A 70,583-nucleotide genomic window follows, 5' to 3' on the forward strand; every position below is an offset into this window, starting at 1 on the left:
CTCAGGGTCAGGAGACAGGAGAGGAGACATAAACACAGGCAAAGTCAAATGAGCCACAGTGGGAGGAGGAGGTCACAAGGCCAGACGCCAGCAGTTCCTATGTGCTCCCAGGGCAACCATGAGCAAAGACTTTAACCTAATGATCTTCCTAGGCCACCCACAACGGTGCCACATTTCTGATACGGTTTCCTTCCACCTAGCCCAGGGGCTGTTTCTCGCCCCAAGGCCGCCCGGTCCCCCATTCCAACGCAGAGGCTTTGATGACTGTTTCAGCATCAAGATTGTGGGCGTCGTGGGCCCCGTCCAAGGCGCAGGATGGGGGCGGGGTGGTCAGGAGGCCCCAACACGGTGTCTGGGGAATGAGTGGGCAGCCTCCTCGCAACACTGCCTCTGCTAGCTCTTTCTTCCCCAGCCTCCAGTCAGCCGCAGTGAAACGGCAACAATGCAACCAGCTCGGTGGCTAGGGAGCGACCGACACAAGACGAAGAAGCGGGCGCGGAGGTTAGAGGTCAGGGGTCGAGAGCGCTTCTGTGTCACCCGGGCTGCAGTGGGAGGAGCTGAGGGCTGGTGGGAGGCGGGGAGCTGGGCCAGGGGGGCCCGCGGCGCGCAGGGGCGGCGCGCTGGCTGGGCGCCGGCGGCGAGGGGGTTACGGTCCTCGGCTGCGCTGGGCTCGGGGAGGCAGGCAGAGCTCGGCTGCCCCGGCGCTGCAGCGAGCCGAGTCGGCCCCGCGCCGCGTCCCGCCTTCCCCGCCCCGCTGAGGGCGCGCCGGGGCGAGGCGGGGCCCAGAGGAAAAGGCGCCACTGGAGCGTGGCGTCCGCTGCCATCGCGGGAAGGAGACCGAGAGTCCGTAGAACCCCAGCCCACCGGCGTAAGGCGCCCCCTCCCCTAGGCCACCTCGCGCCCGCCCCCTGCAGCTAGCCAAGGCCGGCGCCCCGCCCGGAGATGGGCAGACGCGTAGATGGCGTGGCTCCCAGCGCCACCAGATAGCAGGAGCCCGGCGCCGGGGCGTTGCGCTGAGGCTCCAGTTCCGTGCAGCCCGGGAAGCCTGCAGGTGTCCTTGGCACCGCCCGGAGGACTCCTTCGCCAGTACCCACAGCCTGGCTCCTGGGAGCGGCCCCGCCCCCCGGGCTCGGCGCCGCGCAGGACGCCCCGTCTGAGGCCCCCCCGCCCCAGCGCGGCCCCCGCAGCGCTGCGCCAGGCCCAGCGCAGCTCCGGGCGGCGGACGCAGGACCCGAGGCTGGCTCCTGCAGGCGCGCTTGTTTTCCAGCTGCCGTCTCGCCCAGCGCAGCCCCCGCCCGCCTGTCCGCCGCGTTAAGCTCGGCCCAGCCCGCCATCCTTGCCCTGCGCTGGATTTATGAATGGGGGGAAGAGGCCACATGCCGCCGCCGCCGTCTCGCGTTGACCGCACGCAGCCTGCGCCCGCGGAGCACCGGCTGCCCTGAGAGCGCCCGCCGGGTCCCGGCAGCCGCTTGGAGGACTTGTTGCTGTTTGCGCTGCCGCCTCGGGAAAACCGGTTGCTCCCGGGGCTCGGCGCGATCTGGTAGCCAACGGGTGGCCCGTGTGAGTGTGAGCGCGCGCGCAGGACCCTCGCGGTGCGCCTGGACTGTGAGCTTCCTAGTCTATTAGGGGGTGGGGGGCGTGTCCCATCCCAGCAGGGGACCGTGTGTTCTTGCACCTACCTCCCCCAGCCCTTCTCTTGGGTTCTCGACTCTCCTCTCCATCTCTTGCTCTCCTCTCCTGCGCTGCCTGCCTTAACCCCAACCACCTGTGCACCCAAGAAACCCAACTCCTCCGGCTCCGCGCCCCGAGGGGGGGTAGGCAGGGGCAGGGCCAAGCCGCAGAGGGGGCCGCCACAGTCTCCTGCCTCCTCCTCGTCTCCTCCCCCTCCCCCGTCTGACGCTGCTTCCTCGGGAAGGGTGTTTGGAGGGCAGCGGCCGCCCCAAGCCGGAGCCCCGCAGCGCTGCTTATGATCAGCTCGGTGTGTGTCTCCTCCTACCGCGGGCGCAAGTCGGGGAACAAGCCTCCGTCCAAAACATGTCTGAAGGAAGAAATGGCCAAGGGCGAGGCGTCGGAGAAGATCATCATCAACGTGGGCGGCACGCGACATGAGACCTACCGCAGCACCCTGCGCACCCTACCGGGCACCCGCCTCGCCTGGCTGGCCGACCCCGACGGCGGGGGCCGGCCTGAGACCGATGGCGCTGGTGCAGGCAGCAGCGGCAGCAACGGCGGCGGGGGCTGCGAGTTCTTCTTCGACAGGCACCCGGGTGTGTTCGCCTACGTGCTCAACTACTACCGCACCGGCAAGCTGCACTGCCCCGCCGACGTGTGCGGGCCGCTTTTCGAGGAGGAGCTCACCTTCTGGGGCATCGACGAGACCGACGTGGAGCCTTGCTGCTGGATGACCTACCGGCAACACCGGGACGCCGAGGAGGCACTTGACATCTTTGAGAGCCCGGACGGAGGTGGCGGCGGCGGTGGTGCAGGGCCCAACGACGAGGCTGGCGACGATGAGCGAGAGCTGGCCCTACAGCGCCTGGGTCCTCACGAGGGATGTGCAGGCTCGGGCTCAGGGTCCGGGGGCTGCCGCGGCTGGCAGCCCCGCATGTGGGCGCTCTTCGAGGATCCCTACTCTTCCAGGGCGGCCAGGGTGAGTGCAGGATCCGGGGTCTGTAAGGGTCGCATGGCGGTGATGGATAGGGGCAGGCAGGAGCCCGACCAGACTTAACACTGCAGGTTGTTCCCGCCTCTCTCCCAACTCCCCTCCATGGCCCTCAGGGGAATTACACTCCCACCCTCTCCCCTGCCGGCTCCATCAGGAGATTGCACACACTTGTTTTACTACTTGGACTCAATCCCAGCTGCCTGCTTTGCCGCATCCCTTTGCAGTGAGTGGGGTGCCCTTAGCTCAGCTCTTCCACCCCCTTCCTTGGACTACACAGAGCTTTCAGCTCTGTACACTCCTCCAGAGGACCACAATCCCCAGAAGCTGGAATTTGGCCTGTTGCTGGGGACAGGCAGGGTTGAGAGGGAAAGCAGCTAGGGTGTGTTGTGTTAGATGCTTCCATGCTGCACCACCTCATTTAAATCCTCCCAGCAGCTCAATGTGCTGACAACTTTGCATTTTAGAGAGAGGGGCATAGATTTCAGCATCTTTAGCTTGTAAGAGGCAAAGCTGAGACCAGACCTAGACTTCTGTCTATTATGCTATGCCCCAAAGCTTCCTGCACACCTGGGATGTCCTGGCCTCAGCTGGGATGAGAGGAGATTTAGATAGGGCTAAAAGGATTCGTTCTGGAAAATCTAGATTTGGTCAAAAGGCTGCATGATACAAGGCCACATGTGGCTTCAGGTTCCCCACCCCGGTCTAGACTCTTCCAAGTTCGCACAGCCGGTGGCCAGCCACAGGCTTCCTGTGATACCAGATTGGCTGCCCCGTCTTTTCTTACTGCTGCAGCAGAAATTGGCTTCCCGGAAAGCTCTGGTTCAGGTTACTGCTCGAAATGGGTGTATGGGGGTGCAGGAGGAAGCATAGGTTGATTTAGATAAGACCTAGTCCCTTCCCACCACCCCTTCCCCAAGTTAATCTAGTTTTCTTTAGCCCTATTAAGTGGAAGGCAGTGGTAGGGTAGGGGGATACCCCATTATGCTTGGGTAGCTTTAGGAAAAAAAAAAAAAAAAGATGGCTTTAGATTCTTGAAAAAAAGAAAACCCTGGATGATGTCTAATGTCAGGGTGGGCAGCCTAAAGCCTGACTGGATCTGTTTGGGAGACAGGCTAAGCAATGTAATTTGTTGGGTCTGGGGACTGCTGCTTGCTTTGGAAGCTGGTTGTACCTCTGGCATCCTAACTTGTCACATAAATAATTCTCAGCACTCCTGTGCTGGGCCTCATTCTGGTCATGAAAGGAAAAGTTCCGCTTCTCCACCCAGGGGAGAACAAGGGATTGGGGAGTAGGGCTGCAGGGAGGGGCCAGGCTGGCATCAATGCCAGACCAGGGCAGATGAATCTCTTGCCAGGAAACAGAGAGAGGAGCAGAGGTCCCAGAGCCATAGGATACTAGGCTGGAGCTGCAGGCAGTCACTAACTAGAAGGCAGGCATCTTTTTTGGAACTGAGAGTGAAGCTAGAGCGTCCCACTGCCTTGTTTCTTTCCTTGCAGCCCTGAGACTAGCTCAGAAAGTGAAGGCACAGTAATGCCCCTGGCCTGGGTCTGCTGTGAGTTCCATGGGCTTCTCATGTAGTTGGTTACGTCTGCTAGTGTTGGTGCTTGGCTGTCTGCACTAGGGGAAGGAGTTAAGCATAAATAATTTAGACCTTTCAAAGTTGGGTGCAGGGGGAGGAGGTGGATTTAGCTTAGCAGAGATGGGGAAAGGGCGCAAGCCAGGCAGGCAGGAATGAGATGAGTTGGTTGGGGCAGGTAGGCCCTATTTCCGAGCATCCCCAGAGACTTTGCAATTGCTCAGGTTCTTTCCCTTTGGGATTCCAAGGGACTGTACCATCAGTGAGTTTATTTGCTCCTCAATTCACTGCAGAATGGCCCAGCCAGGGCCCTTTTTGAGTAAGCCTGGCCTACCCTTGGAGTCCTCCAGGAACTCAAGATCTTTTGTCCTTTTGATGTAGAAACACATCAACCTGGGCATTTCAGTTTAGGTCTTAAAGTTTGTGGTGGGGCAGGGTTAATTCTTCCATTTAAGCAATGAAGAAATAAGATTTGGCAACACAATTAACAGCAGAGCCTGCAACTGACCCCTAGGTCCCAGCCTTCTGGTGGTTAATACTAGTGGGAATAGCCACGTGGAGCACTAGCTACCACATGCACCAAAAGAGGACTTGCCTCCTGCTGAGGAGCACAGGTGAAGTCAAGGCTTTGGCTGCTCCTGTGACATACAAATGGAAACCCCTAATTTTAAAAAATGAATTAGTAACTGTTTATGGAGTACCCCATACAAGTACTTTGCAGTATATGCTTTAATCTCTAATCCTCCCAGTAAACGTAAAATAGGACCGTTATCCTCACTTATCAGAGAGAGATTTTAAGAGGGTAAACAACTTGCTTGAGATCGCACAGCCAGATAGTGGCCAGACTTTGAATCAAAGCCAAAGTCTCTGACTCCAAGCCCTTGCTCCTGTGATTACAACATGTTCTTTCCACTAAACTAGGCTTGTTTCTTACTCTGACCTAAGAGGTGTTCTGAGGTTCTGTACCTCCTGTAGATGGCACCAGAAAACCCTGGGGCAGCTGGGGACCTCAGAAGGAACACAAACTCTAAAGCCCCTCCAGGCCTGAGGGCACAGTGCTGTGCTGGGAGTTCTGGGCCTGCACTCTGCCCCTCTTTACCCCAAGCCAGTATTGCTGTCCCACCCAGCCCAGCCTATTCCCTGGGTAGCGTACTTCAGAGTCTCTGGCTTTCATGGGTCTGCAGCACTGCAAGGTAGGGAGTGAAGGAGGGCAGAGCCCAAGGTATCTTTTCCAACATGGCAACGTGCATTTGATGGGAGCAAAATGATATAGAAAGTGAACTGAGCTGATTATGAGAGACTGTTGCCTGCTCAGGCAGACTCTGGGTCGAGATGCTCAATCCCCACTCCATTCATTGTGACCAGCCCTTGGGCATCTGCTGCTGTAGTCCTGAGCTAGAGACATGCAACCTGGGGTGTAGCGAAAACTCACCAGGGTGGCTTCATGGCTTAAGGGAGACCAGTGGAGGTTTGGCACCCCCCAGAGTATAGAATCATGCCTTCCTCTTTTTGTGAGAGCAGCCCAGAGGCATGAAGGAGGGGGCCTTGGGATACTCCCTTCCCCCACCCCAGTTTGCAGACATCTCAGGGACTAGATTGGCTTTAGCTGAGTTATCAGCCGTGTTAAGGATTATAGTTCTTGGCTAAATCAGTGATTTTCCCACGATGTTTCCCTTGTGAGTAGTGAAGTGACCCAAAGGACCTCCTGCTCCAGGAAAGCAGCTAAAGCTGGGTCTTCGCCTTTATTAAGCTGCACTATGCATCAGGTGTATGACATGTGCTTTTTACGCCCTCCAGGTGAGGCAGGGGCCGCTGGCCTCAACTTGCAGATGAGGAACCTGATGTCCTGTGGGGCTTGCTCAAGGGTCCTTGCTTGTGCTAGGATCCAAACCCAGGTCTCATGAGTCTAAGTCTGTGCTCCCACCACTGCCTCCCTCAGCTGCTGCGCAGGGAGGGCCTCGGCTTCCAGAGGGCTCTGAGCACAGTCCCTCACTAGAGAGCTTCCTTCTCCTCACTCCTGTCAGCCCTTTCTTCCCTTCTCCTCACTCCTTAGAATTGCTCGAGTCTAATGTCTGTCTCTCTTCTCTGTGTGGGCCTTGCACAGGAAAAAAGAAGGGAGGCTTTGTTAGGAGTGGAGGTAGGATTTCCCTGGCCCAGGCAGAGAAATGAAACCCAGGACTTCTAGGAAAGAAATGAGGGCTTCGTTCCTACCTGCCCCTTTTGAAGGTGCCCTGGCTTCTCTGATTCAGGCATTGCCTGGGGAGCAGGCAGTGATCATGACAGACTTTGCAGTGAGGGTCAGGACTCACTGATGTATGCCTTCTGAGCTGGGTGAGCCAGGAACCTGAGCTCAGGAGGTCAGAACTCTGCAGCCCTCCAGAGAGCAGTGCCAGCTTGCTCTGGGGCAGCCCTGTGTCTCCTGCCTGAGGGCAGGAGGGGGGCCAAGCCAAAGGCCACAGGGCTCCCTGCAGATCCTACCCCTGGGCAACCTCCCAGTTTCTTCCTAGCTTTGTTTTGTTTTCCTCTCTCATTCTGAACAGACTAACATTTGCCTCTGAACATCATGTCTCTGGATGATGAGGTGTTTCTGTTTGTCAGCATTTGGGGTAGGGTGTGGAGTGGTGGAGAGGGATAAATTTAGGCTATTTTGGAGCATGAGGGAAAGAGCAGGCAGGAGCAGAGTCAGGCAGCTGGGTCTTGGGAGCCAGGAGGCCCCCTGTCCTTCACCTCCATGATGGGCACTGTCAGCTTGAAATGCCAGGCACAGAACTTGTGCTATCCTTCCTCCCTGAGTACAACCAAGCTGCTGTGACACGGTCCAGCTCCCTGCTGGGGTTCTCTTTAGGCTAAGAGCTGGTGGTCACTAGGCCCCCAGTAGGCGTCCTTATCAGGAAGTAGGCTGGCCGTCCCTGGGGAGCAGCAGTGGTCCTAGGCTCTGGATATATTCCTGAGCATACCTTTGTCAGTGGAGCTGATCTCTCCTCATGACAGGCTCACCAGGACTGGGTTGCCTGGCTTCAGTCATTCAGGAAACATTTGCTGAGCAGCTACTGTATACCAGATACCAGGCTTGACTCTAGAAATCAGCAGATAAGTCAGAAATGGTCCCCACTCATGAAGAGAACCAGCTCAAGTGGAATAGGTGGTGGTCAAGGGAAATTAGCTGACAAGAAATGGCAGTCATACAAGATGGGTCATGAGAAATGTCACAGTAGTCATAATAAAGTTCAATAGGAAGTAAGTGGAAGGAATCAATAAATCCCACCTCTACATGGGATGGGGTCAGGATGTGGGGGCATTCAGGGATGCCTCAGCAAGGAAATAGAAGTTGATTTAGGTGAGCCTTGTAGGATGTCTTAGCTCCCTTAAGTAATTTTTAGAAGGAGGCAGGTTATAAATAAATACATAAATAAATAAGTTTCCAGTGTGGGTAGTGCTAAACCATGCAGAGTTAGGGAAAGGAGGAATTTCCCAGCCAAGAGGCCAGCCCAAGCAGAGACAGGACAGCATGGGCTGCAGATGGTCAGTGACTACAAATTCCATTTGAATAGTAGGTTCTGGGCTGACCTAAGTCTTTCTGGAGCTGAGACTCATCAGCTCTGGGCAACCCAGTGGCTCTGAGAGGCCCTAGGTGTCAGCTCAGCAGAAGATGGGCTAGGTAGGAGCTGGCTCTGGACACAAGCCAGAGGTGGGGTAGGGCCGAGTTCTGTTCCTAGGTGAGCCCTTAGAGGGGAGGAGAGGGGATGTCCCTCTGCTGAGACCAAGCCTGGTGTAGGCCCTCACCCGGAGCCAAGGGACAGCTCAGAGATGCTTTTTGGCAGCTATTCTCCTTTTCTTCCTCTTAGCCCAGGGCTGCCCCACTTCCTCTGCCTGGGCACTAGGATCTCGCATCTCCAGAAGGCTCAGTTCCTCACCCCATCCCCACAGATCTTACTCTGCAAGTGTCTTTGGCTGTGTTCTCAATTTTTCCTTCTCCTACACTTCTTCCTTAATATAGGTTTTCGGGCATGAGTCTTCTTATGTTTATCTGTCCATCTGTCTCCCTGGCCCTTTTTCCTCGGGCTCCCCTCCTGCCCCTCACTGACTGTATTCAGTTCCAGTGATTGGTGTCTGTCACATCTCCCCTCCACCTAGCCCTTGCTCAGTTCCTGAGACACTCTAGGTTCTGTGCTGAGTTCTGCAAGTATCATTTTTTTTCTTCCTCAGAACAATCCTGTAAGGCAGGTAACTGCTCTCTTCCCTCACATGCACTAAGCCTGCTGCACCTCAGGACCTTTGCACTGCCTGTTCCTCTGCCTCTTCCATTCTCTGGATCTTTGTATGACTCAGTGCCTCACTCCATCAAGTCTCTGTTCTGATGTCACCTTGTCATTGCAGCCTTAGCTGACCACTTTATTTGAAATAACCCCACCCTTGCACCCCTTATCTCCTTTTTCTCTTTGCACTCAGTAACACACTGTCTGGCTTACTGTGTTTTCTACTGGTTTATTTGTTGTATGCCTGCCTCCATTAGAATGTAAGGGGCAAGGGTGTTTGTTTTTTTCCTGCTGTTCCCCAGCACAGTGTCTGGCACATAATGGGTGCTCAGTTGTCCATCTTATAACTAAAGATCCTAAAGCTCAGAGAGGTTAAGAAATTTGCCCAAGGTCTCACAGGAAGTTAGTAGCACAGCCCAACTTGAACTCAAAAGTGTATGACTTTCCATTCCACAAGGAAAGTTGTGGGGTGGGGTTGGTGGAGGAGGTTGAGCCACCAGCTAAAACGCCTGGGCCTCTGGAGATGGGTGGGGTCCCCAGTAGGACACAGCCAACCAGCGTATGTCTGAGGAACAGGAAGCTTGAGGAGAAGCACACTCCTGCACAGAGGCCCAGACCCTCCAGTAACCTCCCAAAAGGCAGGAGAAGAGCTGCCGCTGGTGGAGCCAGTTCACACCAGCAGTTTTCTGCTTGGGCAGTTTTGACTTCCAGCAGATTCCATGCCTTTGCAGGGGAAAGAACTGACAGCTTCACCCATGGAAACCAGGGTGAGTCACTTCTCCCCAGGCCTCAGTTTCTTCATCTGTCAAACAGCAGAAAGGGAGTTGAACTGGGTAATCTTCCAAGTCTCTTTCACGTCCAAAAAGCAAGGTTTCTGTGATATTTTGGCTTCAGATTGAGCACACCTTCAGAAGCTGCAGCCCAGGGGTCCTTCGCAGGGACCCCGCACCTCCTCAGCTCTGTCTCCACTTTATCAAGCACTTACTGGGTGTCAGGCACTTGCCGTGTAGAAGCTCATTTAATTCTCCAGCAGCACTAGAGGTGGACATTAGTACTGTTCCCATTGTATATTGATGAAACAGTACAGGGGGCACCATGTACCTGGCCTTGTGCCCCAACCAGAAGGAGGAACCCAGGAAATCTGATCCCAGTTCTGAACCTTCTAGCCCAGGGCTCCTTAGCTCTTTTGCTGTCAGTCAGTCAGGGCTGATGGGAGGGAGGCCCAGCAAGCTCTGCAGGACAGCTGGCCTACCAGGGTCAGAATAGAAGGCTGGAGCCTGAGGCTTTGACCTCTAAGCACAGTGGTGGTGTTGCAGCCACCTCTTCCTCCCTGGACACCTTTTTGTCGTGGGAAGCCCTGATCAAGGAAGTTGTGAGGAAGAAAGAAATTTTCCTACCCCCAGAGACTAAGGCCAGTGAAAAGCATCAGTTGGAAACAGGGTCAGCCACTTAGGAATAATTCAGTTTGGGTGATGACAATAATTTGGGCCCTAAAATAGAATCTATAAGGTGGAGACCCACCCAGGGCAATGTAGCAGAGCCAAAGCCACTGGATATGCCACAGCTCGGCTCCAGCTCCCACTCCCTGGGGAATGAAGGGTGAAGGCTTCCTGGGGCCTGCTGGGCACCCGCTGCCCAGCCTTAGAGAGGTCACAGCAGACACAGGCTCTACCAAGAATAGGGGTGGATTGTTTCCACTTGCTTGGCCAGAGGGACCAAGTAGAAGGCTCTGAGCGAAGACCTGGCTCTAGTTTGATCCTGAGCAAGTCATCTGCTTCCAAGGACTTTGTTTCCCCTGAAAACTAGGTACACCTGGCCACCATTTACCTGCCATCAGCTTTTGAGAGGGTGGATGCAAAGGTTATAAGTTAGTAGATGGACTAGTTCTGTGTTTAAAAAAAAGCCTGAGAGGAGAGCAGGAGTACAGGGAGTTGTCCCATACTCCTGGAGGGGGGTTTGCAAAATGAGCTGTGGCAGGAGCAGCAAGTCAGGTTCCTTGGTCTTGAAGGTGAGGGTGGCCGGGTCCGAACCGTCCTCCCTCCCCCACTCTCTCTGTTCCCTATGCTCAGCCCCCCTGGCAGCTCTTCCTGAACTTGTTTTTCCAAATCACTAATTAACTTCATGCTCAGAGCTCCCAGGTGGGCCAACTCTCCTGGCTAACTTTTCCTCAGAGGGCAGGCTCCAGCTTCCCATGTTTCCTGGTAGAAATGGGATATGTTCTCCCCACCCTTACCCCAACCCCTTCTGTTTCTCAGGGGAAGGATGGTACTAGGACCCTGGATTCCCAACATTGCCATGGCCACAAGCAGGCACTTTTATCAGCTCATCTCTGGAAGGCCATGCAGAACCCATGGGCTGGAGTCGTTTGTCTGATGCCCATATTAGCCTGTATTATCTCAGCAGCCTATTTCTCAGAGGAGGAAAAATGAGGCCAAAACAGGACAGTGAATTTACCTTCACTGGGGAGAAGCAGGCAGGAGAATCTCCAGGCAAAATTGTAGAGTAGGGAAAGTATGTTTGTCAACCACTCCCTGGCCCTGTTTCTGATTAACCCATCCAAGTTCAAGTGTAAATGAGTTGTATAAAATAGCATACGTCAGGGAACTGACAGCAAACAGGATCAACAATTCAGAGACCACTTTCTTGGGCCTACAAGTTGACCCTGTCTTCAAGGTGGTAAAGACAGGATATGAAAAGAAGGTACAGCCTTTGAAGTTTAACACTCCTTCTAGGCCATGTGACCTTAGGGAAGTATATAACCTCTTGGATCTTCAGTTTGGGATGATGAGGCCTGCCTAACGTGGTCACTGAGAGGATATGTAGGCAGTTGAAGCATTTACAGAGTCCTTAACAGGCACGGAAGAGACAGCTGCTGCATGTTCATTCTCAAAATTCCCTTCTCAAACTTGTTCCTGCTCCAGAAGCCCCAGAGATGGTGCTACTTGCATCATTTTTCCAGATCCCCTAATGTTCTTCATTGATGATTTAGGGTACTAAGAAGGAGGTGTGTCTTTTCTCTCCTGGTAAAGACTCCCAAGGAGGAAACTTTTCTGAGTCTTATTGGATAGGGAGTCCTTAGAGCCACAGCCAGATGGAAATTGGGGTGGGATAAGTATGGGGATTGCCAAATGATCAGGGGGCCACAGACCTCCCTTATCCACCTATTTAGACTCAGCCCCACCTGGGACAGGCAGCAGCAGGGAGCACAAGATGGGATTCCAGCAGCAGGCGTCCTGACCATGATGAATGGCAGGGCATGAATAACATATGAAGACCGCATAATTGGTGTTATTACACATGCATTTCATCTCCATTCATAATGATTGGACACTTAAACCCAGCTGTTCCTCTGGCGAGTGCTGCTGTCATCATTCTAGCTAAGATCCTAGCAGCTATCAGGATCAGCCACTGGCACGTTCTAATCTGGTTCATTTTTCTTTAAAGCTTGGAATCCCAGGAGATGTCATTTTGTGGGAAGGGGAGGTGAGACTGGTTATTCTGGGCAGACCACCCTGTCTCCTGCCCTTACACCTGTTGTCTTCCTTCAGGGACTTGTCTGGGCAAGATGTCGTAGGGACATCCTGAGGTGGGAGGTAAGAGAGCTGTGGCCAGTGGCTCAGCTAGCAGGAAGAGGCTCAGCCTGCTCTTCCTTGCTGTAGCCTGCCTTTGGGAACCTTAACACAGTAGACCTCAAACTTTAGTATGCATCAAGAGTACCTGGAAGGTTTGTTAGAGTCCTCCCCTCACCATTTCTCCTTTGCAGGTTTGAGTGGGGTTTGAAATGTGCATTTCTAACTAGGGACCTGATGCTTCTGGCCTAGGACCTCACTTTGAGAATCACTGCCTCGAAGCCTAGTTACTCCAGCTGTGGTAAACAGCCTCACCTGAGAACTTGTTAGAAATACCGAATCACAGGCCCTGCTCTGAACCTCCTGGATCAAAATTGTAACAAGATTGTCAGTTTGTATGCCCATTATAGTCTGAGAAACCTGAAAGCACAATGAGGTGGGTAGAGTTATCGCTGGCAGGGCCAGTGGCTGTGGTTCCCTGGCCAGTTGCTTCTGGTCAGGAATAGCCTCTGTCTTCTATGCACCACGGCAGGGACTGGGAAGCGTTGCTGTAGAGCACCCAAGCAGATGGATAAAGCCCCTCTGAACCTCTTTTATTCTTCATTGATATTTTGTGGTTCTAAGAACAAAGTGTCTTTTTCCCTCGTGATAAAGTCTCCCAGGGAGGAGTCTGCAATCCCATGACTGTACCTTAATCTCACCTCTCACCTTCTGCCTGGTGACCCTTGTCCAGAGGTCCATAGTTACAGCTGGCGCCATCCCTCTCTGAAGCTGCCCCCTACTCTGCTCTCCTCCCCTGCCCCTAGGTGGTGGCCTTTGCCTCTCTTTTCTTCATCCTGGTCTCCATCACCACCTTCTGCCTGGAGACGCACGAGGCCTTCAACATTGACCGCAACGTGACAGAGATCCACCGTGTGGGGAACATCACCAGCGTGCGCTTCCGGCGTGAGGTGGAGACAGAGCCCATCCTGACCTACATTGAGGGCGTGTGTGTGCTGTGGTTCACGCTGGAGTTCCTGGTACGCATTGTGTGCTGCCCTGACACCCTGGACTTTGTCAAGAACCTGCTGAACATCATCGACTTTGTGGCCATCCTGCCCTTCTACCTGGAGGTGGGACTGAGTGGCCTGTCATCCAAGGCGGCCCGTGACGTGCTGGGCTTCCTGCGCGTGGTGCGCTTCGTGCGTATCCTGCGCATCTTCAAGCTCACACGCCACTTCGTAGGGCTGCGGGTGCTGGGCCACACGCTGCGGGCGAGCACCAACGAGTTCCTGCTGCTCATCATCTTCCTGGCCCTGGGCGTGCTCATCTTCGCCACAATGATCTACTACGCTGAGCGCATTGGGGCCAGACCCTCTGACCCACGGGGCAATGACCACACTGACTTTAAGAACATCCCCATCGGCTTCTGGTGGGCTGTGGTGACCATGACAACACTGGGCTATGGGGACATGTACCCCAAGACGTGGTCAGGCATGCTGGTGGGGGCATTGTGTGCGCTGGCAGGCGTGCTCACCATCGCCATGCCAGTGCCCGTCATTGTCAACAATTTCGGCATGTACTACTCCCTGGCAATGGCCAAGCAGAAGCTGCCCAAGAAACGGAAGAAGCACGTGCCACGGCCAGCCCAGCTTGAGTCACCTATGTACTGCAAGTCCGAGGAGACCTCGCCCCGGGACAGCACCTATAGTGATACCAGCCCCCCTGCCCGGGAAGAGGGTATGGTCGAGAGGAACCGGGCAGGTGAGATTAGAGGCTGGGAAGGAAGGTCCCTCTTTCCCCAGTGGCCGAGGGAGCTCCCCGGTGAACCTCAACCCTTGGAATTTGGTGGTGTGCTTTATTGTACTGGGCTTTCCTTAGTATAGTATGTGCCTTTGTGAGGGTAAAGTATTGAGGCCAAATGTCTCTGTGCTCTGCCTAGCTGTTAGCTTCCTAAACATTAGATCTGTGGAGTGAGTACTCCAAAGTAGGCTCTGAGCAGGAGGCTCTATATTAGATGCCCTGGTTTCTATTCCCATCTTGGCTATTGTGCTGTGTGCCCTGAAGCCAGTCACTTATCCTCTCTAGGCATAGACGTCTTACCTGAAAAATGGGAATGATAGCAACATCTTACCCCCAAGACTCAGACCCAAATTAATGATATGAAAGCATTTTGAGAAGTTAAAACTCCTTTACAAATGTCAGGCGTTGTCATTATTAGCCAGAGAGCACGGCAGCTGTTCTTCCAAGGTACATCAACACATGAATCACTTCTTTCCAAACATTCGAGTGTGGTGTCTCTTGGCCTAATAATGTGATAACGTAACAGCAGTGGGAGGCTGCCTTCTGTTCAGCTCGGCTAGATTGAGTCCTGGGCTCAGGGTTCAACACGGGATGGAAGGGAACTGAGAAGGGTGTGGCCCCCACAGTGTTAGGACAGGGAGGAAGGTGAAAGAAACTGGCATCTGCATCTTGGAAGGAGAGGTCCTGGGCATCTGAATCCTGTCCTTCAAGGATGGGAAAGGCCATCTCAAGAAAGTGCACCTTCCCCTTTGTCAGAGATGAGACTGGAAGTCAGCTTGATTCCCAGGAACATGGATTTAGGTTGGATGGTGGGAAAGGCATCCTGGCTATTAGGTCTGGGATGGGTTCCTGGGGAATATATGGGATTCCTGGTATAGGGAACCATTGGATGCCAGACCATGACCATCAGGGGTTGAGCTGGGGCCAGGAAACTAAGGCAACAGCTCTTGGCATAGCTGTGGGGCGGAGCAGGAAAGGTCCTCCAGGGGAGGTGCCTGACTTGGAACACTCACCTGTGGCCTATTGGCATGTGCCCATCATACAAGCTGAGGGCCACTCATTCCCTGGGGTCCTGCAGAGAACTAGGTGTTCCAAAGGCCTTGGTAAGAACACCACCCTTTGGGTGTCCCTCTTCTTCCCCACCAAAGTGGTAACCCTTCCTAATCCCTGAATACAAATCTCTCAGGGAATTTCAGTTATACCCTGAGTCCCATTCAGACCTTAGAGAGAATCCTATTATCAGGAAATCAGGTAGGTTCCTTAATGCACATTTAACCGCAGCCCTATCAGCCTTGCCCTTAGGCTAACCCCAGCTGCTCAGCTACATTGAGGGCATGCTCAGCCAATGCCATGGCCATTACTATGGGCCAAGTAACCTCCCCTTCTCTAGACCCAAGGGCCCTGCTTCACCTGCCCTGCTGTCTGACAGGAGGGGTTGGGACTAAGCCCATAATAGCAGGGAGCTGAATTGGAGCTTCGTCCCACAATATCCTCCCAAGACACAGGTTAGCCTTGGGAGCAGAGGGCTCTAAGTCTTTTGGGCACTGGACTATGGTTTGAATGCTCAGTGAACAGGAATAATTGCTTCCAGGTGATAGCCATGGACATCACTTTATAGGTTTAATCCTGATGGTTCTCCCCTCACCCCAGCATGTTAGACATTCTCCTCAGGAATGCAAACTTGTCCAAGTGTCAGCCCAAGTCAGACCCAAGGAGGAAGTAGAGTCCACCACCTGCCTTGGGCTGATCTCGTGGCCAGCCCTCAGCAGGCAGACTGGGGCTCCCTGCTGTAGGCTCTCTGTGCTGTGGCTTCAGACTGAGCTCAGCATCCTGCCCTTTGCCCCTGGCCCCAGGCACAGACCTCCCTGGCTTTAGTGACACTCTCCCTAGGAAGATCCTACGCCCCCTTCTCATGTTGGAGAGTGACACCCTGGGTCTGAGCTCTGGAAGACCCCAGGTGACCCGGGCCCAGATAGCCCCTCATGCAGCCTCCTTTCTGTCTGTCTCCTTCAGACTCCAAGCAGAATGGCGATGCCAATGCAGTGCTGTCAGATGAGGAGGGAGGTGGCCTCACCCAGCCCCTGGCCTCTGCCCCTACGCCCGAGGAGCGCCGGGCCCTGCGACGCTCTGCCACTCGAGACAGAAACAAGAAGGCAGCTGCCTGCTTCCTGCTCAGCACTGGGGACTTTGCCTGTGCTGATGGTAGTGTCCGGAAAGGTATGGCTCCTGGGCCCAGCAGGTGGGGAGTCCCCGTGGAGCTAAGGTTCCCCAGTCCCCCCAACAGAGCTTGAGGTCCCCCACTCCTGAGACAGGAGCCACCATCTCCTCTGCCTTGTGCATCCCACTTTTAGAATAGCTACCTGATCTCCTAGTCCCTGGATTAGAAAGGCCACCAGCATCCTAGAAGGACACATGGAGCCCTCCTTACCAGGTGCCCACAGGGAAGAGTGGTGCTAGAAGGCTGAGGGGACCAGGACAGGGGACCCTGCTCCTTGCCTCCCTTTCATTCCTCCTCTACCGTTAGGCGCTGCTCCACAGAGTCACTGCCATCCTCGCCCCAGGCCTCCCTTAAACACAGCAAAGGCTTCTTGATAAGTCCTCCCAGGAGATGCTGCAGCACTCAGGAGAGAGGGAGCTACACAGGATCCACATCCTTCCATCCTGCCCTGGGGGTCCTGGAGCCCAGATGGGCTGACCCGATCTGCAAGCCCGTGGGGTGTGCCTGTTCTCTTGAGGCAGAGCCAGCTAGGGTGACCAGGGGCAGGGGGACAGAGTGAGTGGGTCCCATCTGAGCAATGTTCTGAAGGATTTGGAGAGGTAAAGGGAGCAAGGACAAGCAGGGAACAGCTAAAATTACATCACCAGCCCAAGCCTATGTCAGCCACAGGATAGAAGTTGGGCTGTGGAGCTAGGGATTCTTGGCCTGGAAAAGGGGCACAAAAATGATCAGGCATGGCAGAGGGCCAGTGGCTGAGAGCAAGGGTCTTAAGACTGGATGCCTTTTCTACCCAGTTTTCAAGCACCTTTTTGTCATTCTTGCCCTATTCCTGTGACCTAACCTACCTTGTTCCAGGACAAACCCTGATCCCCACCCCCAAGCAATGCTCTTCCCTGGGTTCTCTGCCACCTCCTAGCCAGCCAGATTTCTCAACCCCACTGACCCTAAACCCCAGACTGGGCTGAGTGATGCAGGAGCAGTGGCAGCTGCACGAGTAGCCTGGCATGCCTGTGTCCCCTGAATGATGTCCCCTGGGCAGCCCAGGCCAGGCATGCTCTGGGGGCACCTTCTCAGACCTTTTCCCTCTCAGCACTGTGATTCCCACATTTAGGCCATGCAGACACTGAGCAGGCCCTGAGAGGCATGTGTCTAGCTTTGCTGAGTGTGGGTTCTGGGAGGGGGCAAGAGCAAGAGCAGTGGCCTGGCTCCTGGAAAGAGGTAGCCCAGGAGCCCCAGATAACTGGCCCAGATCTCATACCCATGCCCCAATCTCATGTCCCTCTGTTCATCCCCACGCCCCAATCTCAGGCCCTGAATGTGACCTTCTCTTCTGCCTCTCTACTTGCTTCCACTGCGTCCTTGTTCAGGCCCAGAGCCTTGCTCTGGCTAGAGCATGGTAAGTGGATAGCCTAGAATGAGAGGTAGAAGGGACCCCATCCCACTCCAGGGACTGGAGCACAGAGTGCCGGGCTTGCCTTCTCTCTGCATGGAGCTGTCAGGCTTAGTAGGTGTAGGTGAGGCTATGTGGGACCCCAGAGCACAGGGAATGGACCACACCTGGGGAAGGGGCCACACGTGTGTGTGTACTGGGCAGGGGAGCCTACCCTCCACCACCCTATCTCTCTGGGGTGCCTGTGGGGCCCAGCTGCTCTATTTTCAAGATGCCTCTACATTGCTTCTTGGCAACAAGCATGTAGCTCAGCCAATTAGAGTGACCTTCGAGAGGGAACAGGTGGGTTGCTGGGAAACAGGCCCTGCTAAGCAAGTGTGGCAATTAACATCGCCAAACTCCCAGTGCGCACTTGACAACTTTCCCCACGCCATACCATGCCGCCCTTCTCTGTACTTGGGCTACATTTAGGACCAGAAGTGAGTGGGCCCAGGCCTCCTCCAGCCACTGGCACAGACCCCATCATTAACCTGTAGCTGCCCCTAAGTCAAAGTGTCAGCTTCCTGGGAGGAAGGTGTGGTGGGTGCTAATTAGGGCTTCTCAGGATTGAGAAGGCCAGTGCTGGAGGCCGGAGGGTCTTTGTGCAGCTGTGCTGTCGGAGAGCTGGAGGGGAACTTACCTGGGGACAACACAAGACAAAGGTCAGCTGGATATAGGATCCTACAGTTTGTCCTCAGGAGCCCAGGTGACCCAGAGGTCAAGGAGAGTAAAGGAGCCTCTCCCAGGAGGGCCAGACCCTCTACCTCAGCCCAGGGCCACCTGCCCTGCAGCATTTCCTGGAGCTGCGCCTCACTGACCCATGTGCCTTTTCTTCACCAAGGCTGTGGAAAGTCTCGAAGTCTAAACAACATAGCTGGAGCAGCTGGAACCAGCCTGGGGCTGTCTCCACTGGCATCGCGATACAGCTCACCCTACCCTCCAAGAAAGCTCCTGCTCGCCCACCCCTTCCACCCCCTCACCAGCCCACCCCCCAGTCACTCTGCTACTTAGCGACTCTCCTCCCCTCCAGGTGCACACATACCAGCCTGCACACTCACATGCCCTTCCAGCCCACCTCCCTTCTGGGCCCTGAAGAGGGGTGGAAGAGAATTCAGGCCCCTGAGCCTTTCCTGTGCAGCACCCAGCTCCCCAAAATGTTCAGCTTTAGAGCCTGAGAGCAAGGGGAGATTACTCACAGGGCTTCTACCACACCCCCACCCATACTGGTGTCATCCAAAGCCACAGGTGCCAGCATACCCAGAACCTGTGCCTGGGCCCAGATTTTCTCTCAGGATCCCACCAGGGCCAACCTCAGCGGCCAGGCATGTATGTGGTGGTACACAGTGTGCCTGGGACCAGTCAGTCAGTCCTGCTGGGGAGCCATGCTTGCATTAATATTTTTAACCACTGCAAATGTATTTCCATTCCTTGTGGCCTTTAATCAGTAACAAAACAGCCTGTCTGTCTGTCTGTCTGTCCATCCCACACCCAGACCAGCAAGAAAAAGGTTGTCACATGGGCTATCTCTGCTGGTGTGAGGGAAGTTTGATGCATTGGAAGGGCAGTGCCCTGGGGGAAGAGGCTTGATATCTTCCAGCTCCTGCCTGGGGTGCAGGTGGGGGCCCCTTGAGTTGTAGCCTCAGGTGTGGCACAAGCCATGGGGGCACTGCCTAGGCACGGGAGGCCCTCATTTCTGGGGACCTCTGCCCACATTTCAGCGGAGGACTCCCAGCAGCAGTGCCCAGCATCCCATCTGCACGCAGCGCTGCGGCATCTCTCTCCATGCTTCTTCTCTGCTTCCGCGACAGTTTTTCTTCTCTCTCTCTCTTTTTCTTTCTCTCTCTTGCTTCCTCATACTCCCAGGCCTGCCTCTGAGTCACCTGCCGCTCCCACCCAGCCTCTGCGCTGTGTATTCCTGCCAGAACCGGAGACTCATCTAATTTCTATAATTAAGTGTATTCATTTACCTAACTAGCCCAGGAGCACAACAGGTTTGTGAGTCATTGGGTGAGCAGGGGCACACCTTGCACAGGGGGCAGCTGAGCGGATGTATGAGGACAGAGGCTGTCCTGCCTGCACCTGCTGCTGCCACTCCAAGGAAGGGGGCCCTTTTGCAGCCTGAGGAACAGGAGCATCTTGGCCAAGACATTTCCTATTTCACCTGATGGGAATTAGACCTGACAGCAAAGCCGTGAGCCTGGCAATTTTTAGAGTCAGGTTATGCAACTTTGTAGAGGGAATGACTAAGTAAGGTATCTGCTCTTTCCTTGATGGGCAGAGACAGGATGGCAGGACAGCATTCAGAGTCTCAGCAGAGGCTGGGAAATCTGGGGCCACCCCAAAAGGTGAACTGGAAAGAAAGATTATTTTAGGGGCCTGGGGGTGTTGTGCAAAGCCTTTGCCAGGAGCATCCCCCTCTCAGTGCCTCCCTCGGCCTTAGGCACACAGGAATGTCCCTTCCAGGAAGGTCTGTTCAGAGTAGGTACTGGGATACCCCAGCCCTGCTGTGGTCTGTGGGGCCTGTCTCCCTCTTACTCTCAGAAGTGACCCCTGAGAGTTGAGAAGAAGGAATATAGGGGTCTCTATGCAGCTGTCCTTCAGAAGGGGATAGGCCCCTTTAAGTGACAGGGATGGGGATGCTGGGCCCCTTTCCTCTCACAGCTGACAGGTCCAGTCTTGACCTTCAGGGCTCCCTGGCACCAGTGTCCCAGCTCTGGCAAGGATATGGGGAGCTAAGCATTCAGGTTAGCATGGGTACCACAGCTAAATTTTCTCCTCTGACTTGCCTTTCTGGTTAAGGGAACTGAGGCCGCTATTTCTGTGGCAGCCCTCAAGTTGTCAGAAGCCCAAGTTTCCACGGCACCCACCGCCTCCTTCCCTCCCACAGGGATGGGCCTGCTCATGGCACCCCTATGGTGGGCACAGATGTCCCTGGGTGACAAGATGTAGCAGTGCCAGGCTGGAGCCCCTAATGCTTGGGGAGGTGGGCTTTCACATGTTCCTCCTGGCTCTCTGGCTTGGTAAGGGAAAGACAGGACCCAGCGAGTGGGAGAAGTGAGGAGGGCCTTCCAGGGTGCTGGGGAAGCACAGGGTGAGTCAGTGAGTCCTGGCACTACAGAGTCCCCACTGTACACCAGGCTCTGCCAGGGAGGCAGCTAAAGCACAGGCCTCAGGCTCACCTAGACCTTGGGCCTGCCTCAGGAGAAGCCTCTTCCCTCACCCACCAGCTGGGAGTGTAGTTTGTTTTCCTTGGGCCAAGGCCCAGCCCCTTCCCACAGAGCAGGGAGGCAACCCAGGTGGGAAGCCTGACCTTCCGGTCTGTACCGGGGCTGCAACAGCCCTACAGGCCACTTCTCAGGGCTTCTGAAAAGAGGGGGCTGCAGCCTAAGACTGAGCTGGCAGGAGCCAGAGGAGTGGAAGTCTTTGGGCCAGGATCGTCCTTTCACAGAGCTTGGGGGAGGAGGGCCGCCTCTGCCTGACCAGAGTGTGTCACCATCTAGAAGCCCTGCATTACCTGTAGGTTCCTAGGAAGATTCTGCCCCAACTCTGAGGCTTCTGGAGATGGAAAGTCCATGGATCCAGTGAAAAAAGTAGCCTTAAGGCCATTACCTCCCAGAATGTGTGCTCTGCTCCCCAGCTCTCTGGGCACTTCATGGCCTTGCTGTGATTTCCATGCCCATCCAAGGCCCCTGGGTAGTCCAGACATTCTCACCACTGCATCTCGGGCTCTAGTTGCCTACAGGAAGCTCCAAGGACTCCCTTCGTCCTCTAGAGGTGGCAGGGGAGTGCTTAACCTAGGCAGACAGGTTGGCGTTAGGAGTACAGAACATGACCACAACTCTCTCTGCTGGTCCTTGGAAATAGGGTTGTGAGAACCTTGGGCTTCTCTTATTTTCTCAAGAATGGTACTGAGAGACTCACCACACTAGGGGGCCAAGGGATGGCGAGGTAGAATGGCTGGGGCACACGGTCTAAAGGACATAGAAACAGTATCACCCTGAGATGACAGTACCCTTGCCCTAGAAAAGTGATGGTGGTAGCAAGGCAGCCAGATAGAAGCTGTGAGTTCTGGATGCCAAATCGTCCCCACTTGATAGGAGGCCTAGGCCTGGACCTCAGACCTAATAGCTGCAGGGGTTGTCCCAGCATGGCCTGGAAGGGGCGGAAATTCCCAACTGCATTGCTGATCCTGATCTTCCACTGAGGCAGCAGCATTCCTACCTGACCTAGCTATGCTCCCACTGGGGCGGTCACAGAGGGAAAGCCCAGGTCATACACATCCCAGGCTGAGGATGGGATCCCAATGAGGGTGCTCTGAGGGGTCGGGTTTCTCACTAAGATGCTATTTCCTGACCTTCTCTCCTGAGACAGGCACATTCGTCCTCCGTGACCTTCCCCTTCAGCATTCACCTGAGGCTGCATGCCCTCCAGCTGCTGGGACTCTGTTCCTGCCACAGTGAGGAAGGGGGCTGGGCACGACATGGCACTACTCAGGAGCCTTCTTCACCAGCTCCTTGGGACAATGGAATATCCCAGGGTGGTGATGGCAGATGGAGCTATTTGGGGGAGAGCTCAAGTTGGACAGGCACCTGCTGGGGTGATGGCTGATGAGCCGCAGGCCACATCAGGAACTTTCCCCACTGCCTCCATGCCAGGCTGCAGGGCTGTGGTCCCTCTCTCCACTGCACTGGAGTTTTGAAGACTTGAGAGGCTAGTGGTTCCTGAAGCTAGTGGTTACCTGAACAGGTATGGAGATGAGCAGCGACATCACCCAAGTCACCTTGGTCCAGAGTTGGGTTGCCAGAGAGGTGATGAAGGGCTCACCCAATTCCCTGACCCATCCCTGCTCTTCCTGGCCTCTTAGCCCTGGGTTCCTCCAGCCTCCAGCTCTGCTCCTGGCCAGCTCCTTAGCCCACAGCCTGTGAGTCAGCAGCTGGCTTCTAATATCTCATTCTTTGTTTCTACCTTTCTTTTGCTGAACTCCCTGCCCCCACCCCCTCCAGAAGGCAATGTTGAGCCGAAAGTGTGCGTCCCAGTGTCTCACACCTGTGCTCTTTAAACACAGAGACCTGCCAAGACGCCCTCTCGTCCAACTATGCCCAGGCTGAAGTCCTCACCCTCTCTTAAAGCGGCACCAGCGTGAGAGAGACAGGCAGACAGACAGAAAGCCAGAGGCTTAGGGAAACTCTGGAACCCAGGCAAGAATCTTTCGCTGGGAAAGACTCAGATATCCTTGTTTGCACAGGACTGGTGGAAAACCTCCCATGCAACCCTCGGGGCCTGGAGCCATCTAGGTCTGATGTTCTGTTCTACTGTACATTGAAGAGATATATATGCACATATAGTATCTATATTCATACATACTGTACTCTTGTGTGTAGTGCACGTGCTATTGGTGGTTGTCCTTGTTAGGCTGTGTTTTTCCAACCCCTTGCCTCACCCTAAGTTTCCCATCCCTTTCCCTTTCCCTGATTCCTTATTGTTTCTTCTGACCGTGCATTTGGAATGTCCTAGGAAAAGTGTACCTGGGAATTACAAGTCCAGCTGGGTGGTCCCAGGCTACTCTCTCAGGAGTGTTTGCCCTATCAGAGGGAGCCTATTGAAGGCCAGACTGCCCTTCAGGGTCACTGCTCCATTAGCCCCACCCCAGCCCATATTGGGGTTCTACCTCCCACCCTGCACACCAATTGTGAGGGACTTCCAGGGACTCCTTTATAGCTTCCTCCACTCCTTTATCCTCTATCTGTGTCATTGACTGAGGGGGGCATTTTGTCTTTTTTTAATTTTTGATTATTCTGTCTCCTTCGTCTGTTTGTTTTCAAAGATGCTGCTGGACAGACGGGCAGGGAAGGGGTCTGTCTGCCCATCTGGCTCAGGGGTCTGAGAAGGGGAAGCCTCGGGTGAGAGGAAACCAGTTGCAATACTGTACTTCCTGGCCAGTGGCCAGAGGATGCGTGCAATAGCAGAGGCCAGGTGACCCCTTCAGCCTTGGCCTCTGCCCCTCCCTCAGAGCTCCCTACCCATCCCATTCTTCCCTGCCCCTTCCTGGTGTTGGTCAGTCCTATTCTAAAGCTGTCTCCTTGTGTGTGTCCGAGGCATGCCTAGGCCGGGCCTTGTGCCCTGTCTGCATGCCTTCAACTGTTATGCTGTGCTCGAGCCCCAATAAAGACATCTGGAGCGTCTTGCTGTTCCTGCTGTGTGAGCACCTGCCTCTGTCTCTCCTTTCTGACTCTGTATCTGTGGGGACCTCCCTGGGCTCCCACCCTCAACACCTGAGGAATACAACACACTCATAGCATAACCCTGCCCCACCCCTGCATTTTGTAGCTGGAGACTAATGGTCAGAGAGAAAAAGCCACCTGCCCAAGGCCACACCCACAGAGGACCAACGTAGTGCCTCTGACTCCCAGATGGTGTTCCAGTCTCCCATTACTGGCCGGAACAAAGCCCTGCCATAACGCAGAAGAAAAGACAGTTCCTTGTCTAAGGAATTACTCTGTATTCCTGCTTATATTATGGGGCCCTCCCTTCCTCCCTGCAGCTGCACAAGTTCTAAGTGGGCCTTGGGGATGCCCAAGTATTGGAATCACCAGATGGCTGATACACTGAGGCCAACTAGGGACCCGTGGCACAACCAGGGACCACTTAGGGATGGGGCATGAACACATCCTGGGCTCAGATAGGATGGGCCATGACCCTTCTCTTGTTATCCCTCTCACACTCATATGAGGCACACACAGGGCCAGCTTCGTGGGTCTGCAGCCTGCGCAGTTGGTCAGAGGGCCCCATACTGGGTTTAATGCCCAGCTGTTCCCATGATGAAATTAATTGCTGAACAAGGGCCCTGCATTTTCATTCTGCACTGGTCTCTGCCAGGTCTGGATGTACGTTTGTCTCTGTTTATTCTTTATACTCTGGGGATAAACTTGGAGTCACAGAGGTCTCAGTTCAAAATCTTGAACTGCCAAGGGGTAGGTGGGTAACTTGGGAGCAACTCACCAAACCTATCTCCCTGTCTGTTAGTGGGGTTAATGATAGCACCTATTTCCGAGACAGCATGAAGATCCCAACCCAGGGGCACGTGTCTGCAGATCATGGGCAGTAAGAAGTACAGTAAGGGTTAGTTCCCACCGTGTTCCTGTAGCTCTCAGGCTTTTCTGAGTAGATTTCTGAGCTCTCCATGTCTAGTCACACCAAGAAAGGACGAGAGCACCCGGGAGCTGTCTGGGGCAGTGTAGAGCAGCGGAGTGAGGATGGCATGGCCAAGGAGAGGGAAGAAGCCAGGGGAAGCCTGTTCCTGAAGCATAAGAGAAGACTGACCTGAGAGCCTGGGCCAGCGAGGCGAAGTGGTGGCAGGCAGCCAGTGTCGATTAAAGATAAAATTTCTCCTCCAGCAGTGGAGGGCAAACAGGCTGTGCCCCTCCCCCCTCCAGACAGGAGAAAGCCATTTGCAGCCTGCCTTGCCTTGGAGAAGCCTGGCCAGGCGATAATGGAGTAGGATGCGCTACTGACTCCATAATGATATTATGCATCAGGGCTCACGTCCAGAATGGCTGTTTTCTTCGTAGATCAATGTAGAACCATTTCATGGTTAGGTGCTAAGAACCCAGCAAGGGGTGCCAGGGGCCAGGGTGTTGCTGAGAGGACTGAAGGGGATACAGCTGGGGTCCCCAGTGACCCCTGAAGACCCCTAGAGGAGGAGGGGGCAGTGTGCAGGAGGGCAGAGAGGTTGGTAAGAGCAAACTGCCCCTCCCCACTGCACAGAAGCAGCAGGCAGTGCTGTCCAGGAAGCAGAGGCTCTGGCCTTCTCTGTTCCCTGATGCTGGAGATGAGCCCAAACTGGGGAGCCAGTTAACAGAACAGGACAGTGGTGATCCAGACAGGCTTTGGGAGTCAAACAGACTTGGGTTTGAGTCCTGGCTCCATCACTTCTTAGTTGTGTGACATTGGGTAAGTTACTTAACCTGGCTGAACCTCTATTTCTTCAGCTTTAAAATGGGAATAATAGTCTCTACCTCATTGAGCCATTGGGATTAAACAAGTCAGTGCCTGTAAAACCTTTAGCATATGGGAGGCCAAGGCGGGTGGATTGCCTGAGCTCACAGGTTCAAGACCAGCCTGAGCAAGTGCAAGACCCCGTCTCTATAAAATAGCCAGATATTGTAGCAGGCACCTGTAGTCTCAGCTACTCAGGAGGCTGAGACAAGAGGATGGCTTGAGCCTAAGAATTTGAGGTAGCTGTGAGCACTCTACTGAGGGTGACAAAGTGAGGCTCTGTCTCAAAAAACAAAACTTTAGCATAGCATTTAGCATGTAATCATTGCTTACAGATATTAGGGAGTGGGGGAAGTATTGTGGAGCTGCTCACTCCAGTAACAGATGACCAGTTTTGTTTGATGGCCTCACTTTTTAATGAACCAGCCTCATTTCAGCCTCATCTCCTTGTGAAGGTGGAAGAGTGGGGATGTTAATACCAAACAGCTGACATTTATTGAGTGCTGGGCAGTGACTTTAATGTTCATAAGAACACATTCCAAGACTGGTGTTGTAGTTGCCTTTGTTTCACAGAGGAGAAAACTGCAGCAATGTCAGGTCCTTTCTCCAAAGTCACATAGCCAATAAGTAGCCAAGCTGGGATCCAGACCGAGGCAGTGTGGTTCTGTGGGCCCAGTGCTTAGCCACTGTGTAACCTGAACAGGGCTTGCGAATCATAACCCACAGCATGGGGGTTGTGTTTTTAATGTTTTTCATTTCCTTAATCTTAATTGATTCTCATAGCAGAGATATTGCTTTTCCCTTTTATAGATAAGGAAACCAAGGCTTGGGGAAGTGAATGATTAAACTCATGCTCCCTTTTATGAGCACACACACACAGGGAGTGGGTTGTCTTCTCAGGCTTCATTAATCAAAAAGTGGGAGGTAACACCCATCTCAGGAAGGATAGGTTCCTTCCCTCTGACTCCACTGGAGTTTCATTATCTGATGCCCAGAAGAGAGTGAGTGAGCCTGGATGGGTCTGGAAGACAAGTTACATGAGAAGCAGCTTAGCCTTGAGGAGACTGGGTGGAAACTTGATCCTCACCTTCAGGTGTCTGAAGGGCAGCAGTGGCAAAGTGCATTTAGATTATTCTCTCATCCCAGAGGGCAGATCTGAGACCAACAGGCAGAAATGTTAGGAAAGCAGGTTGGGTTTAAATCAAGATGAACTGTATTCTTTCTTGTTTTCTTGACTATGACAAATTGAATACAAGGTACTGGAGAGGATCCCATACCAAATCAATAGGGAAGCCCCTGTCACCCTCAATACCATTCTCCTCCTGGGAAGTGACACTGGCAACATCTGATGTGGCTTCTTCCTGGGTTTGTGAAAAAGAGAAGCCTTGTAACAAAAATACCAAATTAGAACGAGCTGCCCTGTGGGTGGTAAAGGTCCTGCCCCTGAAGTGTTCGGAGAGGTGTTGGCTGATAGAGTGCCGTGCCAGTGGGTGTTGGGAGAATTTCTGCCCAGTGTGGGAGGGGGCATTAGAACTCTGCTGGTTCTAAGACTGCCTTAGTGGGCCCACACTGCCAGGTGGTGGTAGAGATAGGTCTAGGATGGGCTTCTGAACAGGGCTCAGATGTTCTCCTTTCCCACCTCCATTTTCCTTGGATTCCTCTCTGCCTCTTCCTGGCCAGTCCTCCTTGGAGTCCACCCTCCTTGGGCCCTGATGCTTACCACAGCCAGCACTCTCCATTTCCAGCTCCAAGCCCTGTGTGTGGACACATTGATACCCACGGTACAGGTGGCAAATGAGCTGGCTCAGTCACCTGAGGCTGCAGTAACCACACCCAGGCCCAGGACAACATGATCACTCCAGGTGGCTGCCAGGGACTTGGATCACACCCAGACACTTTCGGTTGGACCCAACCCAGCATCAAGGGCCTGAGGCGAGGAGGGCTGTGGCTCAAAGTCAGAGGGGCCAGTGGCCCCGGAAGCCTCTCCTTTCCCCACAAGGTTGTGGGGCCTTTCCCCCACGCCTCTTGTATCTGCCTGCTTCTTCAGGGATTCCTGGAAGGGTAGTGGCTAGCAACCATATGTTAGGGCCATTCATCACAGGTCTACTGGAAATACAGACTTCTGTTTTGGCTGAGTTAGGGTCCCTGCTTCCTGCATTAGCAATCTCTGGTCTCTGGCAGAGTGGGCCAGCTTGCTTCTTTTTTCTCCCACACATTTTTTCTTAGGTGACCTAATCTCTCATGGCCTAAATCTTCTCCAGGTTCTAGTGACATCTGCATTTATAGTTCCAGTCCAGAAATCCCCTCTCCTCTCTCCTCCCCTCCCTTCTCCTCTCCCCTCCCCTCCCTTCTCCTCTCCCCTCCCCTCCCTTCTCTCCCCTCCCCTCCCTTCTCCTCTCTCCTCCCCTTCCTTTTCTGTCTCCTTTCCTCAAGCACAGTACTAAATTTCCTCTGTTCCAGGCACCGTTCTCCATGCTGGGTGTACAGCAGTGACCCAGACAGACAGCACTTCCCCTGGCACTGTCCATGATGCCATGGGCATCTTCCCGCTTCCCTGTCCCTGAGTGGTGATTTTGCCCTTCTTCTTCCCTGGTCTTCCTCTCAGTGTCCCACCACCACCACCCTGAGGCTGAGACAGAAACCAGGGTGTCCTTGTTAATCCCACCCTGTCGTTCCTTAATCCACTCATTTGTCATGCATTAAATCTTTATTAAATACCTGTACTCTGTCCTTAGGGAAATAAGAGTGAACAAACTGACAGGATCCCTGTCCTCATGGAGCTCACATTCTAACGGCGGAGAGAGAGCAAATGACCAGTAGACAAAAAATATGTTATCTCCCACTCACTTTCCAATTTATTAACAAGTTTTATGTTTCTAGTTTTACATTTTACATCACACATTCTCTGTTCCTGCTCTCTTCACTGCTTCCTCGAAGGTGGACGCCTGTAGGAGCCTCCTCCCTGGTCTCCCTGGGCTGCACCTGACCTTCCACCGCCCATCTCTACCCAGCTGCCAGAAAGAACTTCTTAAAATGGAAAGCAGGTCATGTTACCCCTGCTTAGAGCCCTGATGGCTTGGTTCCCACTGCACTTCGAATAAAACCCTAACTCCTCAGGGGGCCCTTCAAGGCCCTGCTGTTCTCAGGCCCTTCTTGCCTCTGCTTTATCCCCTGTGACCAGCAGCTCACTGTCCTTCCCTGCCTCACACGTCTGGAGCTCGCTCTCACCTTCAAGTTTTTGCCCATGGTTTGCCCTCACATGGGCCATTGTTCCCCAGCCCCACCCTCCCAACTCCTCCTCTTGGCTCAGTCCTTCCTGGGAATGGTGGTTCCCCTCACCACACCCACCCCTCTGCCTCGTGTCATTTTCTTCTTCTTCTTTTTTTTTCACTTTGTCACCCCCAATAGAGCACCGTAGTGTCATAGCTCACAGCAACCTCAAACTCTTGGGCTCAAGTGATTCTCTTGCCTCTGCTTCCCAAGTAGCTGGGACTACAGGCACCTGCTATTACGCCCAGCTATTTTTAGAGATAGAGTCTCACTCTGGCTCAGTCTGGTCTGGAACTCCTGAGCTCAAGTGATCCACCCCTCTCAGCCTCCCAGAGTGCTAGGATTACAGGTGTGAGCCACCCTGTCTGGCCTTCATGTCATTTTCTATCACCCCATCCAGTTTATTTCCTCACGGTACTCCTTGTCCTTTGTAACCATATATTTGTTTACTGCCTGCCTCCAAGCAAGTAACTAGGGCCCAGCACAATGCTGGGGGCTCAATAAATGTTTTATGAATGAATGGATGGATGGATGGATGGAAGGGCAGGAGATGGGCCTGGCATGAGTGGCTGCTGAACTCTGCTCTCTCTTATCCCTCCAAGCTCTCTCTCCAGCTGGCTTTTGCAACTCACTTCTAGGGCATTCCTGGGAGTCCTTGGGGAATAATGTGAAAGCTCTTCTTTTTACATTATGCATTTCCTGCCTGAGAAACTGTCAGAATAACGAGGAGGACTGAGAGAGAAAGTTCCCATAGCTCTCCTTCTCTCCTCTTTAGAACTTGCCATTTTCCACCTGGTATTTTTTTGGTAATTGTCAAGTTCTCCTCCCCAGCTGAGCTGCTCCAGCGTGCTGATTCATCCCAGCTCCTCACTCTGTTCCCGCCATGCTTCACGTGGAGTAGGTTCTCAGTGAAATGTTTAAGTGAAGAAGGTGAAGGGAAAGGAAGACATGAGAACTAAGGAAGAGTGAGGGAGAAGAGAAGGAAAGAGGAAGAAGAGGCAGATAAAAGGAGCTACTAAGAGACAAAAAAGGAAGAAGAGAAGTGACGTTGGGAGTGGGAAAGAGGGGAGAACTAGAGCCAAGAGTTGCCAGGTTCAACATTGCCTTGAGCCAAGACCCCCAGCACACTCCTTCCCGTCCTTCCACCGCAGAGCTCCTGAACTGTGCAGGCCACGGCGGGGGCAGTGGGGCAGCCGGAGATCTCTGCAGGGACCAAAGCCCAAGATTCCTTAACCCAAGGTGCAGGTCCACTGCAAATGTCCCTAGAGACTCCCTCAGCACCTCTGCCCCCAGTTCCTCATCTAGAGCCCTTGGTCCAAGGACACTTAACTCCAAATTCATTATCACGGATCAAATGTTCAGAGCAAACAAGCACAAACAGACTTTGCTCCGTGTTCTCAGCCCCAGGCCCGAGGTCAGGCTCAGAGAAGAGCCTCCTCTTCATGCCCAGCTGCCCCTCGGGAAGAACAAGGGCATGCCCAGGAGGATAGGAGTCCCATAGGACCTGTTCCGGAGTGGCTGTTGCCACAGTGGCCCTCCCTGGAGTGGTGGCTCCCAAGTTGCCAAGGAGAACAGAGTTGTCCTACTGCCACTGCCACCATGGCAAAGCTGCTCCTTAATCCTAACTAGCTGCTAGGCGGCCAGTCCGTGCCATCCTCTTAGTGCACCAAGTGGTCACAATACCCAGGAACAGGAGTCAGAACCAGGCCTCTCCCCAGCACCCCAGCAACATCCAGCCCTGTCCCCAGGACCGCCTCCTCCCCTGAGGAGGCAGCACTGTTTGTACTCCTGGCAAGTCCATTAGGGATCTCATTTCTCTTAGGACCCCACCAGAGGTGGCAGCCAGCTCCTGGGGAGCCTAGCAGGAGGAGGTGAGGGTAAGGGAGAGAAATAAGGGCTTTAGTGTTATCAGACTCCCTCTAGGCCTCAATGCTAGACTGTGACAAGCTGGATTTGCCTGGACAGGACTGGAAAGTTGGTCTCTGGTACTCTCTATCTGTCCTCCTGGGTTCTTTCCCACCTCTGCCAGGGGGCTGTCATTACCACCCCCTTACTGCCCTGCAAACATACCCTCGCATTTCCAGGATTCTACTGTTCTCTTCACCCTCTCTTCATTTTCTAATCTATGCACAAGTATCCTTTGTCAGTCATTGACATATTCGCATGAATTAGGGTCCATGTATATTTCATTTCCTAGGAGACAAGATTGCTAGACTTTCCAACATATGAAGTGAGAACCTTATGCTCTGTGATAGGAAATCCCAGCACCAGAGTCCAAGCAGGGTAGATAATTTTTTGATCCTTGTATCAAATTAAAAGTCAGGGATCTTCAAGGAATTCCATCCTGGCTCTGATTAACAAAACAAAAAAAAAGGTGGGGGAGACAAAAGGGAAATCAGAAGTGATAGGCAAATAGAAGTTAATGCTATCTGGGGGATCCTCCCTCTCCTTTTTTGCCCCCTTCTCACATTCTAGTATTGAGCTCTCCACCTGGCAAATACTCACCCCTCAAGGCCCACCCAAGTGTCTCCTAGTCTGTGCATCCTGCTTGGATTCTCCCAGTAGAAGCCCTCTGTCCTTCCTTTATGCTGTTACGGCACCTTGTATACCCCTCCATTATAGCACTTATACCAGTGCTTGTTTACTCATTTATGGATGCTTCACTCATTAATGCTTTTATCTCCAACCCCTGCTCCATGCTCAGGGGTTCGATGGTGAAGAAAGAAATGAAGAAATGAATGAATAGGTAGCGAATGAATTAGCTGCCCACTACTGACTTATGTTGTTCACACCTATCATTCCAACCTGTGTCTGGGTCTCAGAATTTGTCCAGAATAATTGTGGATATGCTGGACCCCTCACTTCACCACCCCCCACCATGTGCTAGCCAAGTCTCCTCCCACCCACCCCACCCTCACCATCATTGCTCCCATCCAAAGCCCTCCACTTCCCCCCTAGCTTCCCAGGCTCCAACCATCTGGGCCTTTCTTTCCTGGTGTTGGTGGCTGGGATTTGCATCAGAGTCCACTTGGAATAGCCAGGAGCTCATGTTGTGGGCCCTTCCCTTCTCCATCTTTTTCCTTCTCAGTCTTCATTAAGGGTGTTTGTTCTTTGTGGAGCCTCCCACACTCCCCAGTTCTCCGAATGCTAGTCAGGTCCTTGGGTTTGTGTTCTTAGACAAACTCCATTGCATAAGTGAGCCATGGGGCTTCAAGCCAGTCCCATGATAGTGCTGAGTTTCAGGTTCCACATCTGTGAAATGGGAATTAAACCTCCCCTGCCTTCATCCAAGGTTGGTATGAAGATTAAATGAGAAAGTGGACAGATGGATCCTCTGGAACCCCCAAAGCACCACCTAAGGAAGGGATTATCATTCCTCTGACCTTCTCTTAGGGACATGAATGTTCCCCCAGAGTCAGAGACAAGGGCCTCTGGAAGTAATAGTAGCTAACATGATTGAGTGCTTACAACAAGCCAAAGCCTTGTGCTAAACCCTCTCTGTGGATTAATCCTCAGAACAACTCAGGGAGGTAAATGCTTTTTTTATTACTTGCATTTTACATATGAAACCAAAACACAGAGACTAACTTGATGGAGATCTCATAGATTTCACAGGCCAATTCTGACCATGCTCCACCATTATATGGCCAGACGTAGCCACAGATGGGAGCTGCCACCAATTCGTTGCCCATGCCCAGATACAGCATTCGGGCTCTAACAGCTTTGCTATTTATGAGCTGTGTGACCTCAGGCAAATGACAGAATCATTCTGAGCATGGTATTTGAAATGGGATAGTTAATACATCTCCAGATTTTGCCAAAAGGAATAAATGGAGGTGAAACACAAGGAACAGCTAGGCGGACCCTGACAGCTGACCAGTGCTCAATACATGTCAGGGCTTGGGGGCTGACAGGCCTAACTTTTGCAGCAGAAGCCCCTTGCTAGACCCAGTCACTGTGGGATGATGGGATGGAGGCACGTCTAGCTCAAAGCAGAGCTTCGGAACACAAATGCTCATGAGACAACACACCGGTGTGGCCCTTCTCTCTGGTAACCCAGAAGCAGTGATAGCTGTGCTCTTGCTTCCAAAGCAGTGAGAAGTCAGAGTAGACCCGTACAGCGGTGGCCCCAAGTCTGCTCCCAGTGCTGGGGTGCCCTGCCCTTCCATTCCTTCTCCCTCCCCTAAGGCCCTAGGGTCAAGAGCTTCCCCTAAGATCTTCCTACATACACCTGAGAGCTACTGGGAATGGGATCCGAGGAGGCCCAAGAGAAGAGTGACAACAGGACCTCAGAAGGCAAGGGAGGAGGAGGAGGGGAGAGGGAGAGTGGCAGGCAGAGGACCAGGAGGAGAAGTCAGAGAAAAGGCAGGCAGCAAAGGAGCGGGAGGAGGAGGGAAAGAGGCGGGACTGAGCCAGGGTGTGGGCGGAGGCTGTGGGGCCTCAAATGAACCGAACAGGCTGGATATAGAACAGCTGGGCAAACCCCGAATGCTCTGTTTGGGTGTCTGCTGAGCAAGCACGTGAATGAACAGAATAGGGGCAGTCATTCACGGAAGGAATGGGCCATTCACTCAGAGGTCAGAATAGGAGGCATTTATTCCAGCCCATCACAAATTGGTTAGGGGTCTTTTTCTGGACATGTTTTCTTTATGTAATCATTTTTTTTTTTTTTGGTTTTTGGCCGGGGCTGGGTTTGAACCTGCCACCTCTGGCATATGGGTGCCCTACTCCCTGAGCCACAGGCGCCGCCCTGTAATCATTTAATCATTGTTTTTAACAAGCCAGCTTGCGGGCTGGATTAGCCTGCCACCATCCCATCCTTGCCAGGTGGACAGTTTGGGTTACTTTGAGACTAAGAGCACTCTAGATTTTTTTTTTTTTTTTTGTGAGTTTCACTGTCAACCTCGGTAGAGTGCTGTGGCGTCATCATAGCTCACAGCAACCTCAAACTTCCTGGGTTCAAGCGATCCTCTTGCTTCAGCCTCCCAAGTATTGAGGACTGCAGGCACCAGCCACAATCCCTGGCTAGTTTTTCTATTTTTAGTAGAGACGGGGTCTGGCTCTTGCTTAGGCTGGTCTTAAACTCCTGAGCTCAGGCGATCCACCTACCTTGGCCTCCCAGAATGCTAGGATTACAGGCATGAGCCACTGTACCTGGCCCACTCTGGACTTTTAATCTAACTGTGGATGCTACTGACTTCAGGGAAAGAGATCTTAATCTACTTTCCAAATAGACACTTAGGCATCTGAGCTGTGTAATGGAATACCACTTACCTTATTAGAACAAAGCTCAGTTCCTGGATGGGGCAGGACTGGCCTGGGGTCCTGCCTCTCAGCCCCACAGAGCTGTGCCATGCCTTCGATGACCCAGAACAACATGCACGCTTCACCCCCAGAGGTGCCCAGGCCACCTGAGGCTGTGCCACAGTGGCTCCTTCATGATGGCCAGCAGCATCACCTGTTTGCTCGCTCTCCTCCCTTCCCCTAGCAATTTGTTTCTGTCTTCCTCCACTCCCCCAAATACTTTCTCTCTCTTCCCCCACCAAAGTCCTCATGGACTTGAAGAGAATTTGCTAACTCTCAGGGCCCATGGGCCTCCTAAAATTGCAGCCCAGTTGTTCTATGTGTGGGTGAATATACATTTTCCAGAGAGAGAATCAAGAGCTTACATCAGATTCTCAGAGGAGTTTGCGCCCCTGCCGTCCTTGCAATGTAAAGAACTATCAGTCTAGAAGTTGGACACTGGGCCATGCGGGCTATAGACAGAGCTGGAGCCAGGTGGCCCCTGAGGGATCCTGGATAGCCCATCCCAGGGAGTCCTCGCTTTAGGGCTTTTGCTCTGTCACTGATTTCTCTGGAGTTGAGATCAGCTCTACCTGGGACCAATGTGGGACTGGGGGGCCTGAGCTTACATTGGTTGTGCAAGCTTTGGCAGTTTGCTTAAGGGTTGGCTGAGCTGTGGTTGTCCATTTGTAAAATTGGGGTAATACTGCCCACCTTAGCAGTTCTCACAAAGCTCCCATGAGATCCTGTGTCCCTAATACTTAGATCAGTAACTGACATTTCATAAAGCGTCATTTCCCTCCTTCCTCTCTCCCTTCTTTTCTGGATCAACTCGAAGGCTCTTTGCAAATGTAATAAGTAGGCTTCGCTCGAGGACCTTTGAGGAAACCTAAACTGGGGGGAGGAAGAACACAAGCCATGCCATAGCCTCCCCATGCGGGGCTGGGGAGAAGTAGATCTGACAGAGGATGGAAGGGGGGAGTTGAGTGATCAGAAAGCCTTAGAGAAACATGAGGGATTTGGTGGCACAGAGGCAACTGAGTCCATGGGTGGTATTTGGAACACAGCTGCCTATCAGACTGGATTTTGCCTTTAACCAAATATTTGACATTTTGTGGAGCTCAGTTCTGAATATGAGGCTGGGAGCTGGGGGGCAAAGGTCTAGTCCTCAAGTTCCAACTCAGTCCCTCCGCCGCCCTGGGTTTCAGTTTTCCCTCCTCCCCATCACCAAAAGCATTCACAAGAAGCTCCAGCCCATGATCAATTGACATGAAGCAGGGGAAGTCTTGTCTCTGTGAAGATTAGATCAGAGGTTCAATGCCTGTAGCTCAGTGGCTGGGGCACCAGCCACATACACCAGAGCTGGTGGGTAGAACCCAGCCCGGGCCTGCCAAACAACAATGACAACTACAACCAAAAAATAGCCGGGCATTGTGGTGGGCGCCTGTAATCCCAGCTACTTGGGAGGCTGAGGCAAGACAATTGCTTCAGCCCAAGAATTTGAGGTTGCTGTGAGTTGTGATGCCACAGCACTCTATCGAGGGCAACATAGTGAGACTCTGTCTCAAAAAAAAAAAGATTAGATCAGAATCTTCCTGCTTCTTGGTGGCTGGTCCTGTACATGGTTATTGTATAACCCCAAGTGGAAATCGGACCGTAGAGTCCACTGCCTTCCCAGATTGGCCACCTAGAAACACGCATCAGCCCTAAGGAAGTTGATTTAAGACCCCTCAGCCCAGACCCCATGCACATGCATGCACGGACCCTTGGAAGAGCTAGCTGGACTGCAGAGTTGTCCTGAAATCTCCCTCCATGCTGCCTCTTCCCATCCTGTGGGCCATGGACTCTTAGCCTAAAGAAGTTTGTCCTATACATGTACTGGATATATCATCTTTAGGTAGGCCTAGAAGTAAAACAAATCAGTTTCCTCTTTCTGACATTGATGGGGTAGGGATCAAGGAGGATGTGTCAGAGAGCTAAGGGGGTCTTTGTTCTTCCGACTCTCTGCGCCTATTCCAGCTCCACCTGCCCTTGTCTGACCTGCTTCTTGCAGAAGAGAAAGAGCAGCATCCCAGGGAATGCCCATAAAGTCCTCCAGGCTTCTCAGATGTAAAGGGCAAGTGAAATCAAAGCCGGCTCTTATCTCCACCCTGATGATGGGGATAAAAACAATCCCTGTTTCTTGCCTCACTTGGCCAGTGGCTGGGTTATGCCAAACTGAGATTTCTCTCACTTCGCACTAGCCTGGCCCCAAAGGCTGCCAGAGTATCAGTACTGAGTCACCGATCTATAAAAGTCAGAGCCCAACTCAGCTTTACTCTGACAGAGCTTTTACTCTGTCTTGACCTCAGAAGCCGCCTTGTCCCCTCTACTAAATCCAATCTTGGATTTGGGCAACTCATGTGTCACTTGATGCCCAGAAAATATTTTTAGCTACTAACCATGACACAGACCTCATCCCAATTCACAAGGAGGGTGAAGAGAGGATAGCTAGGAAAGTTGGAGAAGATTCCACCAGCCATAGGGTTAACAGCGCCTTGGAGGAGTTTGCAAAAAGACAAGTCTGGGCATGCCCCATCATTTTCTGAAAACTTCTCTGACTCTCTGCTGGACAAGAGTGAGATGCCTTAGCATGGTGGCTTCCCCGACCTTTCCCCATCTAGTCCCGGCCTGTCTTTCAGACCTCAGTCCGTCCATACCCCTCCCTCCATGTAAGTGTACTCCAGCCACAAACACACAAGAGTGTGCTTTGCACTTGTACACTTCCTGGTCTGGCTCACCCTCTTCCCTTTGCCTGGAGTGCTCTCCAACCATTTCCTCCATTTGTGAACATGCTTCTTTGTGAAGTCCTTTCTAATCCACCCCATCCCATAAGCAGATGATATATCACGGTCATTGATATACCTTTGCAAGAGCATTGTTGCTCTAGATGTTTTCTTGACTGCCTTAAACAAACCCTTAGAAGGGCTGTGCATTAGACCTGCCTTTCTCGTAGGTCCAGCCAACTAGGTCACAGGGACCTGGGTAGGTATGTTGGAAAAAAATAATCCAAAATGTAGATAAGGCCAAGAGGATGGTGGCATGTTCCTTCCATGTCACACCGACTTTGTCTTACAGATCCACCAGAAGATTATTTGATTCTCTAGAACTGTGCTATCAACAGATGGCTACTGAGTGCTGGGAATGTGGCTGGCTAGTGCCACATGTCAAAATGACAATATTTTGGATGTGTTGGGCTAAATTATTAAAATTAATTTCACCTGTTTGTTTTTACTTTTTAATGAGGCTACTAGAAACATTTTAATTATATATGTGGTTCACATTATGTATCTATTAGAAAGTGCTTCTCTGGGGTGGCACCTGTGGCTCAAGGAGTAGGGCGCCAGTCCCATATGCTGGAGGTGGTGGGTTCAAACCCAGCCCCAGCCAGAAAAAAAAAAAAAAAAGTGCTTCTCTGGAAGACTGTGTAACTATCAGACTTTGTCATCTGCTATTATCGGAATGTGAAGTTACATATCAACTTGTATATTTTTTTGGCTGGTAGAGATTCAAATAATTTCTGTCCACTAGGAAAGATAACCCCAGTGTTATTGTCCTTTAGAACATTAGGATAGCTAGGGAAGATTCTGTGCAATAGAAAAGATAACCCCAGTGTTATTGTCCTTTAGAACATTAGGATAGCTAGGGAAGATTCTGTCCAATAGAAAAGATAACCCCAGTGTTATTGTCCTTTAGAACATTAGGATAGCTAGGGATAGCTAGGGAAGATTTGTCTTTAACTTCAAAAAAATTATTTTGGTGTTTTTTTTTTTTTTTTTTAATCCTAGTCCCTCAAATGTGGTTTGAATGAACTTTATCATCTTCTCGGTTCCTTTATTAATTAATGAGTTCAATAAAATCTTCATTCTCTATCTATATGAGACTTGTGTTTCTGGATGTTACATACTTTGACAGATCTCTGTCTCTTGTCCAGCTTGAAGGCAGAGACTGAATTGTTAACACACCTAGTATTAAGTAGGAGCTCAATAAATGCTGAACAAATAAAAAGCATTTATTTGGAATTGGTACCTTAAGTTTAACCTGCCAGCCACATGCCTGGAAAGTGGCAGATGTAGGAAGGATGAGCCTTCTTTACAGGACGTCACACTGTTTTGGTGGTTCCCCAATTCTTGGTGCCTGTAATCCCAAGGGGATGCTGGCCAAAGCAAGTCCCTTCTGTTAGCTCAAGGGTGAGATCTTTCCAGACTCCCTGGCCCTGCCCAGCCATCCAGGGTGCTGCTGAAATGGGGGCCCAATTAGGTTTCTTGTCCCCTCCTGCCCCATGGCCTGGGCTCTTGCCAACTACAGCACTATAATGATTCTATCAGACAATCCTGCTTCTTAAGGTCTGGACATAGAAGCTTTTGTTTGTAGATGTCAGTAGCAATGCTGGCTTTAGAAGCCAGGTCCTTTGGGGGCCCTAGAAAAATTTCTTTGGGTCCTGAGTCCTGGTAGACAATTGCGAAAATATGTCTCTTCCCTTTTACCCTCCTGGCCATCTCAACAATAGGGAATGGCAACTAGGGGGGAAGCTGACTGCAAATTCCTTGAGGGCAGAAGCTTTTCATTTGTATGCCTGGCACCCGGTTAGCATGTTGCTTGGTGCACAGAGTATGCTTACTGAATGCTAATCTGCCTCCCCCTCCCTCCGCCCAACTCCAGCACCATGGCCAGCTTCTTTTTAATGAACCTGATATACAGACTTCTCGGCCTGGGCAGAACATTGATTAATCAATCCCCCCTCTGGGAGTCTGGGCAGGATCAGCTGATAATTAGGCATCAAGCTCAGGGTTAGTGACCTTTTAGAAGTGTCACAGTGAGTCTGCCCTGGTTCACTTTTCCTTAAAAGAAAAGTTGGGGGGGGGTGGCACCTGTAGCTCAGTGGGCAAGGGCATGGGCCACATACACCCCCCAACTTTTTTGAACCCCCGGCCTGGGTCTGCTAAGCAACAATGACAATTGCAACCAAAAATAGCCAGGCGTTGTGGTGGGCACCTGTAGTCCCAGCTACTTGGGAGGCTGAGGCAAGAGAATCGCTTAAGGGGCGGCTCCTGTGGCTCAGTGAGTAGGGCGCCGGCCCCATATGCCGAGGGTGGCGGGTTCAAACCCAGCCCCGGCCAAACTGCAACCAAAAAATAGCCGGGCGTTGTGGCGGGCGCCTGTAGTCCCAGCTGCTCGGGAGGCTGAGGCAAGAGAATCACGTAAAACCCAAGAGTTAAGAGGTTGCTGTGAGCCGTGTGACGCCACGGCACTCTACCCGAGGGCGTACAGTGAGACTCTGTCTCTACAAAAAAAAAAAAAAAAAAAGAGAATCGCTTAAGCCCAAGAGTTGGAGGTTGCTGTGAACTGGGATGCCACGGTGACAGCTTGAGACTCTGTCTCCCCCTCACCCCCAAAAAGTTGGTAGAGGCTGGGTGCTATGACTCACACCTATAATTCTAGCACTCTGGGAGGCTGAGATGGGCAGATTGTTTGAGTTCAGGAGTTCAAAACCAACCTGAGCAAGAGCAAGACCCTGTCTCTCCTAAAAAAAAAAATAGAAAAACTGGTGTCATTGCAAGCCCCATAGTTCCAGCTACTCGGGAGGCTGAGACAACAGTATCCCTTGACCCCAAGAGTTTGAGCTTACTGTGAGCTAGGACACCATGGCACTCTGCCCAGGGCCATAGAGTAAGACTGTCACACACACACACAAAAAAAGTTGTAGGGGCTTTTCTTGTGGAGGGAAAAAAAATGTTTCTTTTAAAAAAATTGCGGTGAAATACACATAACAAATTAATTACTTTAACCATTTTACAGCACACAGTTCAGTGACATTAAATATATTCACATTGTTGTGTGACCATCACCGCCATCCAGAGCTCTTTTCATTTTCCCAATGACACTATACCCATTAAACATTCCCTTCCCCTACCATCCCTGGCAGCCAGCATTCTTTCTGTCTCTGTGAATTTGACCAAGGACCAAAGTGGAATCATACAATTATCAAGTCCCACCTTGAAGCTGTTATGAGCTAACACGTTCGTTAATTAACAATTAACACCTTAGCAGGAATTATTTGCTGACAACAAGAATGGGTCATCACACTCTTTATTCTCATGCCACATGAAACACTGTCTTCCAGATGGTTCCCAGGCACAGTTCTCCTTTCCCAGGCTCTCCTCCCTTCCTCCTCCCACATCGCCAGGCCTCCCTCACTCACCTGCCTAATGCCTACTCAGCTCAGCCTTCATCTCCACCCAGAATTCTAGACACCACCCAGGAGGGCATCCCTTCTCCATGGTTTCCTGGACTTCAAGACCTCCATCCTGGCTGCAAACTCCCCAAGGGCACAGTTCACATCCGTCCCTTTGCATAGCTTGTACCTACCAGTGCCTGATACTCTGTAACAGTGGGAATCAATGAATCAGTGAATGAATCACTCAATCAATGACCATAGGGAGGACAGGAACAAAGAAAGAGAAAACCAGAATTACTGTCCTCTACTTCATTGTTGGTGTAAGACCAGCTGTTGAGTTGCTTAGAATAATTTCTGGGCCATATTTGGCACCAGCATGCAAGCCTGGGCCACTTCGTGGTTGGAAACTCCCAGGAAAAGGGATGGAATTGTCCTCTTGGAGAAATATGCCTACATGGTTGGCCTTAGGAGGGAGCAGGAGTGCTTTCAATGTGGATAACAATCTCTGTCCTGAGGAAAACCAAATCCTAAGGGAAAGAATTATTTTTGTGACCTTTAGCATAGTTATTTTTCCTTCCTTCCTTCACCCAATCATGCCATAAACACACAGTGGCACTTGCTCTGAGTAAGGCACCCAGTGAGACGCCAGAGGGAAAAGAGGACAGGAAGATTCCTTGCTGGGGTGCTGTGTGCTCATCTGTGCTGAGAGGACCTGTCTCCTAGGAGAGGCCCAGGGCTCTTGGCACAGATGAGAGGCTGGGAGGGGACAAGGTCAGGGAAACAGGAGGATGCTCCTGAAGCCAAGCCCATAGATTGCCTGAAAGCCCCAGCCTCACCTTCTACAGGCTCAGCTAATGCTGCAGCCTTTGATGTTAGGACTAGAGAACAGCGTGAAGGCCATGTAGTAGGCAGAAAGGGGAAATGATGAGGTCATAGAGAAATAGCCAGGTATCCTCTGCAGCAGCTGCTTACCACAGAGGGGGCAGGTGAGTGCTGCAGGGTAGGGGGCTCACTGGCAGGAGTCCTTGCAGGATTTGAATCTGATCACAAGACAAGGATTTGGAGTTATTTGCCCGGAGAGAATAAGGAGGCATTTAAATAATTTAGTCTTCATAATTATTTGTAAGGTGTTAGGCTGACAACTTTAACCCAAATGGTCTTCACATCAACCCTATGAGATGAGCAGGGTGGGAACAACTATCCCATTTTGCAAGCAAAGAGAACAAGACATCCAAAGGGTAAGGCCATTGCTGACCACTAGTTCATTAGTAAAGGAAAGGGGTTTGACCCCAGTGCTTCTGTCCTTGGCCTGGGGTCCTTGCCCATCCAGGCAGCTCCTTGACTGCACAGATCCAATGGAAGTCCCACATTAGGGGGACTTTGAGAGCAAGCCCACAGTGGTAGCCTCTTCATCTGTTCTAGGCAGCCCTTCTGACCACAGACCCAAGGAGGGAGCTGGACCCCATCCATCCCCACTCTCAATCAGAGTTCCCAGAACCCTGGAGAATTGGAGTGGTGGCTTGGGAAGTTCAGAGGCTTGGTGGCTGGGGAAGGATGTTCAGGTTCTATGAGTCAGTGTGTCCACAAGAAGATAAATCCACTGAAATAATTTCCCCTTCCTTCCAGCAAAGAAATAAGATTCATAACCTATCCCTGCCAGTCAGAGCAGAGCCCTCTCCGAATTCTTTTCCCTGCCTTGGTTACAGCTGTTGAATTTTTTGGGTTTCATGGGATGAAATTCTGCCCCATAGGGTTGTGGTTGGGCCTAGTCAACTCACTGACTCAAGCCTGAGAGGAAGATGGGGAGAGGCCAAACTCCTCACGGGGCTCTCCCACTGTGGCTCAGATGGAGCTTGTGTGGTTGGGGCACTCAGACTTTCCCTTGGTCACAGGGCAGAGACTGCTGGCTCAGTTCAGAACGTTACCTTCTGCTCAAGAAACTTCCCAATGCCCTGCCTCCCTAGAGTGGGTCTGGTGCAGGATTGCATTCATTGAGCATTTACTCTGTGCCAAAGACTTCACATATCATTTAGTCCTAATATCACCTTTTGAAGGAGGCGTTATACCCACTCCAAAACTGAGAAATCTGAGGCTCAAGGAGTTAACTTGTCTGGGGCAGGCAGCTAGTGAGTTGCAGAACAATGGCCTGGATTTAGTATAATCCTTCCAACAGTCACTTCAGATGGGTATTGTTATCAGCTTTTCATAGGTGAAGACATTGGGACTCAGATAGGCTAATCATACTTGCCCAAGGCAAACAACTGCTACCTAAAGGATAGACCTAAAATTGGAGCCCACACCCAAACTGGGTTTGCGGTCTCATCTCCCTGCTCCTTCAGGCAAGCTGTCTTCCCTCACTCCACACTTGGTGGGCCTCCACTCTGTGTCAAGGGTCCCTATGTTTTCAACACTCTCCCCCAGGTCCCTCCTTCCAGCCAGCTCCCTGAAGCCTGCATATATCCCTAGTCCAGCTCACAACAGCCCCCTCCGCAGTCTTCCCTGGCACCTGGGGCCATGCTGATCCTCCCAGTCTCACCTTCCCAATCTCCAGTGGCATCGCTGACCATGATGGCATTTCATTACAGTCTGTGTTTGTTCCTTCTTCTTGTTTCAGTGTGTACGCCTTGTTCCTGCCCACTCTGGCCTTCTCTAGAGAATAACATCATGTAGGATGTCACATAGCTCACAGCCTTGACATGTCAACTCCAGATCCTATACAGCTTTTTATTTAATTAATTAATTAACTTTTGAGACAGAGTCTCAGTTTGTTGCCCAGAGTAGAATGCCATGGCATTATAGATCACACAGCAACCTCCGACTCTTGGGCTCCAGAGTTCCTCTTGCTTCAGCCTCTCAAGTAGCTGCGACTACAAGTGCCTAGATAGTTTTTCTATTTTTAGTAAACACAAGGTCTCACTCTTGCTCAGGCTGGTCTTGAACTTCTGTTCTCAAGCAATCTGCCCACTTTGGCCTCCCAGAGTGCTAGGATTACAGGCAAGAGCTACAGCACCTGGCCCTCATGCAAGCTTATGAGTGGAGACCATCCCTTAAATATGGGCCACAGTATCTAGCACAGTGCCAAGCACCAGGCAAATATTGAGTGAATTCTACACATCTGTATGTTAGTGTTCAAAGTGCTTAACTATGAATCCTCCTGAGAATGCTGTGAGGTGGGAACCCAAGATCTGAGGTGCTTAGCTGAGGTGACTAGCTGGCTGGTGGGAGAGCAGGACTGGGGCCCAGATTTTCTGATCCTGAGTCTGCAGCTCTTTCTTCTGCACGGACCACAGATAATCAACTATTTCTTGGACCTTGTCCCAATCAACTGATTTTCTCACTATTTCTTCCTCCACAGAGTCAGGGAAGGATCTTTCTGGAGCCTGTGTAGGGGTGCCGTGGCTCAGAGGGCAGCAGAAGCCAGATGGCTGGGTGGTAAAAGCATCTCAGGTGAAGCTCTGAATGAGTCCAGCCACCTGGCCAGGCCGAGGTCCTCCTCAAGAGAAGACCTTCTGGGGTGGTGCCTGTGGCTCAATGGAGTAGAGCGTTGGCCCCATATGCTGGAGGTGGCAGGTTCAAACCTAGCCCCAGCCAAAAACTGCAAAAAAAAAAAGAGAAGACCTTCCCAGGGCCATGAAGGGTTCTTGGGACTCCAGGGTCCCTGTCCTACCTCATGGCCATGCAGGGAGCCACCAATAGAAGCTAGTGATCTGTTATGGACCAAGCCCCAGGTAGCCATGGGATCCTTCCTGCTGCAGAAAGGGAAAGAAAAACAAAGAGAGACCTGGATTGCCTCAGGGAAGGAGGAAATAGGACAGAAGGGGGTGCCATTGTTGTTTTGCCCAGAGTTCCAGGAACAAGCCCCTAGCAGCCCTGCTGTGGATTACCGCTGCCGCCCCCACCCAACCCGCCTTCAGGCATATCTGTAGCTGCTTTGCCAGAAAGAAGAATTCAGTTACTTGGAACCATTTTCATCCTCAGCCAGACAGTCCAAAGGATTTAGGGTGCATCCAAGAGCCCAGCCCCTTCTCACTGCTCCAAGCCAACCAGCCAGCCACCACATCTGACCTCCTGGAGCTCAAGAGGGCAGTCAGGGTCATCATGGCACCCTTATGTGGTCCGGTGTATCATTTGCACCTCACAGCACCTGCTGTGTTTCTGAGAACCAAGCCAGGGAGTCACGGTCATTTTCTATTTCTCCATCTTGTGGCTTCTCCACCTCGTGGAGAAGGCCGGGGCTGAGTGTGTGACACCTGCTTTTTGAGAGCAGCCAGGGCTGCTTGCTCTAAACTCTGTACAGCTTCCTGCTCTGGGAAATGCAGAATTAATTGAATGACATGTGCAGCGATTACGGGAAGAAGGAGGTGGGTGGGGAAGGACTGTCTGTAGATCCTGGCAAGGAGACTAGAATTAATTCCATCTGTCACTCTATACTGAGCTCCCTTAGCAGGTGTCAGCGGAACAGTCGCCTCGTCTATCCCGAATACAGTACCTCACAGCCTGAGCACGCACTTTGCAGCAGCGTCAGCCGGAGCCTCTGCGAGGCCCATGAGAGAGCAGTAGCAGCAATGCCATTCCATTCCTGGCCATCCCATTCCATTCAGCCCTGTATTAGCTCACCACTTACTATGTTCTGGAAATAGCACCAAGGTTATAAGTAATATACTCTTCAGGTTGAAGAGGCTCTCTGTGTAGCAAAGGAGACATCCAGGTATACAGGTGGTATTTCTGGATTTGCAGAGCTAATCCTAATTTTAGCCAGTCCGTAAACTCTAATGAGAGCAAGAAACATATATGCTTTTTCATTCACACCTGTAATTCTAGTGCCTGGCACAGAGCCTGGAGCAGAGTAGGTGTTTAATACGCGTTTGCTGAATGAACAAATGAGCAAATGCCTAGATCATCTGAGTTGAGCCAGCAAGTTCCCTAGAGCTCTGCAAGGAGTCAGGATGCGCTCTGCTGGTACTGCCAGTCCCCCTGAAACCCCTTGGTTTCCTCCCAGGAGGTCATCTTGCGATTCTGCATTCAACACCCCACTCCATGTCACCCAATGCCACGTTGCTGAAAATAACTAATATTAGCAGGCTGGAGTCAGCAGAGTTGCACTTTAAGATGCTTAGCAGGACTGGAGAGCCCTAGACAGAGCCAGTGTATTTTTAGCTCATTGGGTATCTGGAAAGGTATTGAGATGCAGTCATCGTTACAGACACCCAGGCAAATCAGTATTCTGCTGCTGGCCTCCCCACACCCAGCAGTTTCCATTCAGTGTCTCAAAAGCAGGGGTTGCCATGGAGATGGAGTGCCAGGACAACCGAACTTCCTGTCAGGAAGCACAGGTAGAGCTCTGAGCCAATGGCAGCCCAGGAGCTCCTTGGATGGCCACAGCTTCCCCTCCTGAAGGCAAATGGTGGCAGAAGTTTCTGGCACCTCAGAAGGCATCAGCCAGAGAATGGAGGGCATTGTTTCTGGAACTTCATTCAGGGAGAGAGGGACTGATTTTTTTTTCTCCCTCATAGCTTTCAAGGGTCTGGTTTAATTCTTTTCCTGGTTCTTCCTTCCCCTAAGGGATTAGACCACCCAAGAAGCAGTCCGGATCCTGCTTAGGAAGGAAAGTAGTCAGTTCTTTATAGTAGAGACCAGTTCTGGTAAAGCTCTAGAATACAAGCTCTGCATGTGGCTGGGGAATGCTGGGTCACCCTAGTCCTGGAGCCATTAGAATTATAATACACGCAGTCCTCAAGTTACAAACATCTGATTTACCTATGGAGGCTATTATAGGTAATAAGTAAATGTACTTGTTCCTACTTACATACACATTCAACTTCAGAACAAACCTACGGATCCTATCTCGTTCCTAACCTGGGGACTGCCTATAGTACACTCTTCTGGGTGGCACGGTACCAGATGATCACCAGATGATCGTATTCTATCCTTGCTATTGTCTGGGGAGGCAGCTAAGATAGGTGGGGTGATCGCCACTTTCCTCATTCATTCAACAAACATTTCCTGTGTCCCCATATACGAGATGTCTGCCATGAAAAACTCTAGGCTCCAGGACTCTTAGTGATCCACCTGCGGTGGCAAAGCTAGTTAAGAAGTGGTACGAAAAGAACACCTAGGGGTGTCCGTCCCTAGATCAGAGGGGTGTGAGCCTAGAGAAGCTTCTAGATGGCATTGGTTTGACCCTCATACTTCACAAAAAATAAACTGAAGCCCAGACGGAGCATGTGACTTGGTCACTCAAGCACTTGTGGTGGAGCAGGTCTAGGATTCTTTTACTGTTCTTTTCCTCACCCAAACCTGTCTCCAGATCAACATGCCACCCAAACTTTTACTGGACACTCATTCTATGTTAGGCTGTAGATCAGCTAAGAATTACGTTCAGCTGTAGTTAACCTGACCACAGTGACTTGAGCAAACTAAGGGTGCATTCTCTCTCATAAAATACAATACCTGTTCAGAGGCAGGTATTTCAGGGCTGGTATGGAAGCTCTAGCCAAGTCGTCAGAGATGCAGTTTCCTTTTAACTTTCCACACCACTGTCTTTAGCACATAGTTTTAATTCTTGAACATGGGAGCTGGCTGCTTGAGTTCTAGTCATGTTTATTTACACAGGAAAAACGGGAACAGCAAAAGAACACTCATGCCCTCCTACCTGCCCCCCACCCCCAGGAGTCTTCCTGCAAGCCAGATGAGTTCCACTTGTAAGCCTTTAGTGCAGCGGTTCTCAACCTGTGGGTTGTGACCCCTTTGTAACAATGAAAATACACCCTGCATATCAGATATTTACATTACGATTCATAACAGTAGCAAAATTACAGTTATGAAGTAGCAACGAAAATAATTTTATGGTTGGGGGGTCACCACACCATGAAGAACTGTAATAAAGGGTCACGGCATTAGGAGGCATTAGGAAGGTTGAGAACCACTGCTTTAGTGCCTACTAGTTGCAAGGGAGATTAAGGAATGTCTTTTCCTCAGCACACTGCTACTTTAAATAAAACTAGGCTGTGGTAGGAATGAAGAATAGGAGCATCATTTGGGGAGCAACCAGCAATTTCTGTCATCGATGCTTTGCTAAGCACCATATAGAGATACTATGGGTGGCACAGAAAAGTTTAAAACAGTATTTGAACAAACATTAATATCAATTCAATTCAGTTTGAAGGAGATCTGCAGACTATACGCCCTTGGGAAAGGCAGGAAACAGAAATGGCAAATCCACCAAGGAGCCGGAGAGAACCCACCAAGGAATTGGAAAGAATCCACCAAGGAGATGGCCGGCTCCCCAGCCCTGAGCCTCTCCTCCACTGGCCCCCAGCTATTTGCAAGGTCTGCTCCACCTGAAATCCAATGGCCTCAGGCTGCACGCCTGTCTGGAGTCATGCTGGATTGCAGGGGTAGACTCTGTGGGTCTGCCAGTGAAGAGCAGCCTTTGCACAGCCGGTCACAGATGGCTCTGGTCATTTATGAATTAGAAGTATCCTTCTCAACTACCCATTAAGTAGGTCAAGGACATGGAGGAGCCTCCTTTCCCCACAGTATACCACAGCCTGGGCCGGGACCTCTTCTCCTGCCACTCCTATGAAAATGGCACAGGCTGTGACCAGGGCATGCAGGGAGCCCACCCCAAGACTGTTTCCCAGTGTGGTGCTTGTCCAAGGCACAGTGAAAGGGGTTTTGAGAGAGGACAGGGCAAAATCAAGGATCTATCTGTTCAATATGGAATTGAAGTCTGGGTGGTTCCTTCATGAAATGAGCCCAGACATTCCTGGTGATTCCAGAATCCTCTCCCCACTTCATCTTTCCTAAATGAACCCCAGTTTTACTTGGGGCCATAATGTGCTCAGTTGAATATCTGATCTCTCAGGCTCATTTGCAACATTCATAGTGCTGGACAATAAAATGTAAGTGAAAATCTGTCCTGGAATAAAAAGGCAAATGCCTGATAGGAGAAGGGGACTGAAGTTGGCTTCCTGGCTGGGAATTAAAAAGCCATCCTTTGCTCCTGAAAAGGAAAGCCCTGTGCTAGGATGGCAGGGCAGGAAGCTAGAAGGATCTTGACAACACCCCTGGACCAGCTACTTCCTGCCTTCTTGTGATATGACAAAAATAAAAGCCCCATTTGGATAAGCCTGCATGGTTGGGTTTCTGTTACCGGGAGCCAAATGTACTCCTCATGACACTTAAAGATTGTCAAAGGAAGTGCCTGTTTGTGTGATCGCAGACTCTGAGCACGTCTGCCTGCAGGCCTGGGCGTGCATCTCAGACGAGGCCGAGCTCTTCCTTGATGGTTCATCTATATCACTCTGGAGGAAAGGAACAATCTTTCGGATTGTTTTTAAACCACCCCTCTCCCGCCCCTCACCCCGCCAGAGAATGTGGCATGCAGGAAAATGCTTCCTTGGCTGAGAAGTCCTTGAGAGTCAAAAACTTGATACTCCCAAACTGTGAACACAGTCTTCCCCCTCCCCCTTTCAATTATTGAAGGGCATGAAGATGTTTCCCACTGACCTCCCCATAGATTATGGATCTTGATCCTTTGGAATCTGTAAGATCTTAAGTCTTTGTAAAGAGGAAATGGTGAATAAATATATCATCTATTAGATTTTTCTCAATCAACATCTTTTTAAGTGCCTACTATGTGTCTATATAACGTTCACAAAATGAACAAATGTCTTTTAAAAATTCCTGCAAAGAACTCTGGATTGGAGCCGATATCAGTAATGAAGATGCAAGAAACACTAAGAAAATATCTGTAATGACCCTCTTCTTTCTTTATAAGCTTTTTATTAGTCCTCTTATAAGGTAAAAGCAATGAAATCTAATTAGATCTGAAAAGAAGTTGACCAAAAATTTAGCATTTCCAAAGTAATTCCCTGAAACACAGTTGACATTTATTATTGCTAATGATGGTTGTCATCCTAAGAGGTTTTTGTTTTGTTTTGCTTGAGACAGCGTCTTGCTCTGTTACCCCAAGTAGAGTGCAGTGGCATCATCATAGCTCACTGCAATCTCAACCTCAAACTTTTAGGCTCAAGCAATCCTTCTGCCTCAGCTTCCTGAGTAGCTGGGACTATAGGCTGGAGCCACAACAGCTGGCTAATTTTTTCCATGGTTAGTAGAGACAGGGTCTCACTCTTGCTGCTCAGACTGGTCTCAAACTCCTGACCTCAAGCAATTGTCTGGCCTCAGCCTCCCAAAGTGCTAGGATTACAGGTGTAAACCATCAAGCCTGGCCAATGTCCTGAGAGTTTTTGCCTTGAGATATTAGCTAATGATAGTGTAAAGCTTTCCAATTAGTAAGATATCTAAAAATTAAGCATCAGGTCACAAAGAGAAATTTTTCTCAATTTTTTATTGATTCTTAAAGTCATTTCAATGCTTAATCCAGTACTTAACAATATTTCATTACATCTAATGATAAACATATACAAGAATCATTTGATGTTCTTAGTAATGGCAAAACACAAAAAGCCGCAAGCCCTCAGGGAAACACTTGCTTCTTCTACCATGAAAAATGGCTGAAATAATACATGAGAAACAATATGGCAATAAAAATGTAATCTTTGTCAGCAGGCATTATTGGAAAATGCATAGAAAACATTGCAGGAAAGATTAAAAATAAATATTAGGACAAAATATGCCTTATAGGAAATTTGCTATGTATTTGATTTAAAATATGGAGACTGCTAGTGTGTCAGTTAATGGGATTTGCTAGATTTTGTTGAAATACTAAAATATATGACAAAGAGCTGAGAGCAAATTTTTGAGCCATTATAGTGGGTGGCAAAGAGTAAATGGCTTCCTTAAGAAAAACGCTGTATAGGAAAATTATTGACTGGAATAAAAAGAGGGGCCTGGTGTAACCACAGAGATAGAATCACACTTAATATTCATACACTGGGCAGCAAAGTGGTTAAAGTCAGATGTCCACAAAACACTGTGTTGTCATTGGTGTTGTCAATTTTATAAAAATAAGACCTGTAAAATATAATCGAATCCTTGTGACATTTTTTTAGAGATAATGAGTGACCAGGAAGATCTTTGACTCACATAGAAATTTACTGTTTTTCTCATGGCAAGTACTTAAAAGAGTTACCAAAATTACAAGTTACATGTTTTTCTTATACAAAAGACAAGTCTTAATTGTTTCTTTTTTCCCCTCTCTTAGCAGAATCAGACAGAAGTATTCCACCTTTATTGCCCTTCTCTGTGACGACAAATAGCTGTCAGGTTTTTTTTTAAGCATTATTAATACGTTAATTCAAAATAAGATGATGCTTTATCATCTTCTAAAACTTAAACTCATGCTAAGGAAAAAACATTTGAAAACAGATGTTTAGGTGTTCCCAACATTCCACAATTTCGCCCAAAGCATTGCTTTGTAATACGTCTAAATCTCTCATACCTGTACACTTAAAAAATAATGGAAAACTAAATTGTCTACCTTGTTTTAAAATTTTATAAATCAGAGTCACCATAGGTTTTGATTCCATTTTATTAAAATTATAATAATGTAACAATTACATAATAAATAATTATAAAATATAAAGTTAGAAAAATCTTTCTATTTTCTTAAAAGAACAGACTTTGGGTGCTATAGTAATTATATGACTCTTACTGTATACTGCCTTAGACTGCTGGCTTCTCGTCACAGAGCACTTTTGTCTTGATTCAACCAGAAGCTTGGTGACTATTTCTTATCTTTCTTTCCTTCTCTCTCTTCTTCCCTGATGTCCCCCACCCTACCCTGTCCTAGGGGCTTCCTCTTTGTTCTGCAGGTGCTGCATTTGTAAAAGCGAATTACATTCAAGCCAACAGGGACTTCCTGAGTCTTGTAGCCACCATTTGGAGGCCTGTTTAGAAGTCAGGCCTGCTCTGACTTCTTGAAGGCCACAGGATAAGCTCTAACTTCTTCGCGATACAGCTGTGTTTCTGCCGCGCCTGGTATCTATCAACCGTGTTGAACTCACCTTTCCCAATTCTTCTCCATGGACACTTCCTCTTCCTACTTGCCTGAGGTCTAGGTTTGCACCAAGATCCTGCTCAGGCCCCATTTCCTTCCTGCACCTCTTCGACCCTGACCTTCTTCATCCTGTCTGGCTTTCCCTCCTCTGAGTGTGTTCCTACAGCACTTACCTGCACACGATACTAAGGGTTTATCATAACAAGGGTGTTCTGTCTCTCCAACCTGACTGTCAAACCCATGAGCACCAGGCAGTGAGACTCCTCATAGAGCCAGCCCTGAGAACCGCCCTGTGAACAGCAGAGAGAGCTACAACTACGCACAGGCCTCATTCAGGAAACGCTCACTGGTGATAGCATAACCTCTGATGTCTGCTTGCTGATCTGTTTGCATCTGGCTTTTGCACTTTTTTCTATAGTGGAGGGAGTGGCCATATGCTGCAGCCTTAGAATTGCAATCTGCCTAGTGGCAGAGGGAACACATGGAGTTAGGAGGGGTGTGACTGCTCAGCCTATTCTGGGACAGCCAGCTCCCCAAGCCCAAGGAACTGAGGGCCGGATGGGGGCTCATCCCTTGGGTAAGAGTTACGGTAACAGCAGCTATTCTGGGCCAAAATACATTTAGTGGCATCCTGGGAGATTTTGGTGCATGAGGCATGTTTTAAAAATACATGAGAATTTAAGGGTTTTTTCCCCCACACCTGCTGAGGAAACATGTCCACATGTCTAGGCTAATATTAGGGCTGTTTATTTTCTAAGGTTGACATTTCCTTGGCCGTCTAAGATTTCTGCTAGAGATGGAATGACTGATACTTATTTTGACATCCTACATCCAGAAAGATTATCAAGGGTAAATAGGAGCATGGCTGGGCAAAACAGACAGACAGATGCCCAGAAATGTGTAGGCCACTCCAAATGGAGTCATCATTTGACCCACAGTTGTCTCTGGGGTTCAAAGTGGCCCTTACATAAAGGAGTCCAGGCTAGAGAGAGACATTTCTTGTGGGGGCTGATAGGTTAAAATCCAATTTTATGAAGAAAAAGCTTTGCCGTTGGGGAAGCATACAAGGGGAACAAATCGAGGCCTTGAGAGAGAGGCGGCAATGTCTCTCTCTAAACCCTAACCAAACTCTCCCAAGCTTTGAGTTAGGAGGGGTCAGAATTCAGGTATTCATTTGAGAAGAGTCCTCAGGCATCTCCTCTCTGGTGGCACAGCTCCCCCATTCTCCCGGGTCAAACAGATTGGGAAAAAAGTCTCTTTCCCACATTGCCCTTGGTACAACTGAGGCAGACTAGAATTTCAAAAGGAACTTTACACATAAAAGGAGGAAAGGGGGGGAGGAGGAAGGGTAAAAGTGAGAAAGACAATAAAGTACAAAACAGTTGCAATGTCAAAACATAATTTATTTATTGATACTATACTAGTAATTTCTTTCTTTTTTTTTTTTTTTGTAGAGACAGGGTCTCACTTTATGGCCCTCGGTAGAGTGCCGTGGCCTCACACAGCTCACAGCAACCTCCAACTCCTGGGCTTAAGCGATTCTCTTGCCTCAGCCTCCCGAGCAGCTGGGACTACAGGCGCCCGCCACAACGCCCGGCTATTTTTTGGTTGCAGTTTGGCCGGGGCCGGGCTTGAACCCGCCACCCTCGGCATATGGGGCCGGCGCCCTACCCACTGAGCCACAGGCCCTGCCCCTACTAGTAATTTCTTATTCTTTTTTTTTTTTTTTTTTTGAGATAGACTATCACTCTATTGCCCAGGCTAGAGTGCCATGGCATCATCATGGCTCACAGCAGCCTCAAACTCTTTGGCTCCAGAGATCCTCCTACCTCCTAAGTGGCTGGGACTACAGACAGGTGCCACCATGCCCAGCTAATTTTTCTATTTTTAGTAGAGATGAGATCTCATTCTTGCTCAGGCAGGTCTCGAACTGAGCTCAAGCAATTCTCCCACCTTGGGCTCCGGGAGTGCTAGGATTGTAAGTGTGAGCCACCATGACTGGCCATCTACAGGGTGTCCATAAACACAAACTTTATGAACACCTATTACTAGTAACATCTTTTACCCTGGTGCCTTCCTCTGTGCTTGTTGAGCAGCTCCAGAAAAATCCCCCCTTTATGGTGTTTAGGTCCTTGCTAGGCTGGAGGACTTGGAAAACAGGTTTGCAAGTGGCTAATGATTGAAGAGTAGAACTCTCAGTCTTCTTGACTCTCTAGTAGCAGAAATAAAGTACAAAATAAAATGTTCCCTAGATGATAGCCCCTAGCAGTCAGGTCCTAAGTTGCTAGGATGGGGCTATCTATAATCAGAGTCCAAAGGAGCTTTTGGGGAGGACTGCCCAAGAGGTCATCTGGGCTCTTGTCCCCAGGCAACACTGGGGAACTCACATTCTTTTGCTCTTCTCCCTGCTGCTTGAGTTTCTTGGGTTATAGCAAACTTAACTTACATCACAATGTTACCCCTTTTTGGTTTGGAAGGAAAGCCCAAGTAGTTATCTTCTATTGTAGCGCCAGAGAGCCTGTTCTGGGACCCTGAAGAGGAACTCAGAGGAGAGGACCTTGGAGGTGGACAGGACAGGGTATGGCCTACACTCTCTCCTCCTGAAAACGGGCCCTGAGATTGGGCCAGTGGAGCAGGGGTATTAGCTAGGGACACAGTGAAGACTGTCCCTCAGGGCTCCATGAAGACAGAGAGGCAAGACGGAGCATTGATTAGGTGCAGCTACTCTTAAGCTTAAGTACAATTCATTCAATCCCCTAACAACCCAGAGGAATAGGGGAGAAATAATGGACAGGAAAGCAAGTTAAGTGGCTAATCAGGGATCCAAATACAGGCTTTGTGTCCAGATCCCAAAGCTGGGGCTAGGGCAGAGTCTCAGAAGAATGAAAGAAACCGGCCTTGAAATATTCATAGCCACAGAGCCAATGAAACAGCACCCTGGAGGGCTGAGTCAGGAGGGAGCAGAGCTGGAACACTCTTGTCCCACAAATTAAGTCCTAACTTTACTCCTGGGGAGCACAGAATTGCCTGGGTCCTTGGAAATCAGCGGAGACCCTCTGGAAACAGTCATTTGTTTTTGGCAACCCTTCTAGAGGCTTGCTCTGATCATATTACATGGGCTAATTCGTTTAGTCCTCCAGCAACACTGGGAAGTAGGTGCTATCACTATTTCCACTTTACAAAAAAGGGAAGGTTAAACAACTTGCCTAAGGGCACAGCACCTGGAAGTGACTGGGCTGGGATTTGAACCCAAGCAGGGTAGATCTAGTCTCTGCCCCTAGCTATCCCACTGCCATGGCTATTGTTCCCATTCTCCTCCCAGATTGGCCCCTTCACTGACCTTCGCTCTTGGAGATGAGCCCCCTTTCTTCTGCCTAAATCCTTGGCATTTGCACCGCAAGGGGCCTCAGTACCAGGAGAGAGCTGAAGTCGTGTGTTCCCTGGTCCCCTGAGGACCTTGAGCCTGGATGTGACATTGTCATGGTGGTGTTTGCTCCTTTTGATGTCCCCTTAACATCTCCTGGTTAGTTCTCTTGGGGCCCCCACTGCACTTTCTTACCTAGGTTTGCTGGGCAGGCTGAGCAAACACCATCTGCCAAGGGGCCTGCAGCAAAACAAATCCCTGCAGCCCCAGAGGTGTCCTAGCTTCCATTTAGCAGGCAGCCTGCACGCCTCTGTGGGCACAGCCCCTGGGGAAAGGGCTGCTATTCCTCACTTGTTTGGCTGCAGGTGGCCTAGGCGCCTGTGTGGGCTTTGCTGGGAGGAAGGGCACTGGCTTTCTGGCACACGAGAGGGCATCTGGGCAGGTTTGGGGCCCAGGAGGGCTGCCACTGGGCTGGACCACATGTCAGGCCCTCAGGCCGCTGGGGCCCTGAATCTTGCCTTCATTCTGATGCAGAAGAACCTTGTGTTTGTTTGTTTGCTATTTATACTACAGTGACTGTCTAGGGCTTTTCTTTGAAGCAAACTGGTAAGCTCAGAGGCACGAGGCACACAAGTACATTCTTGTCTTGGTGCTGTGCTCGCATACAACTCAGCTGACAGAAGACCTGTCCTTCCTCCCCTGCTGCCCCCAGGTCCTTCCTGAATCTGTACGTTTCAGATACCACCACTTCCCCTGTGCCTCCACCGGCTAGGAAAACACACTCTGAGGTATGTTTAGAATGGGCTTCTGCCTCCTTCCCTGGCCAGTAAAACTTCACTTCAGCTGTAAGTGCCCTCAGCCACCTTCTCCGGCTGTCCCTGTGAGCAGGATGCAGCCCTCTAAATCCAGTCAACGTTAGTTACTTCTCCCTGGCCCACTTCCCATAATGCCTCACCCCCAGGAAAAGGCCACCTTCTGAGAAAGCAAATCCCCCAGGCCTTCCTAGAGCCTAGTACCTAAATGACATAATATTTTGTTTCTCAGGTTTATTAAAGTGTCATTTATACAGGGTAAAATAATAGCCTAACTTTTTTTTGTTGTTTTTAATTAGAGATGAGGGCCTCGCTGCTGATCACACTGGTCTTGAACTCCTGAGTTCAAGGGACACTCCCAGCTCACCTCAGCCTCCCAGAGTGCTAGGAGGCCTGCGGCAAAACAAACCCCAGCAGCCCCAGAGGTGTCCTAGCTTTTTTAGTCCTCCCAGCAACCCTGGGAAGTAGCTGCTATAATTATTTCCACTTTACAAAAGAGGAAAGGTTAAACAACTTGCCTAAGGGCATAGCACCCAGAAGTGGCTGGACTGGGATATATACCCAAGTGCTCTAGTTCTAGTCTCTGCTCCTAGCTATAGGCACGAGTCACTGCACCCGGTCACAAATTCTTTTTTTTTCAGCCTAAGATTCTTTGTTTGTTTGTTTGTTTTGTTTTTGTAGAGACAGAGTCTCACTTTACTGCCCTCGGTAGAGTGCCATAGCGTCACAGATAACAGCAACCTCCAACTCCTGGGCTTAGGCGATTCTCCTGTCTTAGCCTCCCCAGTAGCTGAGACCACAGGCGCCCGCCACAACGCCCGGCTACTCCCTTGTTGCAGTTTGGCAGGGGCCAGGTTTGAACCCACCACCCTCGGTATATGGGGCCAGCGCCCCACCCACTGAGCCACAGGTGCCGCCCTCAGCCTAAGATTCTTGACAGACAGATGCAGCTGTGTATAACCACCACTGCAATCAAGATACACAACAGTTTCATCACCTCACAAGGTTCCCTCACACACCTTTGGAACTAACAACCCCCCCTCCTCCCCAGCCTCTCACAACCACCAATCTGTGTTGGTTTTATTTTTCCCCTTCAGTTTTGCCTTTTCCAGAATGTGACATAAATAGACTCTGGAGTCTGGGTTCTTTCATTCAGCATAACCCTTGGGAGATCATCCATGTTGCTGCACGTACCAATAGTGCATTCCTTTTTCATGCTAGGTAGTATTCCAAAGTATGGATGTGCCACAGTTTGTGATCCATTCCCCAGCTGAAGGACACTTGAGTAGCTTCCAGGCTGGGGCAATTATGAATAAGGCTGCTATAAACATTCCCGTAAAGATTTTCACGCAGACATATGTTTTCATTTCTCCTGGGTAAATACCTAGGAATGGGATTTCTGAGTGGTAATGTAAGTCTATATTTAACTTTCAAGAAACTGCCAAACTGTTTTCCAAAGTAGCTGTATAATTTTGCATTTTCACCAGCAATGTATGAAAGATCCAGTCACTCCATATCCTTACCAGCATTAGGCATTGCAAGTTCCCCATCCCAAACTCCCTCCATCCTAACGATGGGCCACGTGGTACTTTAAGGACCTAGTCTGTGTTTCTTTCCTTCAGGCGGCAGGCAATAGGATTTATTTCTATGTTTCCTGCACAAGACTATTATCAGGATAGAAATTCAGTGTATCTTTATCATATTCATCAATGAATAGATGAAGCTTTCCAGGTTGCCTGGCAGTTTCTAGAGGACAGAGTTACTTATGCTCCATGTTCCTCACCTGGAAAAGCACTGAGGTCCTGTCACCAACGTCCTGGTTCTTGGTTCCTGAGTGAATGGAAATTGGCACAGGACTGAAAAGGAATTTATAAGGGAAAGCTTTATGCGGGGAGTCTTGCTCAAACAAAGGGAGACTGTGCTGGTTGAGGAGCCACACTGGCTCTCTGAACAAACGGCTACAGAACTTTTACAGGGCAGAGAGAGTTTGATGCCAGCATTGAAATCATAGAATGTAGAGTTGGAGGCTCAGCGCCTGTAGCTCAGTGAGCAGGGTGCCAGCCATATACACCAAGACTGGCAGGTTCAAGCCTGGCCTGGGCCTGCTAAAACAACAATGACAACTGCAACCAAAAAATAGCTGGGCATTGTGGCACTCCTGTAGTCCCAGCTACTTGGGAGGCTGAGGCAAGAGAATCACTTAAGCCCAAGAGTTTGAGATTACTATGAGCTGTGACACCATGGTACTCTACCCAGGGCAACATAGTAGTGAGACTCTGTCTCAAAACAAAAAAGGAATGTAGAGTTGGAGTTTTGTTGGCAGCTGCCCATTTAGCAATCATGAGTCTTTATACATCACATGTTTCACATGTTTCATTAGTATGTTCAATCTCCACCCTTGCGTGTGTTTTTTAGCATTAAAATGAGGCAAACATCTATGAGCGGCCAGGTTTGGGCTTCATCTTAGCAGTAACCAGAGCTGCCTTTGATGGGAACCAATATACCCCTACTCCAAAAGTTACCAGAACTCCCTATTGAAGCTGGCTGTTAGTTATTTTCAAAGCCCTTGTTCAGTATTGTGAACAGATTTAAGCTTTGGCTCAATGTTCAGGCAGCCAACGTCCATTTCCTATATTATCTCGTTCAACAAACTTCTCTTAGTCAAGGACAGTTCCTGCTCTACCCCTGTCCTTACTCCTTCTTAAAGTCATGCTGCCCTCAGACCCTCTCTCTGGGCCCTTTCTCTCCGGATGCTGCCTGAGCATCTTTCCTTTGGGAGTAAACTGAGTGCAGAAAGGGCTTTCCCCTCCAGTGCCAAGTCATGACCAGTGAATCCCCAGGGGACAAGCTGCTGGAGAAATACCAGAGATTGAGAGGGAACTATTATGAAGCCCAGAGTTGCTTCTATCTGGAAGGTTCAGACCAGAGCTAGGGATTTGGATGAGGGTAACCAACAACCTTAGGTGGGGTGGAGAGAGAGGCAGCCTGGTGACCTGTAAGCACACATTCACTGCAAGTCCTGCCAGGTGTCGCCACAGCGTGGCTACCAGGCTTCTGTGAGGAGATAAGCTGCTCATTGGAGGGAGAGCATAAAACTCCAAGCAGGGACTGGCTGTGAGGGGGGCAAGCAGTGTTAAAAAACAAAACAAAACAGGCCAATCACTAAGTGCTGGGAAGCAAAAGGCTGCAAAGAGGGAAGGGACTGCCTATGGATGGGCCTGGACCTGTTGACCCAACCACATCAAAACAGAGGTCTGCAGCCAGTCGGGGATGGAGGGCCTGACCACGGGAGCCTGGCCTAGCCTCTGGCCACAATGCATCTGCCATTCCCTGCAGAGTTACCCATTCCAGGACAATGGAAGAGAATGTGGATGTGGAAGTGCAGCTCTTTAATAGAGGCAGACATGTGGGGGCCGAACTGAGCTGCCTGAAGGATCTTTTTGAGAGGGCTTGGGGGCAAGCAGAGGGGTCCTGAAGACTACATCTCTGGAGGAGGGTAAAAATAGGCAGGAAACAAACAGTGAATAACTCTCCAGACTCAAGGACATTCAGTCACCCTTGCCACTCACACCCTGGAGAGATTGAGCAAGAGGAAAGACAAGCCAAAGCTTCAGAGGTGGCCCAAACTGGTGGCCCTGGCTGCTAAGGCCGTGGGTGTGGGTTCCAGAGCCAAGTTGCCTCACACTTGGAATGCCTCACACACCTCCTCGGCTTCCACCAAGAAGCACGTGTCACAAGAACCGGGTACCCCAAATCTGCAACAGAAAGCAGGGACACGTCAGTGAGCTGCAATGAGGCACGGGCCATATCACAATCACCCATCACCTGGATGGGGGACCACGCTGCAGTGAATGGCAGAGGCATCTTCCTTCGCAGGTTGGTGCAGGGTACCTTCCCAGCCTGCCTGACCCCCAGCTGGTCCTAAAGTGCTGAGCTAACCAGGTGGACATTGTGCCCTGCTCCTGAGGCACCTGCCTGTGCAGAAGTGTGTGGGAAAGAAGTAAAGCAGCACAAGGGGGCAACGCGTTCCCATTCCCTTGGAGGACTGAGGTATACTTTCGCACCTGCTGTGGACTAAGGACTATATTGCAACATAAACAAAAACCCTTCAGAGGGGGGAATGTTGTGAGTTGAAGGCATATCCCCACTGAAGTGAGACCACTAAGGCCTGGGGATGTGGTCGGGTAAAGGCTGGGTAAGAGATGGTCAAGAAGAAAGGAACCTCAGAGATCATCTGGTCCCAATTCCGTTTCTACTGGAGAGATATGAGGGTTGGGGAAGGGATCTTCCCATGGTCACATGGCTCGTTAACAGTAGAGATAAAACTGGAACCCAGGTCTCTGGACTCTTTGGAGAATAGTTTTGAATCCAGAATCCTGGCAGCTCATCAGCAAAATCTAGTCTAGACAACTTCTCTTAAAGAGCAAAATGTTTAAAATGGGAAGCAAGACTCATTTGATCCATTCTTTTTTTTTTTGTTCCCCCCCGCAGTTTTTGGCCAGGGCTGGGTTTGAACCCACCACCTCCAGTATATGGGGCCAGCGCTCTACTCCTTGAGCCACAGGCACTGCATACAAGACTCATTTGAGCCCAGATCTATTTGGATCTGTTTATTCCCCTCTGAAGCACTTGCACTTGTGGAGCCTTTGGCCACAGGAGTTTAAACTGCAAGTGCAGACCAGCGGACAACACTTCCCTTCCTTCTTTAGAAGACCACTGCAATGAAAAGTGGGTTAGCTGCTCCTGGAACATTTAGGCCCAGTTTCACCAGGAAGCAGAGAATCACATGGGGCTGTTTCTACTCTAGGGTATGGCAGAAGCGGGTTGAGGTGTGGGCCGGGAGAGGAAACTGCCCCCACTACATGCTTTGGGAATATTCCTTCTTGCTGCCAGTTGTATAATGATTCTGGGAGGCAGCTGGTAGAGGAGGTGGAGGCTCTGCTTACACATAAAGGGCTAAGAGTGACCCGCAGCGTATGCTACACATTGTCACCCATAATTACCCTGCACATCTAAATTGCCAACACCGTGACAGACAGGTTCCCTCTTCTTGCCACAATCTTCCCTAACATGGTGGACCTTTTTGATGACCTCAAAACTACTCTAGCATATTAATTTTGGTCTGAGGTACCTGGTCCATGCTGTCTCTTTCTGGGATCTGTCTTGGTCTATAAGCCCCACTGCAGGACAGGCTCAGCTGATATATTTGTTCCATGTGACCATCCAGCTACAGCTGATTAGACCAAAATCAGGTCCTGTCTCAAAACTGAACAATCTATTGGCTGGTCATCAACCAATCAGATTTACCCTCTCAAGAATTTTAATTATGTGCTACTGAGCCAGAACCCAATCAGAGTTCAAAGGTTACTGCAAATTGGGAACTACATCCTGCAAATTGGGAACTACATCCGCAAGTCCAAGCTGGAACAGGAGGCGGAGAAACTTCAGACAGAGAAATGGCCCGCACATGCAAATAGGTGAGACACCATGGAGGCCTCAGAGAAAGAGAATCATAGACAGGGATCGGGGTCACTTCAAAGAGGACTTGTGTGACTATGAAACCAGAAGCTCTGCTAAGAGCAGAGAATGACATTCTCCATAGACTGCCGTAATCATTCAATAGTGCTATGTTTTCCTGGAGACTGATGACTTAGCCACTCATAATCATGACCATTCATAATAAGCCATGATTAGAGATGTGGGAAAGTGAATAGATGTCTCAAAGTTTAGAAAGAAAGAAAGGTAAAGAAGGGAGAGTGAGTCAGAGTCTCCTTCAAGCCCTAACAATTCAAATTTCCCAGATTCAATTTCTTTTTTTTGTAGAGACAGAGTCTCACTTTACTGCCCTCGGTAGAGTGCCGTGGCGTCACACGGCTCACAGCAACCTCCAGCTTTTGAGCTTATGTGATTCTCTTGCCTTAGCCTCCTGAGCAGCTGGGACTACAGGCGCCCGCCACAACGCCTGGCTATTTTTTTGTTGTTGCAGTTTGCCGGGGCTGGGTTTGAACCCACCACCCTTGGCATATGGGGCCGGCGCCCTACTCGCTGAGCCACAGGCGCCGCCCCCCAGATTCAATTTCTAAGAGACTCAGCTGTCCTTTATTTCCATGAGCTGCACTAGATCGTTACAATAACGACCTCCTTTATTTTGGCTTGCATGAGTGCTTTTCTGTCCTTTGCATTCAGTAAATCCATCCTAAAATGCCTTTATCTTCATGTATTCTGCTTTTCTTTTGTTAAAAAAAAGATCCCTCCCCAATCTCCAAAAGATGGCCCTGGAGTTGGTTGTGGTGCCTGTCTAAGTCTCTACAGTTCCCATGACAATTGGCCTTGGCAGAACAAAAGAGCATTAAGAGGCTGAGCAAAGGGAGGAAGGAAGAAAGCTTCACCTCTGAAACTGCATATAAAGTTTCCTGGAGAAAATGAGCTTAGAAGCCAAAAGAGGACATATAGTTAGAGCTGCCAAGTGTCTTTCATTGACTTGGTGTGGTCCCTAGAGAGAAGATGCTTTGTGTTTCCTCAACTGCTTCCTTCACTCATTCTGTAAACATTTGCTGTGTAGAGATAAAGGCCTGATCTTGAGCTCGTGGCTGAGAAAACACCTTGGTGCTGAGAACAGACACAGTTTCTTTTCGTGGTTTAGTGAGGGAGACACTTTATCCTTTGTTGGTACTGCAACTAACATTTGATTATGGTCTGCCCTCCAGGAGAGTTACTGACCTCTGTGTAGGTCTCTTCTGTGAGATAAGGAGTCCAGAAAGAACCTCGGTCCTGAGTTATCGTCTCTCCTTCCCTCCATTGAGTCTAGTGCTGAGACAAGCACTGAGAGAGTGACTGAAGGGCTTAACAGAGGGATTGGGGTATGGGTTGGTACTATCCACTGATGGCAACCCTGGTCCTGACCAGCAAATTGTGGAAATAGGTGCTCCTGATCACCAGAGGAGGCATGTAGGTGAAACACTCCACTCCATTTTAGAGTGGCATATTCAAAGCATATGCCCATGGGGTGTGGGTGAGTGGTGTCCAAGGGAGGTACCTTGGGACTTATAGATAAAGCCACTCACCTGGGAGTAGAGCTGGTAGCAGAATCAATCTTCCCAGAGCTCCCTGGATGCTCTGAGTTTTCAAGGGGAGTGACCCACACTTGAGAGTCTGTACTGATTTGGGAGAGGACCTGAAACACTCTATGATCAACCCAAGATCATTAAAATGTCATTAAAAATGAATGTGTGCTTTGTGATTTTTATACATGAGGAATGAGTGAGTAAAAGTGGTTTTCATGGTATCCAGGCAAAGAGGATGCCTGGACCAAATGGAAAAAAAAGAGAAAATATCGGTGTTTCTGACTGTGTTAGAAGGAGAGGAGGCTCTGACCTGGACTCCTTGGCAGAAATTTTTCTGGAGTGGAGATGTAGGTACTGGCTTCTATGGTACAATATAGTAACCATTAAAAACATAAGCCAAGGCCGGGCGTGGAGGCTCACACCTCTAATCCTAGCACTCTGGGAGGCCAAGATAGACAATCACTTGAGCTTAGGGGTTCAAGACCAGCCTGAGCAAGAGCGAGACCCTATCTCTACTAAAAGTAGAAAAATTAGCTGGACTTTGTGGCAGTCACCTGTAGACTCAACTACTTGGGAAGCTGAGACAGGAGGATTGTTTGAGCCAAAGAGTTTGAGGTTGCCATGGGCTATGATGATACCATGGCACTCTACCCCAGGGCAACAGAGTAAGACTCTGTCTCAAACAAACAAAAGCATAAACCAGCCTTCCGTGCCCCACCTTCCGCCTCAATACCAGCCTGATTCCCGGCTGTTTGAGTTATATTTCTCATAACAATTCTGATTTACCGTCAATCTCTTAGGGGGCTAGTCAGCATGTGTTAGTCCTATGGCACATCTAAAGGCAGAGAGAGCTGGACATTTTGTATGTAACACATCCTGGAAATAAATGTCCTACCAGCTTAGGACAGTCATTCCACAGTATTCCTGCACGAGATACTGTAGCTTAGTATCTCATGTAGGAACCCTGCATCACATCACCAAGCCAAAAACAAACTAAAGACTGACAAACAGGGACCTTTGGAGGAAAACTGTAACAGTTCTCTCCCAAAAGTTCTTAATAGTGCTAAGACCTATGTCATAAGGATTTACCAACATAGCCCACACATTTTTAATTCATTTGAGAGTCAAGTTTTATGAAATTACAAAGGACCTGTCAGCTGTCCTTTTCTTCCAAAACCTCTGGTTCCTTCCACTCCACATCCTGGTGAAATCTAAACTTAGCCATCTCCTTTGACTGTTTCAATAATCACAGGGACTTAGGCTTACTTGATAGGGGTGATGTTATAAATGAAGTCAAGAAAGGACGCGCATCATGGAAAATGTTCACGGCCAGCAAAATGCTTTTGAAATTGCTTGCTAGCTGGAAATGTGAAATCTCATAGCGGGAGCAGGTCTCACTGCCCACATTAGGGAGATAATAGAAACGCAATGCTACTCCTTGTGCTACTTTTAATGCCGGGGCAACTCCGGGCTCCAACAAATTAACAGTGGGATGTTCTTTTCTTTAAGGAGAAAGAAAATAAGGTTTATTGGTGAAATAGCCAACCACCACATTTCTTATTGTCACCTTATCTGTTCCTGAGGTAGCTCGTGTGCTACTAATCCTGAAGTTTTTCCCCTCCAGAAGAAACCTAGGCCCTTCATCCCCCTTCAGTGAACGAAGACCTATAAAGTCTGAGTCTGACATTCAAGTCAGCAGCACTGCCATGGGAGCTGAAAGTGACACTGCTACCATCTCCAAAGCCTGGTACATTTGTTCTAAACCAGATTGCAAGAATATCTATGTGGGGAGCAACATTGTGAAAGGCCCCAGATCTACTGGGAGGCCGAGGCGGGGGGATTGCCTGAGCTCACGGGTTTGAGACCAGCCTGAGCCAGCGCAAGACCCCGTCTCTAAAAAAAAATAGGTGTGACAGGTACCTATACTCCCAGCTACTTGGGAGGCTGAAGCTAGAGAATTGCTTAAGCCCAAGAGTTTGAGGTTGCTGTGAACTGTGATGCCACAGCATTCTACCAGGGGTGACAAAGTGAGATTCTGTCTCAAAAATAAATAAATAAAAAGCCCTAGACCCAGCAACTCTAAGGCAGGGGACAGAAGCAGAGCCCCTCTCTAATTAAATGTAGGCTAACTCTGAAAGTTTTTATATAGTTGTACTGTAAGTTTTATGATCACACCAGCTGTATATTTATAAGATCCTTTCTTTGTATGGGAAAAGTCACCAAATAGCATACCAAATATTACTTAATTGGGTCACTTTTTTGGACTTCAGTTTTTTAAATTTTGTACTCATTTATTTCTTTATTTATTGGACCTTGGTTTCTTTTTTTTTTTTGAGACAGAGTCTCACTTTGTCACCCTCAATAGAGTGCCGTGGAGTCACAACTCATAGCAACCTCAAACCCTTGGGCTCAAGCGATTCTCTTGCCTCAGCCTCCCAAGTAGCTGGGACTACAGGTGCCTGTCACAACAGCCGGCTATTTTTTTGTTGCACTTGTTATTGTTGGTTAGCTGGCCCGGGTTCAAACCTGCCAACTTTGGTGTATGTGGCTGGCACCGTAACCACTGTGCTACGGGCGCCGAGCCTGGACCTTGGTTTCTTTATCCATATATTGAGATGATTTGAGTCAGTGTTTTTCAACAAACGGTGGTTTGCTCCCTAAGGGATATTTGGCAACATCTGGAATATTTGGGGTCGTAACAATGTGAGGGAGTATGTGGCACTCCTGTCATCTACCAGTGTTCCTAAATATCCTGCAATGCACAAGCTCTGTGTGCCCAGTGATAAAAAAGCATTTGGCTTAAAAAGTAAATTATGCCAAGGTTGAGAAACGCTGAAGTTGCTGATCTCTAAGTTCCCTTCAAGCTATAAAAATACCTTCCTTTTTGCATGAATGTTAAAAACCCATATGGGATCTCTGAGCTTTGGTGGCAAATCTCAGGGCACCTGTTTCAGTGCACCAGGAGGGCATCTTGCTTCTGTGACCTCCTGAGCTCACTTCCATGCCAAGCAGACCCAGGGCCATCTGCTGCCATGTTATCTGCCACGCCCAGGGTCAGCAGAATATCTATCATCAAGGAAAGCATTCCCAATTAGAGAAGCTTGATGGGAGTGGGGACAGAGTCCACAAGGGCATCACTCCATCTGTCTGCTAGGTTGTCACTTGTCACTGGTCTTTTCTCACTGCCAGGTTTGTCTCATTAGCTGGTGAACTCTGTTCTCATCTGTCAGCACGCCTGTCAGCGTGTCAGGGGCCCAGCTGCAATCTTTCTTCACTGCCTCATGTCTATTGCTTTCCTCCTTTGGGACTTAGGTATGCCAGCTCTGAAGATTCACCTTCACTTTCCCAGAGCGGGACCCAAATTCTCACCCCCACCACCACTAACCCAGGCTTGGACTTGTAATCTTACAGAGAACTTCACGATTCAAGCTGTGGGCTTTTTGAGTGGTTTCCAAGACTCAATATGCCCATCAGTGGAGCAACTGTTCCACTGTTTCCTGCACCTATGGAGGACGTTGCTGATCAATTACAAAACATTTCCCCATTGAGCTGAAGCATGGCTAAGCATGGCTAAACATGGCTCTCTACAAAGCCACTTCCAGTTGATTAGAGCTGGCATTCTCCGAACCATCCATGTGAAGCTGGCATGGGTTGGGAAAGGACATGAGATGAAGTCTTCAACTAGATTATAAGTTCCACGAGGAAAGACAAGTTCTGTTTGGTCCACTAGTTACTATACCAGTATACGCAGGAGAAACTCAATAAAAATCCATTGGATGAATGACCACCCCCCCCACCCCACCCCCGCCCAGCTTGTGGTTTCCATGAGATGCCCTCTGCCCCCTTCAGTCTAAAGGGTGAATGGACCCCAATTCATACCTTGTCATCTGAACAAATACCAGACAAAGTAGTCCCAGGGAAGAAGAGATTTAAAATAAGGAAGATGATTTAGTAAGTGCGACTCTCAGATATAAAAGGGGAATGCAGATGGTTTGGGGTAATGGCTGTGAGTGAAAGCTTTGAAAGAATCTAATACTTGTATCACTTCCCCGTGTTTATTGTTTTTTGTTATCCCTTTCCTAGTTCCCTGTGGTGATCTAAATCTATTGTTTATCGAGTGTTGTGTTCCAACCACTTTACAAACATTAACCTGCAAGATGATCACAGTAAGTTGGCTCTCTTCTTGCCCCATTTCTGAGACACCAAGGCACAGAGTGGTTGATTACATGCCCAGATGCACAGCTAGTGGGTGACTATGCTCACGTTCACACCCAGACAGTGTGCCTCCAACTCTGGAGTGCATACTCTCTTAAGGCAGTAAAAGTGGGCTCTTGTGCTTGGTAGCTGCAGGGTAAGGGGAGATTGTGCTCCATGTCGCTGCCAAGTTTGAGGAGAGAAGCCCAAGGGCAGGAGTGGAGGGGGTTTGTGAGGAGGGAGAAGCAGAGAGCCTGAGACTTTAGGGAAGGCCTAGATAGGAAATAGGTTTTCAGCACCTACTCTGGGAAAGTTGCCTGAGGGAAGGAGCCCAACTTAGACAGCCAGGTAGATATAGTTCTGGTCTACTGCCCCATGGTCCCCAGCCCACTGCTCCACCATGGCCTGATTCTCTCCCCCAACATTGTGGTTACCAGGTTTAGCAAATAAAAATACAGATGGCCAGTTAACTTTGCAATGCAAATAACAACAAATAAATTTTTAGTACATGTATGTCCCAAATATTCCACAGGACATACTTATATAAAAAAAGTATTTGTTATTCATCCCAAATTCATATTTGATTGTCCTATTAGTTATAAAGCAGTTCTAGCCACCAACCCTGCCCTCTCCCTGCTCTTCCCTGACTTAACAATCCACTCTGCCTGGCCAACTGCCCTACTATCCCTAGTGGAAATTCCTGGCCCCACCCAGCCCAAGCTGCTGGGTTGCACTCCTTGCCCAGAGCTGTCCCGTGATCTTCACTCCACTGAGCCTCTACAGGAGCCCTCTCTGAAGCCGACACCTGCAGCCCTGAGGACAGGGCCAGGCATCCTCCCGAAAGCACTCAGATTCCCCCACCCCCGGGCGGGGGTAAGGGGATGGAGGGCAGCAGATTTAGGCTTCGGCAGTGGTGCTGAGGGGCTTCTGGACCAGCAAAGTAACAAAACTAACGTGCCAAGAAATATTGCCTTGCGGTTTGGAAAACTTCATCACGTCCCTGGCTCTGGGCCAAAGCAATCATTTTAAGGTGTTTGGAGCAGAGAGGCAGAACTGAGAGGAGGGTGGTTCGTTGTTGGTTTTTCCTCCCAGACTTGCCAAATGCAGACAGGATAGGTTAATGAGCTGCGGAAGTAGATTTCACCCTGGAAATGATGTGGGGCCACCCCCCGAGGCCTGTCCCCCAAGGCTCTGAGGCTCTGGGCTTAGAATGAGTGAAACCTGGAAACTCAGTGCCTGTTCGACATAAACATGGAGATGGGAAAGGATTCGGCCTTCAGGCAGGAATCCATTAATTGAGGAAGACAGGAAAGGGGCCTAGAGGAGGGGAGAGGAACTAGAGAAGTTTTTCCTTTCTGTGTCTCTGTCTGAAAACATGCACACATGCGGACGTGCAAATACATGTGCACGTGAGCTTGCAAACACACGTAAGCACACATGTGCATGTCCTCACAGCATAGGCACTGGGAAGCTGGTTCTTGTACACGTCTGGATGCTCATGCTGAACAGTCGCTTTCACTGTCTGGACCAGTGGCTTTCCCTGTGGAGGCATCAGTTTGCTCATCGATTAATTATAGAAGGACTAGAACTTCTCAGGGCCTGCCTGTAGGAGACCAGGAGTTTGGTATCCTCACCCAACCATGAGCTCCCTGGGGGCAGGGACTTGGCTTCAATCCCTGGCTGACTGGTCACCCAGAGTACAGCCAGTCTTGGGGAGGGTCCAGAAATGGTGGCTTCTGCTGTTGCTGCTGTCCCCAGACCTGGAGACCTGTCACAAAACCAGAGGCATTTCTCAATGTGTGAGCCAGGGCCTGCCCAGGCTGCTCTGGAAGAGGCTGCAGCAAGTACCGGGCTCCTGAATTCCCAAGCAAGTAGGATACCTGATGGGCACCCTGTCCCCTGGCACCTAGGGACCAGTCAGGAGACAGGACAAAGAAGGACACATCTGGCAGGTGGCTCCCAGAGTCCCATACCCGAGTCATTCACATACTCAGAGCCACTGTGAATGCCTTCCTCTTTAGCTTAATTAAGCCATCTGCCCACATTAAATGGTAAATTATCTCAGTCATTCCCCTGATCCCAAGGGGAGAAAGAGAGAAAAGGAAAATGTCATCCCTTGAGTGGAGCTGGAGGGCTCCGCCCTGGCCATGCTGACTTCTCCCTCGGTGTAGGACAGCCTCCAGTGTGCTCATCCTTCTCTGTCCCCAAACTCTAACTTACCTGTTGCCTCACTGCTTCCTTCCCTTTTGTGTCCACACGTGTCTGACCACAGGAAGGAAAAAAAGATGAGAGCTTTTCTTTGTTTGTGCTCCCTGTACCTTGGGGTGCTTGAGTATCTGTGGCACTGCTCTCTTCCATAAGCCTGTGTTATTTTGGGGCCCCCCTTGCTAAGAAAGCTCTGTGCTCCCACTGAAGTGACCTGTGAACAGCATTCTGCTTGACAGGTATGAGGCCAGAGGTTGAAGGATGGAGGGATCTCATTACAGACTTTTGGGGGGTGGGGCAGCACTTTCACAGGTGGCTGTGGACCAGGGGATGGCTCTTGCTCAGCTTTGCAGTTCCAGACATTGGATTTATAAGCATGCTCATAGTTGTACAGGTTCAAGAGGCATTGACTCGACATTGCTAAACTTCTAAGAGACCGACGGTCTTAGTCTATTTTGTGTTGCTGTAACAGACCTGGGTAACTTTATTTATATAAAAAAGATGTTTATTTAGCTCTCAGGTCTGTAGGCTGGGAAGTTCAAGGGAGAAAGGAAGGAAGGAAGAACGGAAGGAAGGAAGGAAGGACCGACCTGTATCTGTTCTGCTTCTGGCGATGGCTTTCCTACTGCATCAGGCCATGGCAAAAGGTCAAAGGGAAAGCAGACTCAGGCAAAGAGGCAAAACCCAAGGGGCCTTGTGACTTCATAACACCCCACTCTCAAGAAAAGAATGAATCCAGTCTGTGAGAGTAAGAACTCACTCACCACCTAGAGAACAGCACCAAGCCGCTCTATGAATGGCAGAGAGAATTCCCCTGGAAGGCAAGTGCAGAGGTGGCAGCTCCCACTCTGAAGCGAACAGGGATCAGGAAGGGAGGTGGAGTTTTATGGTTTCCACCCTAAGGAATAAAACTAAGATTCCCAAGTGGGGAAGACTGCTGTTATCAGCCACGTAAGAAAATCAGAAACCCACTGGAAAGAATATGAAAGTTGCTACTTTTATCAGCCCCTGTCTACTTCCCTCTCTACTTCCCTTCCTCCACAGTAAACTCCTAAAAGGAAAATGGCCTGTATGCCTGTCTTTAGCCAGCTCCCTTTGCAACCACTGGAGAGGGTAGGAGAGTCCTGGGGGATGACATTGGGAGGTGGCAGCTTTAGAAAGAGGATCCCAAGGTGGGGAGTGTCCCTGGGCCTGATGGAATGGTGGAGTGTCCTGGTGAGGTGTGACCCTGCCAATAGCAGGGAAGTGGCCACCCTGAGGGGAAACTCCTGTGCCAAGACTGTAATGGAGGGACAGTGACAGCAGCCCAGGTCAGTTCCGCTCCCTGGACCCTCAGCATGGGGCAGGGTGGGCAAATGAGTGGTCCCAGGAGCTCGAGTGGCTCAACAGTCCCAAAAGCAGGGTCATATAGGGCTCTGGTGAAGCTTCTTTGGGCCAAAAATGGGCTGAAGCCACAGAGGTGGGGCTCTCTAGGCGAAAACTAACCCTCCACTGTCCTTTGTGATAACTTCACAAACCATGTAATATTTTAGACTTTTGCCTTAAGGCAGCCTGATTTGGCAGTAATTAGACCAAAACTGAAATCTACCTCTGCCCACTGGGAAAAAAATCAAAACAAAACAGGGAAAGCCATAAGCCCAATTCCTTCCGTTGTTTTCATCTTTACAGGAGGATAGTAACAGCTAGGGAAACTGTTTGATCGCTTGTGAGGGACTCCA

The 70,583-nt window shown here is 50.2% G+C and overlaps 1 protein-coding gene across 11 annotated transcripts; it reads left to right on the plus strand.

The window, feature by feature from the left end:
- Positions 1–599: 599 nt before the first annotated feature.
- On the plus strand, positions 600–32,141 carry KCNC4 (potassium voltage-gated channel subfamily C member 4). 11 transcript variants are annotated; one of them, XR_008380135.1, is made up of 5 exons: positions 600–2,650; positions 12,873–13,809; positions 15,862–16,065; positions 22,561–22,693; positions 23,320–23,453. XR_008380135.1 is itself a non-coding variant. In XM_053591273.1 (4 exons), the coding sequence occupies exons 1-4, from the start codon at positions 1,967–1,969 to the stop codon at positions 29,717–29,719; spliced, it is 1,953 nt and encodes a 650-aa protein (XP_053447248.1). In that variant the 5' UTR covers positions 600–1,966; the 3' UTR covers positions 29,720–32,141. The 11 variants fall into 11 exon arrangements, 8 of the variants coding, with proteins under 8 accessions (XP_053447248.1, XP_053447249.1, XP_053447254.1 ...); XR_008380134.1 differs by lacking the exon at positions 23,320–23,453 and adding an exon at positions 16,373–16,564 and having other exon boundaries at positions 21,867–22,693; XR_008380133.1 differs by lacking the exon at positions 23,320–23,453 and adding an exon at positions 19,359–19,486 and having other exon boundaries at positions 21,867–22,693.
- Positions 32,142–70,583: the final 38,442 nt, after the last annotated feature.

The sequence above is a fragment of the Nycticebus coucang genome, chromosome 5, assembly GCF_027406575.1.
Source record: "Nycticebus coucang isolate mNycCou1 chromosome 5, mNycCou1.pri, whole genome shotgun sequence".
Lineage (NCBI taxonomy): Eukaryota > Metazoa > Chordata > Mammalia > Primates > Lorisidae > Nycticebus > Nycticebus coucang.

Coding starts and splice junctions, on each gene's coding strand:
- KCNC4 (XM_053591272.1), top strand. CDS start 1,967: ATGATCAGCTCGGTGTGTGTCTCCTCCTACCGCGGGCGCAAGTCGGGG. Junction 2,651..12,872: donor ACTCTTCCAGGGCGGCCAGG/GTGAGTGCAGGA, acceptor CCCTGCCCCTAG/GTGGTGGCCTTTGCCTCTCT. Junction 13,810..15,861: donor GGTCGAGAGGAACCGGGCAG/GTGAGATTAGAG, acceptor TGTCTCCTTCAG/ACTCCAAGCAGAATGGCGAT.